General features: G+C 41.2%; 2 protein-coding genes across 2 annotated transcripts; both read left to right on the plus strand.

The window, feature by feature from the left end:
• The first annotated feature begins 7,971 nt into the window (after positions 1-7,971).
• Positions 7,972-30,378, plus strand: trpa1b (transient receptor potential cation channel, subfamily A, member 1b). The gene is made up of 28 exons (XM_031849818.1): positions 7,972-8,001; positions 10,050-10,197; positions 10,641-10,803; positions 11,021-11,196; positions 11,896-12,003; positions 12,194-12,305; positions 12,875-13,020; positions 13,699-13,835; positions 18,218-18,266; positions 19,750-19,849; positions 19,951-20,051; positions 20,556-20,731; positions 21,887-22,051; positions 22,289-22,403; positions 22,564-22,730; positions 23,309-23,399; positions 23,535-23,594; positions 23,698-23,787; positions 25,053-25,123; positions 25,250-25,406; positions 25,555-25,644; positions 27,047-27,216; positions 27,312-27,441; positions 28,159-28,341; positions 28,479-28,547; positions 29,089-29,190; positions 29,295-29,413; positions 29,770-30,378. The coding sequence occupies exons 2-28, from the start codon at positions 10,102-10,104 to the stop codon at positions 29,981-29,983; spliced, it is 3,357 nt and encodes a 1,118-aa protein (XP_031705678.1). The 5' UTR covers positions 7,972-8,001; positions 10,050-10,101; the 3' UTR covers positions 29,984-30,378.
• A 2,600-nt stretch (positions 30,379-32,978) lies between these two features.
• Positions 32,979-33,655, plus strand: msc (musculin (activated B-cell factor-1)). Its single transcript, XM_031849860.1, has 2 exons — positions 32,979-33,401; positions 33,575-33,655. Exons 1-2 carry the CDS (start codon positions 32,979-32,981, stop codon positions 33,653-33,655), a joined length of 504 nt encoding a protein of 167 aa, XP_031705720.1.
• The last annotated feature ends 19,540 nt before the right edge of the window (positions 33,656-53,195 follow it).

Raw genomic sequence — 53,195 nt, forward strand, 5'->3', positions numbered from 1 at the left:
ACACACACACACACACACACACACACACACACACACACACACACACAAACAAACACACAAATTGAGTCCCACACACTGGTCAATCGCAGGCGCCGCACCAACACATGCATCGCTGGCAACGTCTTCCTACACAAAAATGCATCTTATGAGAGCATGCGCTTGCAGCACATACTGCACATGCATGCAGTGTATGGAGACGTGATGCATTTGGTGCATGAAAACACACGTACACACTGAGCCCAGTGTGTTATAATGAGTACAGAAGAGGCACCTTTACAGTGAATTCTCGTGACCCGAGCATGTGGGAAGCTGTTTTCTGTGGAAGAGGAGGAGGTTCAGGGGGTGAACACGTCTCTCAGCAAACACACTGAAATGACTGCACAGAGGAGACAGCCAATAGAGTACCAAATGCAGTGACAAAATACTTTTCCAGTGCTGGTTTCTCCCAATCTACCTGGCACAACATTTAATGCACACCTTCACTAAAATCTCACAGATTTGAAGGTGACACATGGTGTCAGATGGTAGGATAGTGTAAGCCTCTGCCTTGGCTGTACTGTGCTGTACTGCATGTACTTTACAGAATATGTGAGCTCACATAAATATCCTCCAAATAAATCGAAAAGGGATATAGAGGATGATTAAAGTTTTTGAGGATTATTTATTGTGTGCTGAGCAGACATGCTGGGAGTTATTTATTTGTAGACCATCAAAAACATTTACGAGTCTGTTTCTGCAGTATGCTCTAAACAGGAGACCATAAATCTGCCAGTGTCTCCTCACTCCTCTCCGCTGAGCTGCCTGCACCTCGCCATCTCCACCTCACTATCGTTCCCTTTCCCTCTTCTTCCTCTCATTTCTCATTTTTCAGTGGCCCTCATCACCAGATGAGTGTCTGCACTCACAAAGATTTGCCATCAATTTGAAATTCATCAGTCCTGATTGGATTCTTGGGGGGGGGGGGGGGGGGTCGGCAACATTTGATTTTGATTTGCTGTTGTCTCTCAAACAACAAAGTTGAACAAATTTCAAAACTAATGTCCTTGATACAGCAATTCTGGGGAAAGAAGTGGGATAGAGTGTGGCCACAAGGTAAAAAAAAGATTATTAATGAGTTTCCGCAGTTTTCAGGATGATACTGCTCTCCACAAGCATATTCAAACATTTGTCAAATAAGCATTTCCTCTCCACTTTATAATTCAACAACCTGCCTCTCACAGTGGGATGTTCCTGAACGGTCTGTCTGAACTGCTCAAAAGAGATTTTCTCTAAGTCCCTCAGCATGTGCGTTCCAGTCAGAAGTCTGTGTTGTCTCCACAAGGTGGTGTTGTGCTCATTAGCTAAATGTTGCAGCTCATTTTCACACCGACTCTTACTGATGTACACCCTGTTGTGTGGACGATACTACATTTGCCTTTCCCACCTCTACGCCGCTAGCTTTAGTAAATAAAGTAGAACAAAAGTTAAGAAAGCATTTTTTCATACAGCACCTTGTTATATGAAGAGTGTGTATGTGTGATGGTACAAGACCGTTTCCTGCTGACAGCAGTTCAGTGAAGTGAGACGGGGAAGCCAACCACCACTAATTACCACAGTTTGGAAGGTATCGGCCCATGGAGCAGGCTGTCTTGACCTTCAAAACAATGGTTGCAGTGGAGTGGAGACAGTTCATTATCCACAATGCCTGTCAGTCCACTAAAGCTCATGCATCCTCAATTAAGGGCAAGAAAACAGAGCATCGAGTGGTGAGAGCTTGACTCTCATCTCTGTCTCCTATCTGTCCTTTTTTTTCCAACCGATCAACCTTCCAACCTAATCTCTTCCTCCGTCTCTTCCTGTATTCCGTTCTCACTTGTGATGAGCACACGAACTCTCACTTGCTTTGAAAAAAAAAAAATAAAAAATCAGCAATCAGCTTATCACCTTATAGATTACCTGCCCCTGCAATTCCCAGCTGTGCAGAAAAACAAATGAGTGCTCACGCAACACAATTATAAGTAAACCGCTTTCAACCGCAGAGTGACACATTGCCCTGGTGGTCAACTCTGCCTGTGGCTGAGTTTACCCAGTCATATCCCCTTGGCGTCGGGGTTAACAAGCTTTGTCTGGACCAAGCAAGTGGAACTAACCATGACTCATGATCAGCTTACTAATCCACAACCACTGTTCTGTACAGGTGCTAAGAACAGGGGCCTTGAACTATTAACATTGCAGTCTTGATGTGACCTCATAAACCAGTGGATCTACGATTTCCTTAGCTCTCTATCATACACTGCAGGGACTAGTAAATAAGTGTTACACCTGTTATCTTCACACTACGTTTCCATATCATAGTCTCCACTCACTCTCAAACTGTGGTGGATACAGAACGCCATTGATAGCTGGGTATGGAAGAATCGGGCCAATTTATCAGATAAGTGGCTACCTACAGGCTACATATGTACTGTACAGTAAAACTGTCAGTAACGCGATAAACAAATCCAACACTCCTGGCGTTGTTAGCAGGGTCTTAGGGGCAAAATGAGGGAACCAACACCACATGGGTAATTACACCCCAGGAAATATAACCTTATCAACCTTAAGATATTGTTTTTTCAGAATTGTTAAGGCACACAGATTCGTTCCTGAAATTAGACAGAGACGTGTTTCGTAAAAAGTAACCAAAGGTTCTATTTACGGAATCAAAGAAAATATTCAAATTTCCAGGGACGGGAGCTGCAGGGGATGAAAGAATAGTATTGGACAAATGAAAATTACTGGAACCAATAAGGGATCTTAAATAATTCTTTATTACATATTATGCTAAAAAAATGCCTGACTGAAAACTCTAAAACTACATTATACTCTAATATCCTAAAATTTCCTATCCAACATAAACTAAGCCAAATGGTAAGATTTAAGTAGAGGCCATTGGTGGGGAGGCAGACTACAGTGAGCAGTGGCCAGGGGTGCTCGTTTCAAGTGCAACAAAGCAATCCTCACAACAGAAATGGTGCAGTCTACAGTCGTAGACCAGTGTTTGTACATGCATGCATAATGTGTAGGGACCTCACCACGAGTGCCTAGCCTCCCAACAATGGCAATCTACTTCACCTAAAGAAAAAGGGAACTTCCAATAAAGAATCAAGACAAATACATAAACAAACCCAGTTGGTTGAACAATGTAAATTAATCACAACAGGCAAAACAGGCAAGCGACAGAGGCAAAACAGAAGCAAAACCGCAGCAGGTGAACCTACAAATGAAAAACTGGGATTAACAGGGCTCACCATGGTGCAAAATAATACAAATTAACATTTTGACTATTTAGCACCTCATATATGGGGTACTAACATGTGCAGTCACTCAAAACATCAGTCCAGAGTTAATAAAAGCGGCTGTATTTCATAAGGGTTGGCATGCTACCTCATCACATTAAATACATACAGTACCTGTAATCCCCAAAACACTACAAGCCACCACAGAGACAGGACAAGGGCCAAAAGGAATGAGGCCATGCCAACAGGTGCCTTTTTTTTTAAGCTCGCCCTGATTAGGGAATTGTTTGGGGGAGGAGCCAGTCTGAGGGCTGCATTCAGAACAACACACCCTATGCTTCATTCACTGGGGAGCATTCCCCACCACAACTGCATAACCCTCGTCACGATTATCTTACAATTCAGAACTTTCTCACAAAAACTGCGATCATGTTTATGGACAGTTGCACTCCTGAACATTTAGTTTGCAATGGTGGTTATTTCAAAAATGAAGCTTACTCTTTGTTGCTGACACTATAAGCCACTATGGACGAGAGGACTCCTCATGTCCGCCGTTGAAGTGTAAATTCACTGTTAATGATAGGAACAGAGCACATGACAGATGGAGGATTACAAGTCGACTCAGGGGAAGTGGTCCTCCAGGTACGTCAGGGGATGGAGCAGAGAGAATCACATGAAGTGCATTGCTTTCAGTAAACAGCTGCAACACACATCCATCGCTTATTCAGTCCTAGCCTGGAGTTATTACTGATCTGCGTGAAAATGATACTGTATATGAATATTTGTCACAACAATACCAATATCTAGCTGCCAATTTAAAAAAAACTTTTTAAAATTTCCACAGTTCCACAATGTGCACTCAGCTGTGTGTGTACTGATGGTTCCGTTAGCTGATAACCAACCAAACCATCCACAACAATAAAACTGAGCAAACTGTTTTCCCCCACTGAGCCTGACTGGGGCCGGTTAATAGTAGTGAATGAAGAGTTAGCGATTAACAGTCAGTAAATGGCAGTAGGCTATCAAAGTAGGCAAAAAAAAAGGTGTTATGAGAAAGTGTTAGTCACTTCAACCATGAGCGGTCCTTGAACATACAGCCATAAATGAGCATCCAATATATTATACAGTTTGGTGAAGCAGTATGCAAGATTAGCTGTAGACAGACACAGAGACGCACAAACACCCACGCACGCACATCGACCAATGTTATAATCTCCTGACGTAGGATAATAACTAGTGTGTGAGGGCATTGCCTTACAAATTGAGCAGATGGTGTAGCTGGGATGGGAAAGCAATGATGCTGTCTCTGACCTGACAAGCAGCAGCAGCCTGTGTAGCACATGATTGTTTTTCAAGTTTGACCTGTGTGAATCCACACGGATAATCACCGGCACCAGGATCAAGGATTTAGACCTCAGAGGGTTCCAGCAGTCATAATGCTCACGGTAGTCTCAAGACAATGCAGTTGAGCTCACCTCAGCTTAGCTCGGACCAGCTGGGGCTTCGTAGAGACAGAAAACAAAGAATAGAGAGGGAAGAAGACAGAGACCAAGTGATTTAAAAGATACTACACTTGTTAGTCGCCTGAAAGAAGGGACCATCATCTATCTATCTGTTAGTTCTCATGTCCAATACAGCTCGGACCGCTCAGCCTCTCGCGCACAAATCATTTGAACATTGTTCTTGTTCTTCAACATTGCTCTCAAATTTTGAGAGTGGAAAAAAATAAAATTCATAAATATATATTTCAAATAAAGATCACATAGATTTAGACCTACGTACAAAATAGAAAAGCAAAGAATAAAGAAGGAAATTAATGAATGTGGTAATACAGAAATTCACTTACTTGACCTCTATTGTACAAGTTGATTTAATATTTTCTGTCTTGACATGTACTGTGTGTATACTTTTTCATCTTCTTTTTTTATTTACCTTGTCACCTCCAGGCCCCCACACATGTGTGTCAATGGGGTCTTATAAACATTTCATAACATTGTGGGGAGCAAAAATAATAACAGTAAAAGTGCTGCTTACAAAATTTGATTAAATCTGCACAAAGGAAATCTTAATACTGACACTTTATGTCCTCAAATTCTGCAGTTAATTATTATGGTGTTTACTTACAATGAACACAAAGCAAAATCACGACATGGATTTTGATGTCTTGATGTGGGAGATACTACTGCACCACATTCAAATCACAGACATTCATTATTCATTCAGTATTGTGGGGAATAGTCTGCAGAATAATAATCTCACCCTTGTACTATTGTTATTGACGTCAATATTCAGAACGTTTAATTAATCGCCCTGAGAAAATACATGGAGAAATATAAGCATCGTACATTATTTCCTTTCAATTGAGGAAATGTGTCTCTGGCAAAACTCCAAATCACAGTGAAGCCTGAAAAGCATGCCTTTGAGCTCTTCATTATATGCTTCGAAAGAGTCTAATCCCCAGTATGACTAAAGAGATTTACTACGCAATCATATTTATACTGTGTGATTGGCTCGTCACTTGTGAGGCAGGGAAACGACTGAAACGAGCATAAGCATCATGAAATGTTTTGTCAGTTCATGTTTGGTGTCATGGATGGGGAAGTGATGTTTTGCTTGAATATAATTCAGTGACCGGTTCGTGTGAAAAGTCAAACATGCTGACCATCTTTTCAGCAGAGGACAAAAAGCAGCCAGGCCTTCTGCACAGTCCCCAAGGACACCACCACTCTTAAGAGGTAACCACATATATAAGTAATGGAACAGCAGTGCCACATGTTGCCAGGACCACACACATCCATACGCACCCACACCAACACCACTTAGGCTGTTGTGAACTTATGATTGACAGCTCTACGGTTAAAGCACTCTGCATATTGCTGTTCTCAGCCACTTTTATGTACAGCGTCACGTTAACCTGTCCGTTTCACACTTTGTAAACTTTCTACTGAAAGCAAGCTTTAAATAACTCTTACGGTTGACGTGCATCACAAATGTTCCTCTTTGTTGCCTAAGGATTCTGTTGCCAATAAAACACTCAATATGTAAATCAGGGATGATATGTACATTGGAAATAAAGTTTTTTACTTGTATTAGTAATTGTAGTATCAAACGCACGGGTGAGAATGTGGGGAAGCATGTGCCAAATTAAATAGTTGATGCAGTATGCTCTCTGCATAATGTCATGAATGTATAATTTACTCTTCCAACACCAGAGCTGTTGGTAACCGACTCGTCAGCAGTTGCGGTTCGACAGGTGCAGTGGAGCATTCTGACATGGGCGCCACTTCACTTCACTTCTGCTAAATACACATGTCCTCCTTCTGACTGCCATAGTAGTCAAATCCATTGTCATTACATAGCCACTACATTACTAGCCACTACAGGAGCAAGTCAGCCCATGAAACAAATTAAATCAAAACACACACACATGCTCACCACTTGGTCTTCCTCCCCCTCGCTTCCATGCATTAAATCATCACCCACCGTACATTTCCTAAATAAACACGGCCATATTGTCCTGGTTCTACTTGTGTTTATTTATGTAATACAACCTGATCCAGGCAATTCATCAAGCTCAGATAATACTCGCTTCGTGACACTGGCTCTGCTTCTGCTGCATGTCCATGGCTTTTCTGCAAATATTGCTTAGACAATAACACATCTCAAAGATAACCTGTGAGAACAATAACCAGGCAAATATTGGGTTTTGAGCTGTTAGACCTTTGCTATAGGTTCGGATCTGAGTCAGGAGTGTGATGGACCATCAAAGATCTTCAATAAAATTTGACAATTGTTTGCTTGTTTGCATATATATTAATTAATTAATTATGGTGCAGCAGCTATAAACCAGACCTGAGTCAGAGGTTGCCGTTCATTCTAATCACTATAGTGATTACTCATCTGTGAATTTAACAGTAATCCATCCGGTTGTTGCTGAGAGATTTCACTAAAATTTGAAACTTGAACTTACTTTAAAAAATGTATTCAATTTAAAATGCAGTAATGCTGGCATGGCAGCTAGAATATGCATTTTGTGTAGTCAAAGACCAGTCTACAATCTCACATGATACTTATTCCCTTGATGATAATGCTGGTCGAAATACTATTATAATCCTTAGTTAATGATATACCTCATCTGATAATCCTGCTTGATAAAGATTCCCTGAGGAATATTCCTTAATCCTCACCATCAACAAGGAGGTCTTAATGGTCGTCTTTATTCTATCTTGTCACTTGTTAATTAAGGGAAAAAGCAGCGTTCCGCCTCATCCCGGGCGGTAAACAAAATAGTTTTCCTCTACAGAGAAATGTTTTGATAAATTGTATATGTTCAGTGCAGCTGGGTGGTCTAGTTTCTTCTATGGTTTGTTGAAAATGCCAGAGAGCCTTTCTAATACAAGTTCAGCCCTGGAAACTTTAAATGATGACAGAGGCTAATTTGGCTCTGGTTGCTCTTAGTGGAAAGAAAATGCCAAGAAAAATAAAGGTTTTCACCATTATTGTGAAAAAAAGATTAGACAAATCAAATGATTTTCTCCAGATACTTGTTGTCCTCTCATATTACTGCCTCTTACATGAGCTGCCTTCTTCTCTGTGAAAACATCAGGGGAGTCATTTGATCACAAGGGGCAGCGTCCTGCCTGCATTAGGAGACAGACCGGGTAAAAGCTCGCTCACCACACTATTTAAAGCTCCATTGCAGTGGTGAGAACATCCTGAATGCTCAGCTCATCACACAGATACAGTGAGTAGTCATGTCTTCAACATTGTCTTTAATGTTTGGACTTTACTGCTTATTTATCAGAAACTACGGGGGGTGAATGAAAATATTGGGGATATTTTGAATGCTGAAAAATGTTTTTCATTGTGGAAAATATTTTTTTTTAAGTTTAAAGCTTTAGCTGGTGTTTCACTCAAAATGTCAATTTAACTAATTGTATTTGATGTAGTCGGACTAGAATCAGTTATTGTGCAGTGTGAGTCACATCCAACAAGTGTTCGCATTGAGCGCAGCATAAACTTCCTCATTAAATATGCTCTCAATTTATTTATTTATCAATTATTATGATAAAATGTTTTATCATAACTTTGTTTCTTTCTGTTCAACGTTCATTATTTAATAGTCCAGTGAGACACTTTAAACTTTATTTTAGTTATTTTGCTGCAAAAATCTATTCTTGATTAAGAATGCAACTATTATTAACCTCTGAGTTATCATTTTAGGTATTCTAACTTAACTAAGTCCTTTTTTTAATTTAATGAGCAAACATTTACCCCATATGTATAAAAAATAGTACTGTATACTGTTAAATATAAACATTGTGAGACTGAACTGTGGAAGCAAATGCCTTGCACGCAAGGATGTCGTTGTTGAATGCAAATACTTGTATGACTTGTTTTTTAACGGTTTGGGAAATGTGCTTACTGGTGGCCATTAGTGCTCTTACTGTACACAAAGAAAAGAAAACAATTAAACTAATTTATTGCTGCTACTCGGATACAATGACAAGGATGACATAAACAGTGGGTCACAATCAAATCAGAAGAAAATGAGGTTGCATTGTGGGAGCTTTACTGTACTATGAAGTCCTATCTGGACTACAGAAGAGATGAAGTGAGCTATAGACTACTGGTGCAGTACAGGCTTTCATTGTGAGTCATCATTTTCTTTACATTATGGTCAAGACTTAAGAGAGCCTGATCAAAGTCAAGTAGCACTAAAATATTGAAGGATCATAAAGGAAATATTGACTTAGGTATCTTATTACACATATGGGTGAACTACATTGTATGGATCTTAGGCAGATGTAACATCTGTATCACTAGTCTATACAGTATGGGAACCTATGAAGCTCATAATTGGTGCGAGTTCCCTGAAGCCAAGACCACATGTTCAAGAAAGAGCTTCACTTCTACTTTATACTTATTTTTCCTTATTCACTGGTCAGACGAATCTATTACTAATCTGCAGAGCTGCCTGAGGAGAATTTTATTAAATTGATCACCATGGTGACCGCAGCACACGGAGGTTAGAGTAAATTATTGATCCCTCATCCGGAGAGCGTCATTCTGCTCACCTTAAAGGAGCCAGCAAAAGAGCAGGCCCTGTTATACAGTAGAACCTCCATCCAGGTGAACTGACCAGTGCAGTATTACTTAAATGTGTGTTGTCAATAACAGAGATGTACTGTGAATCAAGTGTGCGATGGAAACAAAATATAATTTCCACGAAATGACTTCTATCCACCTGGGGTAAAGCTGCTGTTTTGAGATGAGAAACAACTCCCATCAGTCACACTATACACCAAAGGAATGTTGCCGCATAAGGTCGAGGGGATTTCCAATGAGAATTCTCCATAGTAATTTGCCCACCAAAAATGGCATTTGTTGTTTGGCCTTTATGTTGACTGAGGGCCTCGTACGATACAGTTACAAGGTCTCTCTCAATCCCGCTTGCCCAGGATCACCCAAGGACTGACTCAAACAAGCTGCCCCCCAGCTGCGAAGAACATAATTGCTTTTTTTCAACAGAAGGGCTTTAACCTCCAAACGCTCGGCGGATCCGAATGTCCTTCCGGGTAAACACAAAGTCATCTGTGCCCATATCCCTCACGGCGAGAGGAGCCAATGGCTTAAGGCGTTATCTGCCCTCTCGGTCACATAACACTCTGTGTTCCTGTAGCTTGGAAAGCAGGTTTTATGTACTCAGTTGTTGAAGCAGTGGATTTGTTTTATGTTGCATGCATACAGATATGTGCATCCTTGTGTGTATGTGTGTGTTGTTATATCTAGACACGTGTCATTGCGGTCACCCTTCATGTCTCCACTGAGTGTCAGTTGAGTGATGAACTTCGGCAGGGAGGTGGCCCGACAGACCAGTTGTTACACATATGTGATAGAGGATGAGGATCCAGCCCTGGCGAGACTAAATGTATTCGAGGTGAGGCTGTCACCAAATTGTATGAATTTCTTCATTTTCTCCAGAAGAAACCATTTTTAGTTGTTGGTTCTCTCTTCTACAAGCATTTATAATATGAGGAGTGTTTATGTAACACCCCATCAGTAATGCCAACCCTGTGTAACCTCAAAGAAAGTCATCATAAAGAGCTGAATAGAGACCGAATGACAACTCAACTGTTGTGTGACAATGTATGTTGCTGTGCTCAAACTTACCAGAAAATTGAACAACTACACATATCATATTTGAATTACTGTAGCAGTGACAAGATACTGACCGCTGTTAATGCCTTTTAGCATCAATTACATGAATTCTCGCTATCATGTAATCTGTGGTGAAATCAGACAGACTAATGGAAAAGTGGATTACAGGCTCTTCTCTTGTCATCACACTCCTATTGTATTACATCCTACATCACTGTGTAGCTGGCTGAGAAGGGTGACCTGGCTCTCCTGGAGAACCTGGTGAGGAAGTGTCCAGAGGTCCTAAGTGAGAAAGATGAATGTGGGGCTAGTCCCCTTCATCACGCCGCAGCAGGTGACTGCGTCGACCTCATCCAATTCATCACCACCGTCATAGACTCACAGGGTAAGCCTGCCTCCATCATCTATCTTAAGTTGCTCTTCATCAAGGGTGAAATATGTTTGTTTTTAAAGTATATAAAGCAGTATGTTTGATAATTACATTACAAAGTACTGTGTCTAAGTTGACTGTATCTACATGCAGCCTTATGTCTTTGCATGTGTGTGTGTGTGTGTGTGTGTGTATGGGGGGGGGTGGTGGTATATTGCATGTGCTCTCCCAGACCTGAACAGCTGTGATGAGCAGGGCAATGTGCCGCTACACTGGGCAGTGGAGAAAAACATGGCGGGGAGCTGCCGGGCTCTTCTGGACCTGGGGGCCGACCCCAACATCCTCAACACGGCCCTCCAGTCCCCTCTGCACCTGGCTGTCTGCCTCGGACACAACGACCTGGTGGAGGTGAGAAGGCCGGGCTGAAGATATTTGACTTGGGGATTTTTCTCAAATAAATTTTCATATAGTCCCTAATGGAGTCGACTGAATTACTCATGTAAACTAAGCTTTAGTTGCTCTGATAGACCCAGTATGCCAACAGGAAGTACATTTGTTTCATCATCAAGACTTAATAACAGCAACAGCATGTTCACCCTGCTGCTGTCTGGCAAGCCATACAGGAGTATCCGCTGCTGTACCTCCAGACTACAGAGCAGCTTCTTTCCTCAGGTTACAAGACTCCTCAACTCCACCTTATCATCTACACTCCAACAAAAAATGTTTATCTTTTTTTACGTAAAGGGACTACAACCACATTTTGTTGTACAACCCTGTGTCTTACAATGACAATAAAAAACCTTGATAATAAAAATATGGTAGGCTTAAAAAAGGATAGTTGACAATCATGACATCACATCTTTTCAAGCTCAAGAATGTGTTACTTAAAGCAACGCTGGACTCTAAAGTCAACGGTTTATGTATTTTGACAAAACCTGACTTAACTGTCTACTTGGAAAGACATTGTTCCGTCATCCCCATCTGACTGCTGTCGACAAACTGACACAGTTGCGGTATTTTGGAGGATAAACGATGCAGGCTTATAGAGAGTTGAGGACAGAAACAGGGTGGAGCTCACTCTTAAATGTTTACCTCTGCCCCCTGCAGCTGCTGGTATCCTACAGTGCTACAGATTGCAATCTTGAGGGAGACCTTGGGAACACCCCATTGATTCTCGCCTGCTCCCTCAATAACTTTGAGGCTCTCACCATATTGGTATGTACAAGAGTGATGCATTCAGACTCATGTCTTCCTGCACGACCCAGTAAACAATAATTTTCCATTCGCACGGAACAGATTATGTAGCTGTCCTTCATGCTGACTGCCAGCCCTCTGCAGCTTTGCCTCTGATGAAGAATTGTCTCTTGTTTGTCTTCCTCTCCATCCGTTCTCCTATCTGTCAAAGTTAAAGCATGACAGAGCGCGGCTCTGCAAACAGAACAAGCTCGGCCATTTCCCTATGCACGCGGCTGCCTTCGCAGGTGCAAAGAAAGCCATGGAAGTGATCCTGAAGGCTGGTATGACAAAAAGATCGATCAATCATCAAAAATATAAAAGTGCTGACTTTTTTACAAGGCCAAACACCACATTAAACTGAGCGATAAGAAGAGAGTTCACCTGAGCCCCTGGAGACATTGAGAAGAATGAGCTACTTTGTACACAGGCCAGATGCCACAGTGTGTTTATTCGCAGTGGGAGGTCTGTTTGGCAAATCTTATGTTGTTGGAGAAAGATTTAGTTCGAGCACAAAATATTTACGACATTTCTGTGATTGCTCAGCAAGGGAATTAATGGTTATTCACATTCTTGTGCTGTTTGGGAATTTACACTCACGGCACAACATGAATAGAAACAATTACTTACAACTTCCTTCCAGTAAAAATGACAAAGAACCTAAAGTTTAAAGTCAAAGACGGAAGGTATAAAATAGAGGCAGTGTAATTGAAATTCTCTTGAAAGCTTGTCAGTGATAAAAACAAATAAGCTTATACCAACAAGCATTAACTAAGAAACCTTCATCGTGAGGCTTTTATGTATTCAGTGCATCATTCACAATAAAGCAGTTGATACAATTCTCTTCTGGCAGGAGAGAAGTTCGGCCACCAAGCTGAATCTCACATCAACTATTTAGACAAGTCCAAGAGCAGTCCCCTCCATCTGGCTGTACGTGGCGGGAATATCGAGACTATCCGTTTCTGCATTGCTGCTGGGGCCAAAGTTGACCAGCAACAGGTAGGGACATCAACAAAAAAAAAAACGTGTAAATCTCTACGCTGCATAAATCTGTGGTTTTCATTAACCTTTCTGTTCCATTCATTTGCTTATCACCACTGTTTTCTTTTTACAACTCTGCATAGCATGGTCATAAACATGTCAAAACCTGCAGATCACATATATTGCTTTCCATCTGTCCGTTGCAAGCTTGCACTGTCAGATCATGTCAGTCGTAACATGCCCATCTGGGAGTGATCGTGATATCTGGCTCCGGGGTAGTGGCCAGAGCTACAGCAGGAATAGGGAGTGCAGTAATAGCTTCGGTTGGCTAAATTGACACAAATTACCTCCACTTACATTGTGGGATCTGAGTGGATCACTGACCTCCTCTTGCCAGTCCTGGTTATCTCATTAAAGGCTTGTGTTACAGCCACCAGTGTTCAGCCAGTAAGTCTGGGAGATAATTTCCTCATGTAAAACTGAGGAAATGTACAATATGTATGTGTGTGAGTAAGTACACGCATGCATGCTAATTCCAGTATGTGTTTCTGTATCTTCTGCTCTGTCTAACTTCGTATGTCACGGTGTCTCTCCATAGAGCGAACATAATTCTGTTTGCTGAGCTGATGAATATTCATTATATTTATATTCATATTTCATCGTTCATAATGAAACCGTGTTTGATACTATGTGCAGAATGACAGGTCCACGCCGCTTCATTTGGCCTGCACCCAGGGGGCTACTGATGTAGTCAAACTGATGTTGTGCTCCTTTAACCAAGTGGACGATGTCATCAACCTAACTGATGGTGCGGGTCAGACTCCTCTACACAGGTGGGCTTACACTCGGCCTTTTGAACATTTTACTTTATATTAATTATGTTGGTGATTTTCTTTAGCTGGTCTTTAGTGTTGAGCTTTGACCTTTCCATCAGGACCTCTTTAACCCTAGCCCTATTTTTAGGCCTCTGCTCGAAAATTGCATAGCCATACTAAATAGACTGTAAATCTGTAATTACAAGGCCTATTTTAATAATTTTGATGGTATAGTACAGGTAACACTTGTGAGATGTGTTCAGATGTGAAAATATTGTGTATATCTTACTGGTTAACAGTGAATGAAGATGGCACACAGCTCAAATTGAAAAGTTTCAGGTTCGCTGAAAGCATGAATATCTTTTTTTAATGATGCAGGTGAAAGCTAAAAACTCTCCCAAATCATAGCACAGCATGTCAGAAGTCTCTCTGCAAAGTTTTTGCTTTGATAAAGTGAAGCAAAAAAAAGTTAGAGAGGTTTAGTACAGAGAGGCCACGGGAGGTCGAGCTAATTTGTCATTTTGGAAGCAGCTGTTCCAGCTGTTCCATTGTACTTTTATATACTATATAACGATATATTTCACATGTTTTATCACTAATAGTATTCAATCTATCCAAATACAGCAGTTTGGCATCATGTTGAGAGCCTGAGGCCTCTCTAAACCCTGTCTGTGTCTGTGAACCATGGATCAATTCTCGTCTGCCTGTGTGTATGTGAGGCTTTTGTCAGCCTATGATTGGCCAATCCCAGACTATGACACCTCTTTAGACGCGTCAGAATCTCATGCATGCAGGGGTGGTAACGTGGGTTTGATTGACAGAATCGTTAGAGGAAAAAAAGCACACTGTATATAATCCATCGGGCTTAATAATCTTTACTCGCAGAAAGTTTGCCGCGCTTCTCCTCACACAGCGTTGCCAACACCTGCGCAAAAAATACATCAAAACGTGCGGCCTGATCGGGAATCATGTGCTATCTATTTTCTAGAGAGAGTTGCCCAGCAGTTTCCCCTAAAATCCTGAAAAACAAAGCAAATTTCTCCATTCACTTGAATGGGGTTTCGGTGTGACAGCGAAAAAAAACAACTTAACTTTGGGCCCATATTGACTAGACATACATTAACGTAGAAAATAATTAAAAGTTTAAAACGTAGACAATACAATGCACTTTATTGAGACAAATGGGCAGACACCTGCCATCAGACTATTCACATTCACACACTGATGGCAGACACCTGCCTATCGGCGCGGAGTGAACAGCGTACCAGAGAACCTGTACCATTTGTTCCTTTTCTTTTCAGCGACCTTTCTCTGCAGATCCTCCAGCTGGGTCTTCACAGCGAGGAGGTCCTCCTGAAGGACAGCCTCCCTGCTCACCGACTCCTGCTCTTTCTTCTGCATCGTCTGCTTGAGCTCCTCCATGGCCCGAGTGAGGGACGATTTTTCCTCCCGCCACTCTCGAAAACCCTCAAAATGCTGCTCGGCATTCCTCAGTGCAGCCGCAAAGTGGTCGACCTCCTCTTTCTGATGGTTGAGCCGAGTCACACAGGAGTCTCTGTTCTCCTCCAGCAGGGAGGCTTTCTCCTGCTCCCACTGGAGACGGTCGGCCATGAACTGATCCGTCTCTTTTTTATGGATCGCCACCAGAAACGTGCTTCTGGACTTTTTCAGCTCTTCCAGGTGGCAAATTTTGTCCCTCTGCCTTCGATCAAGTTGAGTCTTCAGCTTGTCCTCGGTCTCCTTCAGAGCATTCTGGAGTTTTTCATTCTCCATCTTCTGCTGGTTTAGTTGATCCACAGAGGGGGCTTTGGTCTCCTCCAGCTGGGCCTCCACAGCAAGGAGGTCCTCCTGAAGGGAGGCCTTCTTTTTCTGATGGTTGAGCCAAGCCACACAGGAGTCTCTGTTCTCCTCCAGCATGTAGGAGTTCTCCTCCTCCCACAGGAGACGGTCAGGCATGAACCGATCATCCTCTTCATGGATCGCCATCTGGGCAAGAAACGTGCTTCTGGAAATTTCCAGCTCTTCCAGGTTGCAACGCTCGTCCCGCTGCCTTCCATCAAGTAGAGTCTTCAGCTCCTCCTCGGGCTCCGTCGGATCGGCCGTGAATTTAAATTGACCCTTTAACATTCTCAGGGCAGCGGTGACTTTTTCGACTAGATAGGAACCCAGTCCCACAGCCTTCTCAGCCTCCATCTCACTCAACTTCCGATTTGCGGCACTGCGCTGCAACTTCAAGGCCTCGTTCTCTTTCTTCGTCTGCTCCAGTTCGACCTGCAGGTCCTCGGTCTTCATCAGCTGCGCTTTCTGGTGGACGATGCCCATCTCCACATAGTCCATGTGGTCAGTCAGAGCCTTGCGCAGCATGATTTTCAGGCCGTTTATCTCTTCCTGCATTGCTTTCTTCTCCATGTCTTTCACCTTTGTCTCCTGCTGGACAGTGTCTCAGTGTCTTCTGACCTTCCTTTGGCTCTGTGTGTTTGATAACAGTACAGCTGATATAGGAAAGCCACTATACATTAAAGGCAGAATAAATTATGTCATCCAGTCTGCCCTTCAGCTAGTTGCGGTGGATACCAGTTTGTTTACGTTCTAATACGTGAATGTTCCGATTTCTGAGATGAATGACTGGCTGACATATGAAAAAAATGTATCATTTGAAAAAAATGTATCATTAATGTGCCTGAAATAATGCAAAGCTGGTGTTTTGTTTTTAGAACGATGATATCCACAGTCCTGATAGATCATATCTTGTGCAATATATGAGCACAAATTATCATCACACATGAACTTTTTATTTTTTAAATACATTTTTGCTCTCTGATAAATTAATGCAGGATTTTATATTTCGTATTTGAGACGTCAAATATTCAACAACTTTATTCTTCCCAAAATAAATGTGTTGTGCTCCAGATGCTCTTATACATAGAAAATTATTATAAACATGATATAAATAAAATGGAATAAACACAGTAAAATGTTACCAGTGAGATGATTATTTCAGTCTTTTTTTAGCTTAATTAATACAAATTTTGATTGGTTGTTAATTAATAATAAAGTAAATGTTTGTGAAGTTCAAGTGTGAATACCACAATGTAGAAATGCAAGTAAAAGTCCTGCATTTAAAATCTTACATACAGTCAGGGCCATAAGTATTTGGACCATGACACAATTTTTCTAATTTTGCTTATTTACACAACTCCAATGAATTTGAAATTAATCAGTCAATATGTGGTTGAAGTGTAGACTTTCAGCTTTAATTCAATGGATAAAACAAAAAAATCATAATGACCGTTGAGGAATTACAGCCACTTTTACACAGCCACCCACATTTTCAGAGGCTTGTGGTGTTAAAAAAATTTGGCTCCAGAGCAATAAACAAAACTGGTACCGTCTGCTTTCTTTGGGAAATTAGTGGTCATATTTAACATGGAGTCTAATGGAGCAGTTGGTTGGAGTTGTCGATACGAGGGGTTGTTATGTGTGGGGCTATTTATTGTACGGTTGCAGTGACTGTCTAGAGACTCATCATTATATATTGCCGGGCACCCAATATAAATTCCAGTGAGTTCATTTGGCACATAATCCCCCGTAAAATCTCAAATTGACACTTACACTTTTGTTTTTTTTTGTGTAGATTAAACATACAAGATATAACGTGTCAATTAGTGAGCTTTAGAGGTGATGGTATAGATTTTGTTACCTTTGGACAGAGCCAGGCTAGTTGTTTCCCCCTATTTCCAGTCTTTCTGCTAATCAGATGCTGGCTGTGCTGTGTTCATAAATACGTTGTATAGTTACAATTTGTTAATTTGTAAATATACATTGTTTCAATTAAACTATTCATACATGAGCCCCTTTAAAATATACACTACTGTGTTTATGCAGATGTGTAATATCTGTGGTTACTATCTCAACTGCTTAGTCATGCTGTGTACAGATCAATCCAACTGCATATTATCAACGCTATAACACTGAGACAAAAAAAGAGAAACACAGATATAAAACTCCTGGGTATGGCTGACCGACTAATGAGCTTTAATTTGGGACAATAACAATAATATGAATACATAATAAAGATTTGCTTCCAACATTGATTTTTATCTAAAAAGCTATTTGTGTTGGCGCAGACAGCCGTGTAACAGTCAAATCCAATACAAGGACAAGGGGAGCATACTGAGTATACTGTATAAATGTCACCCGAATACCAGGTATTAGTTTTTAAAGTTCTTCATCTAAGTGAGCCATTACAGTCCAAACATATGGTTGTTATATCATGCTCTGACAAGGCAGAATTAGATTGAGATTGTCTTTGTTTCACATCTGGCAGTATTGTTAAAACCGTGACTTCCAAATCCATGTGATGTGTGGCTGGTTTCCAACAACTGTGTTTACTTTTCCAGGGCTACAATATTTGACCACACAGAGCTGGCTGAGTACCTAATTTCTTTGGTAAATAAGGCACACACAAACACACACGAGAACACACCCAACAGCTGTTACGCACAGGACACTCCCAACATCAATATCAGGGACTGCGTTATTAATCTCCTGCCATAAAGACAGTACAACTGCATTTCGTTTCCACCTGTGCCGAGGGCTGTCTTCATTGCTCCTTGGATTCCATTTAGTGATTGGGTCATTCTGCCATTATACTAAATTTGCAATTTCAAACACACCTCTTGACTTAGTAAATGTTAAAGGTGCTACCTATTGCTTTTAGACCATCTGTCACCATCTGCTGCTCTTCATAGACCGTTTTAAAAGAACTGTGTTCCCAGGAAAAAAGGGTCCAAGTTTATCTCCTGTCAACTCGTTCTATAAGCAAACACTGGCTACAACAGCAAATAAAAATTGTCCACACTAAGCGTGTTTACTTTTGAAATCTTGAAATGGTCAGCAGAGATTGACGCCACTTGGCACCGAACTCCAGCTAATTGTTTTGAGATGGTGGCTTGTTTGGTTTTAATATGTTGGAAAGACTAACAAATCAAGTGACGACAGCGATAACGCTTAGCCTCTTTGATGAAGGTTTTTTTTTTTTTTTTATTGTTGTTGATTTAAAAGTTATATCATATTTTAATTTCTTTTGAAAATACAATGTTGCTTCTCGCCTCATCCCCTGTCTGGTCTGAGATTAAACTTGTATAATTTATGTCCCTAACCAGGATGTATTGATATTCGTTTTTATGATCAAGTAATATCAGTTTGTTAAACCGTAGTGGCTGTTGCTATGCCTATCAAGCTTTGATCAGCTCTAGCTAGCAAACTAATAAAGCTAATGTTAGCCGCTTGTGTCGCCTGAATGCCCTGTCTCTGCATGACTTTTTAGTGTTTCCAACAAACTTGAACTCATTTTGAAATGAGAATCTTGGGGTTTCTTGACGAAATCTGTAACTCAACTGATAACGCCAGCTTATGATACGCTCCTTTGCTTCAGTAGTAGCACTATGGGGGTAAGATGGTAGGTCTAACTTACTTTAGGGCAGACAAACACACTGTTTAATCAATTCTTAACAGTTTTGCTCTTGTATTTTTCCCATGCAGAGTTTAAAACTCTTCAAAATCAATATCTAAAATGCATCGAATGTCCATTCCATTTAACTACCCATAAACATGTGCCTGTGCCAAACTACACATCTCATGTTACACATCTTATCTGAGATTATGAGAAATTTAGGGAGCTTTATTTGTTAAGTAAAATAGCGCCCTCCTCCTGGTTTGCACAGTAAAACGATGCACAAGCATGCAAACTCCACTCTGGTTGAACAAACACAGGAAATGCAGTGTATCATTTAATATAGATGCTGCTTATTTTCCCATGGCCTCATTTGTTACGAGAGTTAAATCTCATTTGTAATTGCAGCAATGTGTGTTAAATTGAATGTGGTAATTAATGAGGGAATTATAAGGTTTTAGTACATTCTCTTCTTAGGGTGCAGACCCTAACAGCATGGATTGTAAAGGAAACTCTCCCTTGCTGCTGGCTACGAGCTGTGGAGCGTGGAGAACTGTGGCTCTGCTACTGTCAAACGGTGAGCTACTCTACTGTACTTCACCACCAGCGGTATTCATATCATTCGTGAAATGCCTGATGATGCAGACGCACTCACATGCATATGTTCATGTCTTTTAGGGGCAAATGTCAACGTGAAAGACATATGCGGTTGTAACTTCCTTCACCTGGCCATTCTCCAGCCCAAGGGTCTGAAAAACCTCCCACAAGAAGTACTGCAGGTCAGTTAATGAAGCCTGTTTGTGACTCATCAAATGCACGGCATGCTGCTTGGACTAAGATGTCATTAAGACTGGAATTTGATTACTATATAATGCCCTTAATCGATTTGCCTTGAGCCTGCATTCAAGGCCGGCTGATGAAGTTCATTATACTCTCACTAAGCCACATAATCCTTTAAAACATTGTAAGCTTTACCTAAAGCTATAATGATGCTTTCAAAATGAGCCTCAGAGGATGGCTGATATATTTACACTTGATAGTTGTTTACAGAAGGTGTATGAATGGGATCTCTCTGCATCTGTGTTCTAATATTATCACACTTGATTATTATTCATATGATTTCAGTATACGTGTGTGTAAGTGTGACCCTTTACGAAGCATGACTGCCGCAGCATACTAAAGTATTCTGTGTCAATGCTTTGTCTAATACACATATTGTTATACATATATATATATTATAATGTATGAATGTATAAATGTGTTTATAATGTGTCTAACTTTAGCTTGGCAGTGTGAAGGCGCTGCTGAGCTGTGAGGATAATGAGGGCTGCACCCCTCTCCACTACGCTTGCAGACTGGGCATCCATGACTCAGTGAAGAACATGCTGGGCCTCTCGGGGCAGGTCGGCCTCGCTTGCAAGTCGAAGGACAAGAAGTCCGTCCTGCACTTTGCTGCTCAGTGAGTTCGATTGGTCCCCGAGGGCATGACTTCCCATACCATTAAACTAAACAATACTGATTTGACCTGATTTTCACTCAAAGTTGTTCCAAGTTTGCAAATTTGCTCAAAGAAGTGCCAGAAATGTCACTGCAGCTGACATTGACCAGTGTGGGATGGATGTGGTGCACTATGTTCCTTTTATATTGTGCCTATGATGTTGATTTAAAGCTACAGCATTCAATTTGAAGAAAAACTGCGCACTCTGCAATTCTTATCTACACTTTATTATTAGGAAGGAAAGGTAGCTGGACATCTTCGTTGTCTTAAACATTCCAGTAGTTCCTCTGTACCAAGTCTTATGTATTAATCAATGACACCACAACAGTATGAAACATTAATCAAACATGGATCTTAAGAGGATTTTGACTTACGATCTTCCTCAGGCCAAGGCTTTTATCTCTGTAATTGTAAAAACAGTAGTCGGATGAAAAATGAACAATGGGCCTACATTTAAAACTGTCTCCTCACTGCTCAGTCGTTTTAATCTTGTTAGCAATGTATGTGCTCAAAAGCCTTCCGATTATTAATTGCATAGTTAATACCCAGTGACCATAAAGGAGCTGTCCCAAGAATAGATTTCAATTAGAGAGGCACATATGAAGAAATGTACTATGTAACTAATAGTGTGAAATGAGTGGACATTCCACATTATTGTTATAGATTTTTCTGTCATGTGCACCTATTTCATTAGAACTATTGAGGACAAATAAAGGCCATGCTATGATATCATACTTTACCTCTTATCGACACCTCATTCGCTTTCCGTAGCGGCTCCACTGCACCGACACTGCTGACCTTCTTAAAAGGTTCAGAGACAAAGAGAGATCATCACAATATGTCACTTCTATTTATGTTCTCTTGCTATTTGCAGCATCCCTTAGTCATTAACAATTACCGACTCACTTTTACCTATAATTTAACTACAGGTTCATGCCCTGTGACAGCCATCTTAAGTGTCTTTGAGCATTATAGTCACGCTCGCCAAGATGAACTGTGCTGTAACTGCCCCGGACCTCTGGCTTTGCTGTACTGTGGGCCTTGCACAAAAACCATTTTTTATTTCAGAGATCAACAAATCTCTACTGCTTCTCCTCATCCCTCTTTTCTTCTAAGGTACGGGCGCATCCATACATGTCAGCGATTACTGGAGACCATCACAGACTCTCGTCTGCTAAATGAAGGTGACGAGCGAGGCCTGACACCGCTCCATTTGGCTTCAAAGGAGGGGCACACCAAGGTGGTACAGTTTCTGCTGCGCAAAGGAGCTCTCTTTCACAGGTACACTCATGTGCTTGTAGAGGAAAACATGCACAAACATAAAAAAGTACATATACTGTACATGCAAAAGCACATTGCACTATAATTTTGGAGGTCAAAAGTCCAGCAACACTTGTAGTACCAAGAGCAAGATTTTGTTGCTGGTACTTTGACCTCTTCAGACTTTGTATCTACTCCACAGTCCTTAGAAATAGGTGAAGCAGTGCCAGAAATCCCTACTCTGCTTCTTGTTTACAGTGATTACAAGGGCTGGACCTGTCTGCACCATGCTGCATCTGCAGGATACACACACACGATGGACATTCTCCTGTCAGCCAATCTCAAGTTACTGGATAAAATAGATGAGGATGGGGTATGAATTACTATTATTTCAAAAGGTTTATCATTGTCCAAATCCAATGATTATCTAAATATCTAACTATCGTAAATAATTAGATATTTGACAGTACAGTCAGACATCAGTGTTCAATTATAAATGCAGAGTACTCTCTCCTGTTTTATTTATGTACCAGAACACTGCAATCCACATCGCAGGAAGAGAGGGACATGTGGCTGCAGTCAGGCTCCTGCTGTCTCACGGAGCAGAGCTCACCTTAAACAACAATGACATTTCGTTCCTCCATGAAGCTCTGCAAAATGGGAGAACAGATGTGGTCAATGCCGTAATTGACAGTGACAGGTATGTTATGAATACAAAAAGCTCTTAAATAATGTAAAAGGCTCAGCTTAAAAGAATTAAAAGGTGTATTTATGTGCTTCCTTTGTCATTCAACTCTGGGTGTATAGTGTGGATTTCTGTTTGCGACAACTACCACTTGGTAACACCAAAGTCCATCATTTTTAACAGGTTAAACAGGTTGTAGTGACTTTGACGCTGCAGTTAGTAACTTTTATGAAAAATACATTTTTGTTATAATATTTGCTCGAACTGTCACTGTATCTTGACAGAAGTATATAAGACAAATAATCTGTGAAATTCAGGTTCTTCTGCCGTTTTTCTAACAGTGTCAATCAAAGCTCGTGAATCACGCGCTGATCGATTAGGAATCAAGATTCTGTTACTCTATTGCCTTTTTTCTCACCTCACATGTTTTCAGAAACATATTTTAGTGAAGGCAACTGCAGGTGTGGGCGGTGCCTGGTTTGGACTTAACTGATTTCAACAAGGAGGCCGAGTCACAAACATTGTCATTTTACAGCAAAGCAGTTTAGAAAAAAAAAAAAGCTTTCTGATTAATTTGTGTTTTTCCATTCCAGATCACATGAGGCTTTGTGCCTGTTCAAACCTGGCTCTTCCCATGGAAGTCCCATACGAGACATGATTGAGTTTCTGCCTGAGACCACCAAGGTTTGCCACTGGCAAAGAAAAGAAAAAAATCCTCATAACTTGTCTCTTTCTGCAGTTTGTATTGGTTCTAGTTGAGCATTTTTGTAAGAACGTGTAAAACTGTATGTCACTGTGTTTTTCTACTTTCTTCAATAGCACCTATTGGACTGCTGTGTGAGGGAATCTGATGATGATCACAACAGTCCTGACTATCATGTAACACACCTAGAAAATACACAATAAAAAACACCACAACAGTCTATGATGTATGAAGCATATGCTAGGCAAAACAAATTAATCAATTCTTTATATGTTTTAGATTGAATACAATTTCAGGTGGCTCCAAGCTCCCATTGCTACAATGAAGTATAACAAGGACTACAGCATTCAGCCACTAGCTGCACTCAACGTAAGCAACTTTTATTTTTTCTCAGAAATAATTTTGGTACAATAGAATGCAAATAATCTACTCCCCCAGGACTGATAAGAAGTAAAGTTAAATTGTAGTCACGCATCGCCCTTTAATGAGGCTCTGTATTCACAGGCTCACATTTTGCACGTAGAGGCTCATACTAGGGTCAGCTAGCTCATCCGTAAGGGACAGTGGTGTCAGGTTTTCTCAGATTTTCATTTCACTGGCTAAAGGGCACAAAGGTAAGAGAGAGGCATAAGGGTGGCAGGATGATATAAGTCCAGGTGGGTCCAGGTGGGAATAGACTGTACGAGGGTTCAGGTGGGAATAGACTGAGGTCAGGTTGCTGCTCTCCTCCTCTTAACGCTACCATAAGTTGGGTATACATGTATGGACAAGCTTCTAAATGTGGTTCTTAGTAGTCAAGACATCTTATCTTGCATTGCTAGACTGTATTTTCTATTGACTGTTAGCAGTTGATGTATCAAGGGACGGCTCTAAAGAGGCAAAAGCTGTAAGCAATGAACCTACCTCAAGCTCCAAAGTGCTTAGCAGGATGTCAATTCATTTTTGATATTGTTATGGGTTTCGCCGATGGACCTAAACGCACACACAGACTCAAGAGTAGAAGATTATTGAAAAGATGTAAGCTGAGGGCGGCGAACAATGGCTGGGGAGACTGGAGCGAGGCAAATGAGTGTGAGGTAATGGTGTGGCTTGCTGGTGGTGGCTGGTGGAAAAGCTGTTTGAAAGCAGGCAAAAAGGTTGGCAGGCAGGTTGGCAGGTAGACTGAAGAAGATGGTCCTGGAGCACAAGAGAACAAGGTTAGCCAGGGATTTACACGAGGAGGCAAATCACAAGGAAGCCTAGATTATCAAGGAAAGGCCTGAGGCGTTTACTACTGTAGCTGACTGAACGATCTTGAGATGGATGAGGAACCAGGTTAGATGAACTGCAGTGTGATGAGCTCGATTGAAGGCAGGTGTTTGTAATCAGTAGGTAACGGTTTGGGAGCAGGTGAGGTCACTTGTTCTTTTAATACACAGTCGCATTGCATTGTTGGATTTATTACCAAACCACGAACAATCTCATATATATCCGAATGTTAGACACACTTTCTATCAGCTGACGTCATCCTACATCCTGCCTGTGACTCTATACGATTCACATACCTTTAAATCGTTTATGCTGTAGCCGTCAGGCTGTTCTTCCCCGCTTGTAAAAAATGTGCCATTAACGGCAAGCTGTTACTCTTTCTGCAGGCGATGGTGCAGTACAACCGCATTGAACTCCTCAACCACCCTGTCTGCAAAAAGTACCTAGCAATGAAGTGGTGCGTATGTTGCAACTTTACAGACCACATCAAAAAAAAGTCTTCTGAATGCATCAAATACAAATGCATTATTCACCTTGACTGTTATTCTTCTAGTGTTAAAACCGTCTTTGTTTTAATCCACAGGTCTGCATATGGGAGCCTGGCTCATGTGATTAACATGTTCATGTACATGTTAGGCCTGCTGCCCCTCACTCACCTGATAGTGACTCTGAGGCCCAGTATGAACATCACTGACACGGGCGAGCACCGTATCATCATGGTGGAAGTATCTTTCTTTGAGGTACTATTGACAATTGATGATCATAATATTAAAGAAGTTGAAGCTCTGTCTTTGCATATGTGTAATGTATGTTCCAAATGCATCAACCTTTGCCACAATGATTCAATCTTTCTAGATAAAGTAAATCTCAATATCCTTCATTTCACAGCAAAGTATGCTCTTGTCCTCCTCTATGGTAATGGTATTGGTCATCAGCGTCTACTCCGTGATGAAGGAATTGGTGCAGATATCACAACAGGTAATGTTAATAAGCAAGTCTCGTTACCTCACATGAAATGTGTGCTCATAAATCTGTTCAGCACCAGGTCTGTGTGGACACATTAGCAATCAGGTGTGATGGATGAGCGGCGTCACTGAATCACTGCTGTCAGGATGTCACCTCCACACTTTACTATCGTCATTTCGATCATAACTACCAGAAACACTTCCACATCACATCAGATGTTTAGTAATATAAAATGTTTGTTTGCGTGATCGTTTGAAGAGACCAACATAGATGGATTTTTGTCCTTTTTAGTTGGGAGGACAGGTGGTCTTTAGGGGGAAATAGCAAGTCAACAATACATGTCACATAGAAGTGGCGTACACCATCGGAAAGCTGGGAAGCTAAAGATTCATTTCATGCAGCTCAGCAGCGTGTGTCAACGCATTCTAGTCACAAATCTGCAATAACATTGTGCTGTGGTTAGGTGCCTATTCAAATTTGGAAAGTCTAGAAAGGGCTTAGAACATTATGATGGAAGTATAATAGGGTCGTTCCCATGCTGAGGCTGGGAATAACTTAGATGTTACAAAAGGTCATTTTATACAATGACGTCAAACGGCTACTATGGGGACTAACATCATCACTCATTAATACAATCAGGCTTATTAAATCTACAAGAGGCTCAGCTTTCCAGTCATACCCAATTTATGCAATTTGTTTAGTGACTGCATAGGGAACCGCTACAGCCTCTTGAAGACAGTATTGTCCCACAGGTCTCACAAGGTTAAAGGCCCAGTGTGTAAGATTTAATGACATCTAGTGGTGATTTACAGATTGCAACCAACTAAATACCCCTCTGCTTACCCCTCCCTTTGCAAACGAGTTGGAGAACTACGGTTGCCTTCAGATAGGGATAGTTATCTTTAGGATTTTAGTACATCTAGTGGCTACTCTTGTCAATACTCTGCTCTTCTACATGACTAAATAATTGCTTTTAAAAACATATATATATCATTTCAAAAAAATAAAAATTCAAAACAGGATTAGAATTGATATTTGAATGAGCAACAACAGTAACAAAAACAAAGTCACTATATAAAATCATTAATATCTCACTGGAAACAAATGTAAAATGTTATTAAAATAAATAACATTTCTGAGTGACGTTTACGTGTTGATGCTTGTTGCACAGATGTATTGATAAAATATTGGCTTTTTACTCGCAAATATTTGATTGCACGTACAGTAACACACGTTGTTGCTGTCAACTCAAATATTCTTTACTGGTTCGCTTCAGCACAGCGGCCTCTGTGCTCCCTCTTCGTGTGTGTTTGTGTCTATGTGTAATCATGACATGTTTTCAAAAATCTGCAAGGTAGTTGGTCTTTCTAATTAGTTGTGTTTTTTGGTGATTTTTCTTTTCTTTTACTAAAAGCGCTGGAATTACTTCAAGGATTATTCCAACCAGATTGACTGGATTTCTACAATCCTCTGTCTTTGGTTCATAATTCCCACCATCCTCAATGTAGATGGTTCTTTACACTGGCAAGCAGGGTCCATCGCAGTTTTAAACTCCTGGCTTGGATTTCTTCTTTATCTCCAGAGGTACTGCTCACTCTGACTCCAAAGCGCCACTTTAACATAGTCTTTTTTTATGATATGCGGAGGCCACTAACTCTTATTATCTCCTGTTTCTCTAGGTTTGAGGGCATTGGCATCTATGTTGTGATGTTTTGGGAGATCATGAGGACCCTGGGCCGTATTGTGATGCTGTTCTTGTTCCTGGTGTTAGCATTTAGTTTGGCGTTCCATGCTCTGATGCTAAACCAGGTAGGAGAAGAAAGCAATAATCAACATTTCTGAAGACTAAAAGTTTCTTTTTCTGTTACTTCTTTTTACCCCAGCTCTGCTTCATGCTTTGAACCTGAGTGCAAGTGATTGGTTAACTCTTATAACAATTAATACAGAAGGCTTTATCGTCTTGAAGTGCACTATGCAAAGCTAAGCTAACTGGCTGCTGGCCTTCATATTCACGGTACAGACATGAGAATGGTATCAATCTTGCAAATAAACATATTTCCCAAAATGGCCACAAAATCATTCTTTGTGTATCATGAACATTAAAAAGCACATATTAAGAATAATTAGGACAGTAGATGACAAAGTGTCTTGGCCTGGACCAAAGAGTTTGAGAGACTGACCAAAGGTCTAAATAGACAACTGATAACACCATCTTCAGGCCTCACTGTAATGGGTTAAACACATTTGTTCGACACGTTTTGTCCCCAGCACATCACTCTGTAATGTACTGCTTGTGTGTGACATGCTCTTGATATTATGTGCTGCATTTTACTCGACTCTGTGTATGATTGCTTACAATCCTTCCCACTGACGTTGAACAGAAGGGAGACATTTTAAAGAAAAAGAAATTCAATATCCAGCTAATGCATGTTTTATAATGAATTATTTTACACCTCTTTTAAAAAAAGGCTCTGCAGCATTTAACTGTGATAGATAAAGCTGGTATTCTTTTTATTTTACCTTTAGAAAGAGTTTGACACCGTGCCGCTCTCTGTGATGCAAACGTTTGTGATGATGGTCGGGGAGCTGAACTACCAAAGTAACTTCCTGGATGCTTATCTGAAGAATGAACTTCCTTTCGGCTTCTTGACTTACTTTGTTTTTGTGCAGTTTGTTATGCTTATGCCAATACTGCTGGTGAACCTGATGGTAAGTATGCTCTGACAGCCCGTTGTGACCATGTTCATTGACTCCTTACAGACATCTACCTCTCACAGAAAACTGATAGTACTTTTAAATTGCGTAACAAATGATATGGTTCTTATTGGTTTTTGGTTATGTTGTAGATCGGTCTAGCTGTTGGAGACATTGCTGAAGTACAAAGAAATGCAGCCCTGAAAAGAATTGGCATGCAGGTAAATATTGAAATAGCTGATCTGTTCCTCGAATTATTTTTATTTCTTTTATGTATGTTGCATTTTCAAAACATCAAAGTTATCTTTTATCCTGTTTGTTTGTGCTTGCTTAGTCTGCCATGACTTGATGGACAAATAACTACACACAAGCACAGTATATGATGTTGTGGTACTTTGTCCTTGAGGCCTTTTTAGAAGTAAACTTTTTAACATGGACACGTAAAATAAGATACATTTATAGATATATGTATATCTGTATATATCAAGTGGACTTAATCACTGTGACGTCAGCTGGTTTGTGAGTAACAAAACCCGGATATAGCTTTATAATTTCTTCTATTTCAACACCATCACAGCCTGTATAGGGAAGTCAACATTATTTTGAAAAGTGACTATTTTGACAGATGTATTTAAGAGTATAAGTAATGCTATTTGTTTAGCCTAAGAATGTATAACCTTTAGGTCGAACAGAGCTAGTCAATGAGACTTTTTTCTTCAAAATTGCACTTCTGGCTAAAAAGATCTGAATTTCTGACCCCAGATTGAGCTGCACACCACTCTGGAAGACAAGCTGCCTTATTGGTTCATGAAGCGAGTTGACAAACCCTTCCTTATCATCTACCCTAATCACCGCTGCTCCAGGGTATGCTCAATACTTGCCCAAATCAGATACTGTGATACAACATATTGATTGGTCTTTGTAACTAATGTCAGATTCCTTTCTTCAACTTTTACACCTGTTAACAGAACTATATTAAGCAGTTACTCACAGGTGAAGAGGAGAAAATTGATGTCTGGAATCAACTGCAGGTCAAATCAAAGAGCTGCAGTGTGATAGAGAATGAGCTCAGGAAGCAGAAATGCAGGTAAAGCACTCAAGGTTGCTAATAAGAATCACATGAGAGATTTCTATTCCCTGGAATCATAAACTGTATTCACCACTGAAACGATGGAAATTGAATGCATACATTAAACTACCAATAAGAATGCAACAATTATGTTAGATTCATAGGGTATGTCAAACAACTTTTGATTGATGAGCGACCCCTAGTGGTTACATAGAAATAAAGACAGTTACCAGGTCACAGAAAGATGTAATTTACTGTATAACTTTCTACAATAAGCACAAGGAGCCACTCAACAGTATTGCCTGATTATTCATCCATTCAAGTTTAAATGAAGACCGTCTCTAAGCCACATCTCTGATGTATTTGGCCCTCAGGACAAAGGAGATGTCAAGCATGATGGAGAAGCAACACAACCTCCTGAAGCTCATCATCCAGAAGATGGAGATCACCTCAGAGGCCGAAGAGTACGATGGCCCCGTTAACGTCAGGGGCAACATGTGGCCGAGCTTGAGCCAGGCTAAGCCAAGAAGACATGGCACGTCTCGGTGGGCCCCTCTGATAAAGGCCATCGAGTCCAAAAAAAGCTGAAGAGTATGGGACAATTAAAATGTCTTATCATAGCAACAACTATAACCCTTTACGAAGTTATTTATCACATTTTAAAAGTATAGGTATAAAGGGTATAATTATGTGACTACTTAACTACTGTAACAGTTAATTGAATGAAGTGCTTTAATGTTGAGTTGCCTTAACTATTGTGTGATTTGACACTGAATAGTTTTGGTATAGTATTGCTGTAGATGTTATTATTGTAGTCTGAAACAGTAAGTTTCGCTCGTGACCCACTGATGAACAAATGTATTAAGTCCTTCTGTGGTGTGTTTACAGTGCTGCCATATTTCTATTATGCACAAAGTGTGGCTGTTTTTGAGAATGCTGTAATGTGGCTTTATGTGCAAGGGATGTTATTAAACGGAGCTAAGTAAAAGTTCTTACTTTAAAAGTAAAATGAATGAAATTATGAATTATCATTTTTGAGACAGAAATTAAAGCTGCAATAAGGAGCAGAAGGATTTCTATTCGTAAAATTGTTTCCTTAGTGCAGGAAAGTTCCTGGCAGGGCATGTTTTATTAATGTAAACAATAATAGAAAAAAAACGTCACAATGGTTTATGGATCATTGCCTCTGATTTGTGCACTGCCTTCTTGTCACACACACACAGACGCACACACACACACACACACGCACACACACACACACCAGCTTTAGGCCTGGCTTTAGTGGCGATCATGGGAATCATAGCAGGTTGGGAGAGAAACAGAGGGAGGCCTCTGACATCATGAGCTTGCACCTGTCCCTCTGCTCCTCCAGCTCAGGGCCCCGATAGAGGTCACAACCCCTGAGAGTCTTTGCTGATGGACAAATGTTAGTTCCCCTTTCAAGTAAAGTTTTAAGTAATATTTATTACTGTTAGTCTTGAATTTAATTATTCCCAGGGCAAACACAATAACCATGTAACCATCAATTATACTGATGTTTGGGACAAGGTTTTCTGCTTCTACTTGAGCAACTACATCTATAGAGTGACAATGATAAAAATTGATTTATCTCAACCTGCTCCACGCCGATAGTGAACGAAGCAGCAGCTTGAGATATGTGTCACATAGCCAACAACGTTTTGAGTTATATATTTTAAAAAAAGATGACAGCTTATAAATGAGAAGTAAATCCAACAGCAGATTCCCTTAGCTTGCACCTTCAAGTTTGTCATTGGGGCAGTTCACCTCACTGTCGGACGCAGTGACAGAAGGATGAGATGGCAGCTTGCCTGAAGCTCTGACCGTCTCAGCAGCACAAGAGGAACTTAGTATCTCAGTCTCTTGACACAACCAAGGACAAGCTAAGTTTCCCTCCAAGGCCCAGCTGATGTCAGGTCTTCTTGTGAAAACCTTTATGGAATTGCGGGATTGTGGGACGCACGGGAATGTGTCCTTGGATTAGGGAGCATTCTTGGTCTGTGAAAGAGGGAAATTTGAGCAGTGGAACACTGCAGAACACTTTAAAAATCACATTCACTTTGCATTTTGACACTTAAAAATGTAGATAGAACATCCTTACAAACAAGTGTAACATGTTTTGAAAAGACTGAATGTAGTTTAATAAAGGGAGATTGGAGCCAGCGTGATGGAAGTATTTTTTCCACACTTGGAACAGTACAGCATTCAGTACAGTAGTTTTCTCTCTCTAGTGATCCTGGCATGGCCAAAATCCAGCATGCATCTCAGCTGCAGTTAGGTAATTATTGGCAGAGTCTTGCTATTGTCAAAAAATATCTAAATTTCACACATATTATGATGAGTAATAGTTGGGATTTTCTGGGAATATTTAAGAGAGTAAAGGGGGGCTCCTGTAAATCCTGTATGGACACAGAACTTTCCATTCATTTAAAGAAATCCTGCTCCCACATCTCCTATCAACTTCATCTTTACTCCAAAAAATGGACTTGCATTTTTTTGAACATAGTGTATAATGTTTTCCCTTCATGCAGTATCTTTGTGAAAACATTTTGCAATCTTGTCGCTTCAGAGGCCCAAAGCAATCTCAGTCTTCTCTTTCCCCCACTGTTAGCACTGATCCTAATCCACACGGTCCGATCTCTATAGATGGATGCTCTTGCTCTCAGAAAAGTTTGGGGGACATAAGAAAAGGCAGAAATGGCTAAGTAAAACATGTTTGGGACACTATGGGTATGAAGATGGTGCCTCCTCGCCTCTGCCACACCCACGTCATGCCAACGCTCCAGATGTCATGGGAACCGATAACAGCTGGTGCTGGTGCACGCAGGCTGCGTGTGAAAGGTTGCCCCAGCTGCAGAAACCCAATCCCTCTGTGAAACCAGCAAAGGATTAGACACTTTTGATAAGGTCCTCAAGACATTTCTATTACCAAAACACATCTGTGGGACCGACAAAAGTTGGGGAACATTTAACTATATTTGTGCATTTCCAAATGTTGCAAAGGGCGGTGTGTATTATTATCAGGGGACGTTGTGTCTTCCTGTATTAAAAGGTATTGGATGGATTATCTCTGTGTGGTGAAATTAATCCTCAGACATCCTCAGAGTCACTTTGCCATGTCATTCCACCTCCCATTTACCAATAATAAGCAATTCATTTATAGGGTTTGATGTTGTTATCAGGCTGCAGATGAGCTACTTGTGTCTTTATACATGGGGAGACAGAGTTGTGGTCTAACTGAGGTCATGGTGGCTTGGAGGAAAAGGGGAGGAGAAATGTTCAGAAAAAACTGTAGAGATGCCAAGTCCAGGACACTTAAATTAGAGGGGTAGCTAAGCAAGGAGCCATGTTTCAGTTTTAGAGAGATCTGCAAGTTTCAGACTTGACCTCAAGCAGTTGGTGTTATAGCATTGTCAAGTCAGGACAGGGTGAAGGAATGAGAATTTAAGTGGTCATTTTTTAAATTTTACTTCCAACCTCGTGTTGTTTAAAAAAATCTCATCAAGCTGACATTTTCAGTCAGTGCTGTCCCTAAAGTGCCACTCCTGTCACAGCTGGAGCGGCAATGTCCACCGGCTCCGCTGCAAGTGATGCCGAGGACTATGAGACATGCCACAGAAGGACTGACACCTCGCTGGAGAGGAGCGCGCGGAAGATTCCCTGCTATAATCCCAGCCGGTATTCAGATGAGGAGTTCGAAGACGACGGCGCGGAGGGGAGAACCAAGCGCGAGCGCAAACTCTCCAGGGCGCAGCAGAAGGATGCGCGGCAGTCGCAGAGAAACGCGGCCAACGCCAGGGAGAGGTCGCGCATGAGGGTGCTGAGCAAAGGGTTCTCCAGACTGAAAACCACCCTGCCCTGGGTACCAGCGGACACCAAACTGTCCAAACTGGACACGCTTCGACTCGCCTCGAGCTACATCTGTCACCTGAGACAGCTCCTGCAGGACGACCGATTCGAGAACAGCTTTGTGCACCCTGTCAACCTGGTATGGAGCTGTTGAGATGTTTTAAAGTGAACTATCTCATTGTGCATGACTTTAAAAAAGATTACACCAACCAATTTAAAACGACTATGTTAGTGTTTGAATTGTATAGAGAGCACCAATGTGTTGGATGTGTTTCTTTACTGCTATAAACCTGTTGTCTTTTGCTTTGATAGACCTGGCCATTCATGATGTCAGGCCGGTCTGAGGACAGCGGCATCTCACCCACTGCGAGACTATGTGGAGCAACAGCATAGGACTTCCTCCTTCAAACACCAGCTTTGGTTCTTACAGAGCCCGCAGACAATTTGAAACCATCCTGTCCATCTTTGGAGAGCTGTCAGTGGCTCAATGTCCCCCCTGGATGTCCTAAGCAATGGCTTTGAACTGAAATCCAACTCAAGCTTTAGTACACTGAGGACTTGTATTTCAGCGTGTCAGAGCAATAAAGACTACAAGTTGTTTTCAGATATGTAGTTTCTTGTGTGCATGACAATTAGTGTTATTGACTTAGAGTGCAACATCACCTCACAACTCAAAATGCTGTGTGTTATTTTGACCTGAACTGCAAAAGTTGTGCATTCTTCTATATTCCATGTCTACAGTATTTATTGCATTTGTGATATGATTGTCCTTTTATATATTTGTATTTCAGATAAAAAATAAATACTTGTAATGGCTGTCTTCTGTCCTTGTGTTACATTAAATCAAACATCATACTTAGTCCCTCAGAGATTTCGTTTTTTTATTTCCTCCATTGCAACAGAGCCGAGGTTGTCACGTGACTTAAAATTCACAGTAAAAAAGTCTGCAGCAGATGGATCTAGTGGTGGCTGCAGCACACTCATAAGCTGTGAGTAAAAAAAGTCTGATATCCAGTATATATATTTATTTGTCATTTAAGCATGCAACCAAACGTGCATGTTGGAAAGGTTTTGATATTCTTTTTGAAAACTGTGGTTTGGTTCCATTGTGCTATAATCAACTAATAAGACACTTACATAAACTCAAATAATCACAAAACAGTGAAGGTGATACTCAATTTCATTTTGCTGATTTTTACATATCTTTTATTAATTTTTTTCTAGCTGAAAAATACATACCATAATGAGTGTTGAATGTGCAAATCTCTACTTTGTGTAGTTGTTCTGTTTATTCTGATCAGATTTAACTACTGTCCATTTGGACCACATCTCTTATCTGCCAGCAGGACTCCAGATATCGTCTCATCAGACGGAATGCAATTATTCGTATTTCAGTCAAAACAAAACAAAAACTTCACAAAGCATTGGTCAAAAGTTCAGGGAGAAGCAGAAGTTCACTCACACCCCCTGTAACGCACACATGCACAGCCAAACACACCCCCACACACACACAAACACACACACACTCACAAACATCCACAATTAGCAGACAGAGAACAATGGACAGTGACCGCTTGATCTACGAGTCCTTTCATTCAGTTAAGCCCCCAAACGAGGTGAGTACAGATGGATAGAGATCCAGGCTCCCGGGGGTGGTGATGGCACAGACTGACAAAGTGCTTGAGATGAAGAAAGAGACGCAGAGAGTATAGAGAGAGGAAGAGTTTTCATCAGGTCCGGGCAGAGTCGCAGCTGTTGCCGTGTTGGTGACTTTCCCAGAACTCTGAACTGCTCTCCTGGGAGAACGCAGCCACTTTGCTGGACCGGGACAGCTAATGAGCTGCCTTCTCACACTCGGTCTGCCTCCGTTCTCGCTCCATCCTCTCCACAATGTGGCAGAGACTGCATTGAAAATGAGGTGCCATTAATCAAAACGTGGCATGGCAGCAAAAATGTTGACGTTTTGGGCTGGCTTGCGCTTATAGTCCACTGATCTCACTTCTCTGTGAGTGAAGCTCTTTTATTTCACAAATCAAGCAACAGAAAGTGTGTGCCAGGAAATATTGCAACGCTGGCTGGAGCAACAAAGTCGGCGCTGCTGAGATGGAAACGTGTTGCTGCAGCAGGTTTCGTTGAAGTTCGTGCGGTTTGTAATGTTACAAGAGTGGCATCTAGTGGGGAGGAACGTGTACAGCAAACCCACGGTGCTCCTCACATTCAGCTGAGCACAAAAAAACACACTGTGGTGAGTTAACCTCTCCTAATGTTGAACTGCGGAACTTTGGGAAACTTTTCAGCGTGGATATCAAGTACAGTCCTTTAATGGAGAATTTAAGAGAACAATTGAAACGTTGTGTTGCAAGTCACGTGCTGTTTGAGTTACACCTACAGCCCTCTCTGTGCACTAGTGGCTGTATAAATGCAAATGAGTGTTTATGAAATTGAGCGTGTTAAGCCTAAAAAACACAAAGCAACTGTCTGTCTGTATTGCAATTAGTACTTTTATTATATTTTTTTGATATCCAAAGTCTGCAAATTCATTGAAATTACATTGTTTCCAATTGTTTCTCGGATGTCTCTGCGAGTCTCATTTTACTTGATGCTATGCAGCAATTTGATTGTTTTCAAGGTACTAATGCTACTAGAATGTTTCCAAATCAAGGAGAGCTACCTAATCAACAAGTGGAATAATCGTATACCATTGGCAGAAGCTGTAATTGTTTAAAGAAAAAATAGGATTCAGGGTGATAAGTAGTATGAGATGCTACATTTGGAGAAATCAAGGGACATTTTGATATGTCTACTTGTCATAGTAGGAAAAGCACAGGTGTTACTAATAACACTAACAATGGCTCTGCAGAGCCAGCAAGCTGAAGCGGCTACATTCAGCTGTCATTAGTGTTATCACTAACACCTGTGATTTGCCTACTGCGGCAAGTCAAAGTGTCTCCTGTGAAAAAAGCAAATGGATTCCTGGAGATTTACTATTTAAATTACGTTGAGTACAAAACTGTCCAAGTTTACAGGACAAGGACAACAGTAAGGTTTTGTTTGTAGCTATAGGAAATTACAAACACGTAAAATGAAGTGCATGAAAACTTGCCTCATTTTGAACTGTTGAAGTGTTGAACTAATGCACTAAAGCAGGTTTCATGAAATTCAAAGGTTGAAATACAAATATGACCTTGCATATGTCTCCTGGAGGACAGGATTACATTGTGGCCTTAAACATACACTACAACATCTCTTTTTGTCCAGCAGAGGTCAGCATGTCTTCACAATGGTCAATTTTCTGGCATTGTATGTTTGGATTTGGAAGGCCTCAGCAGTAAATTAATTTTTCGTGTTTTCTTCCTCCATACATGGTCACCAAAAATCAATTGTTTAATTTCCTTTTTTGTTTTTTAAACGCATGTAAATGAAAAGACAACAACAGTACATTTTTCCTTTGCTCCTTTCTTCCTTTGCTGACATAAATGTTGTTTTGTTTAATTGTCATTATTCTTTTCTCATATTTTTTTAAACATTTTTAGGTATTAAATTCATTCAGGTGGAACACATTGCTTTGAAACAAAATTGCATCGTCAGCCATTAAGGCTCAGACTGAAACATTTTTCGTTTGTAGAAGAATTTCCATGAACAGGAAGGAACTGTAGGTCCAAAGCCAACATCAGGGGGGTTCAGTGAGGCTAACTGTGGCCTTCCAGCCTGGACGCTTTGAGCTCTCCAAACCCACTTTCAGCATGTTTGTTATTCAATATCCAGTCACTCAATACCACTAATGAGAAAAGGGATATGTAAATCCTAAACTATTTCAATCACGTTTGCCTAATGTATACACTTCCTTCTGGGAAGATTAGTTCCTCTGCTACGTCCAGGCTTTGTTTAGAAAATACATTCTTTCCAGGTATGAACATTTCGACCCCTGAACCCGAACTGTCATCCTAAAATTGAAGGTAACAGCTGGGCTGTTTGAGTTTCTACAAATTGCCATGAATACAATTATCATGGTAGGATTATAGTGCACATGGATGGTTTTTTCTGATAACCAGCTGTATCCACACTCACTAAGTGTTGCAGAACATCTCCAGGAATCTGCCCATGATTTGAGGAACCACACATTTAATTAAGAAGACTTGGTCTGAAGGATGTGCTGGGAGAGAGGGTTTGTCTTTCTGGAGGTCACCGCATTATTTCATGCTAGCATTACTTCATCATTTCATTTTTTCAAACAGTCTTTGAATGACTACTGAAACACAAACATTTAAACTTTTTGCTGTTATTGGGCGAGAAACCTTTTTTTTCCAATTAATGAAATCAATATTCTCACTAATAAAACATAAATTATGTGATTTTAAAATAAGCCTGGCAACAACAAATCTCACGAAAAGACCAGTCTGTCAACACTTTTTAGACTTCCCAAGCCTGTGTGTGACACTTAACTCACAAGCCTGTTATAGTACTAAAGACTTAAATCTTATTTTTACACTTTCATTTCACTATTATTTCCTAAAACAGCTGCGCATTGTGTTCATTTATAGGAGACTATTTTCGAGCCACAGATTTGTTGCACTAGTGCATTTCCGGACGCAGCACTAAATAAATTACGATGCCCATGTTCATCTAATATAGAAATATGTCACTGTGTGCAACGATGCACGTAACAACAACGGAGGTCCATGGCACAGAGGAATAAGCCAAATCAGGCTTTGGCTACGCAGACAATTCTTGTTAGTTTTGGTCTTTTTATTGGATTTCATGACAATAAGAAAAATATAGAATATCAGCCTTATCGTTAGAGAACACAATTATGTCAATGTAAACTCCCACGTCAAGTATAAAGATACCCCAACATCAAATGTTATGCTGTTTTGTCCAGGATATTGGTAATTTGCTGTTCATACAGGCATCGTGTATGCCCTCTGGTGAGTAAGTGTGACTGAGAGAGAGAGAGAGAGAGACAGAGGCAGGGAGACGGAGATCTGACTTCCTGTTACTCTGCGGAGATGACACACTCTTCTGTTAGATAGGTGATTGGGTTACAGTGCGGGACTGGCAGCCTCCTCTCAGGAGAGAATGGAGGCTCTTTGTGGCTGGACACTCTGAAAGCGAAGGTCGAGCCAAAACGGGGAGGAGGGAGGGGGGGGAGAAGACAAGAAATAGTCGTGAGGGAAGATGCATAAATTGGTGAGGAAGGGTAAGGCGGGCGCTAGGAGGGGAAGGTTGACAAAACAACAGCCACACTCGAGCCCCTGCGGCCCTCTCTTGGCCTCGTCCTCCACTGTCTCCATGCTGCTTGTTGGCTGAGACGGTCACTGAGCTGCTGGGGCGGTGTCCTGGTTCCAGAGCTGCTGCCAATGGGATCCCTGAAGAAGCAGATATTTGTGTTTGTTCTCAGGTCATGTGGAGGGACAAGGGCTGGGCGTTGTCCCCCTGACCTATTATCTTGCCCTCGCCTTTCTGTCTCTCTCACACAAAGAGATTAACACCACCAGGTTCTTCCAATGGGCTTGTTTTACACACTGCATAGTTCTCCCATTATGTCTGAGTTTCTGGATATGGAAGGCGTGTTGCTCTGAGATATGCTCTTGCAGACATTGCAAACACGGCGACGCTGTACAAATAAAGGTAAAATCATATCATTTGGGAAAGATCTTTTCATTGATGCTCTTGATTTGACAGAGAGGGAACAGTCCAGGTACATTTTTGCTTTCAGCTATTTTATTTAGATGATGAGAACTAATAAATGGCAAATCCTTTTTCAATACGACAATAATGAGGTCAACAGAATTTGTTTTGAGACAAGGTTTTACTCTAAAAACCTCTTAAGCGGGCTGAGTAGCATTCACACAGTCTGAGTTGGCTCTACTGTTGCTCTATAGTCCCCCTCCGGTGGCATATTCTCCCCGAGTTCATCTTCTGACATTACAAAGACGGCCACAACCTGACAATGGAGATAATATTTTCCCTTCACAATGGCTCCCATGTCTCTGCTCTGGGCGAAGGCTCAGTGGCTGTAAGTAGTCTGGGTTTTCCCATCCCTGTCAGAGAGCGGCCCAGCCCAGCAGAGAAATAAGTCCCCAGGCTGCTTAAAGGCCCAACCTGTCAGCGGTCCAGAGGGATTAGCCATTCACAGCCTCCATATTGTTCTCCAGGCCACAATAGGCTGCATGGGGCCCGGCCCTTTGTCATCAACTCTGTTTTGAATTTCTGGTGGGGCAACAAAAGCGTAACACACCTGCAACTATGGATTAGAACTTCTTTCAACCCTCTTTTTTTTCCCTCCTCTCTTGTCCTTTTCTCTTTCTTTTCTGACACATTGCCCGTGGCAGTGTTGGCCACATCAAACGTGATCTTTCAGACAAAAAAAACAGGCTTTCCTGGTCATCACCCAGAGCAAAAGTGGATAAGATATGCAGAGCATTATTTTTCATTTTTAAAAATTGTGTTTAGACGCTTACCAGTGATTAAAACGAAAAGTGTTGTTAGTTTGCTTAACATTAGTATGTTGAAATAATTGTTTTACAGCATCACTCAATCAAGCTGTACCAAATGTTTTTACAAGTCCCAAAAAAATGTCAGGAAGGATATCTATCCAGGCATCAGTCTTAATTAGACATCCCTGCATCACCTTTAACCTTTTGGAGAAAATGTTCTGTGGAGGTTCTCTGATGGCCACAATCTGCAACTAAATCCCAAATCAAACCTTTTTTTCTAAGAGGCTTGAACTTTTCGTGACCACATCAGAAATCAAAGTGATTTCACGGTCATCGTGTAGAACGTGATGTCCTAAAAAATCTCGGCGAAAGAGAGAAATTTATTGAGTTATGGTCTCTTTTCTTGTTTCTCTGAAGATCGTGCGGTCTGCACAGGTGCAACAACACGCTGTGGGTCTTTTACGTTTTGAAAAGAGATTTAATCGCTTTGTGTTCTTGCAGTGATATTTGTCTGTTGCTTGACAAAGACTTCCTCGTCATTACAACATTTCCCATTTTCACACATCGATCTTTTTGGAAAACAAACTGCAGCGTGAATAATGTAACACCACCATTCAAATATTGCAAATGGGGGAAAACGCACGTCCACATATTTCAAACACAATTCAAATCAATCGGAATCCATTACGAGGACATTTTTTGTCAAATTAATTTCTTTTATTATCATATATTTTTGCCTCTAATACAGATTGAAACATGTACTTACAAGAACTAATTTGGGGGAGTTTGACTCTTTTCATTTTTTTCTTTCCACTCACCCGGAGTAAAACATCATTTGATATATTTACAGTGTGTGTTTTTATGTCTTTTGTTTGGTGGTTAAGATAAACCTAGCTTTCAAGTGATGGTTTGTTGCTATTCATCTGTTAATTTAATTGTTAAGAAAGAAATAATAGACTTTATAGAAAGCGTTTTTGTGTATTTGAGAAAAAAGTTTATTAAATAAACAAAATGTAATCTATTATTATTAATATTATCATCCTCAATAATAATAGAATGATAATACTAATAGGAAGAAGAAGAAGAAGAAGAAAAACAACACCAACAACAATAATAATACGCTCAGCAATAGAATGGTTGTGTCTCTAACTTTAAGCACAGTGGCTACTTGATCCCAAAAACATCTCGCAATGTTAGAGCACAACGCACCTTCAAAACAACAGCAAAAAAGATATCCATCCACCTGTATGTACGATTCTGAGTCAGTAGATTTCCCCCACATCAAACTATCCCTTTAGGGCAACAGTTAGATACCTTCAATCAGGAATCATATCTTCAGGATTAGTTTTATGGTGCATCCAATTGCAAATTGCTGAAGAGGGGATTGTCATTACGGCACATGATGGTCTCTTTGGGCTAACCTCAGGGTCACCATCATACAACGAGACACAGCTGACAGCGACACTCGGGCCAGTTAACACCGTTTGATGGATCACCTGTGCGTGTAAGCGTGCGAGTGTGCATGCAGGTTTGTGTGTGTGTGTGTGTGTGAGATGTGTGTGTTCCCCTGGAGAGCCTCTATGGCCGGATGGTGTATCAGATGGCACGTTAATTACTCAGCCTTCAAAAGGGGGCTGTCCTGGGCAGAAGTGAGTGGTGGGCTGATGGCTGTGTGGTGGTCAGGGAGGCTGCCCGTGGGGAAAAGGCATGGAGATGAGTGGCACATGTGGAGCTCTTCATGCATTCAGTGATCACACAGACATGCAGCCACTCACACAGGTGAGCAATCAAATTAGACTCATAAAGAGATACAAGGCTATCTTTTCCTGTATGTTGCTTCTTCATATTTCGTAAGTGTGACGCAGCAAAAGTTTACTTATGGAATACATTTTGATAAAACAAAGAGGATGTGTATTTACACACCTAACAGATACTTAGCAATGTTAGCATTCATTTCTGGTTTCTGGCCACCTGACGAATGTAAGTCCAATATTCACTCTTCTTTCAGCCATGTTTTTGGTCTCCACCCACTCCTGAGGGAAATATGTAACTCTTTAGATGCTAAAGGGTCCACCGTGCTCATTGGCTACTGACTTTGTCTGTCTGTTGTTTGGTGCAGGGCAGGTATAGCACAAAGTGGGGTTTTAAAGCATTTAAAACTGAAAACAGCTGCTGTGCTGCCTGAAAACGACACTTTGAGGGCAATGAGTGGATCAAAATGGGCAAGTTGAGAGCAAGAAAACCAAAATAATTTGCTGAAAGATGCTAACAATTAAGCTCACTGGGCTGTTCACTGGGAGAGGCACCTTTGATCCTTTGGTATTGTAAGAATATAGATTAAAGCAGCTTTAAACTCTCAATTTTAGCAGCTTTAAACTGCATATGTCTTTATATGTCCGTTTGCGTGTGTGTTTGCTTGTTCGACTGTGTGGTAGCCGTTCTTCTGTAACAGGACAGTCTCGATGGACACCGACCTTTGACCCCACCTGACCTGAACCATCCCCCTGCCTTTACCCCATCACACACACACACACGCACGCAGAGCGGAGAGTTCCCAAAGCCCTCTCGGACCCCCTTCTTCTGTCCGTCAGATCAAAGCTTGCCGGGGCTTGAGAGGGACCTGACCCGTGGGAGAGGCGGAGGACCCTGCTGTTTGGCTAGTCGGCGGTGTGGAAAGAGACAAACAGGCAGCTCCAAGGACAGCCAGAGAGCCCTCCCCCAGGCTGATGGAGTCCCAAATCCACAGAGGTTTCTCAAGGCCATGCATGACAGAGGAGGTCGTTTGTTCTGTCATCATAGAAAGACATGCTCACACACACTTGAAAAGACACACGCACTGTGTTTCTCCCACTGACTCTTCCTTCCTCTCTGCATCAGTCGGACACACACACACACTCTCTCTCTCCCTCACTACATCGCCGACACGCTCAGTCTCTTTCAGGGCCTTTCTCTTTTCCTTTATCTGCGTCACATGGTTACCATTCAGACATTGTTCATCCATCATCTTTCTCCCACTGTCTGGGGCTATGACACTGATTAATTCGTGCCATACAATGGAGACACAACTAATGTCAGGGTAACTGCTCAGCCGTCCTTTATACATTGTGATACAGCTGAAGAACATTATAATACATGAAGAATACTTTTCTCCGACCTATATCAAACCTCGGAAAATAGATGCAGTTCAAATGCATTCATTTTCTAAACACTATCATATTGACTTTTCTGATCATTAAACAATAATCAGGCATTGGGAAGCATACCAGATGTAATAAAATACAGTATATGCATCCTTGGAGCATTATTGATGTGAGCTGTGAGTGCATCTGCCAGATTCAGTGACCTGCAGTATTTCATTTCATCACACTGAATAAAAGCTCATCAGCCAAACACTAGTAACTGCTTCACCTGCTTCCAGAGAGCCGATCCAAGCAGATTTTGTAGCGTACAATATAAATTCAATATTTAAAAATGCAAACATATATAATATATATATATATATATTTTTTGGTGACTTTTTTTGCCTTCTACTTGTTGCGTAACAATCTTGTATGTTCTTGTTCTTCCCCTCATTATGCATCTTTCTTCCACTGTGAATATTCCCCCGGCCTGCTGCCTGAGCCTGTGGCGTTGATTAATCTGCGTGATAATGAAGACACGCCACAAACCCTGGTGGGTGTGTAATCACCATAATCATTTAATAATTATGTTGTATTCATAAGGAGCGGCTGCTTCATGATCTGTTTACTCGCTTTACTTCCACTTGATTAGATCTAATCACTCCTCGGTAATACAAAGTTGTTGTTTTTTAAAATAATAATTACTTGTAGATCTTGTTAATTTGTAATTCGCCCTTCCCTCCATGACGTGTCTTGTATGGCGATAGCTCATTTGCATCCTTATTGCTAAAAAAGAAAACTAAATAATATCTAATGTCAACAATCATTGACTTGTATTTCACAATCTCGCTTAGCTGAGAACCATAAAATGCAGTTTTACGGCATGAAATTTCCTTTGAAATCCCAGAGACACTTGATGCTCGTTTGAGCTACTTCATGCGTCACATACTAGCCTCCTCCGCGTTTTTATTAAGCGCCGTGCAATTTCAGACCCCATGCTCCCCTCTCTGCTCCCTCTGCCTCTGGTGTGCAACAAAAAGACGTACTGTAGTACCACTCATTGACTTCCCCACACTTCCCTGTCTCTCCTCTTTCGTTTACAAGGTGACAAAGCTCGCCGTGGTGTCTCAGTGCAGCTGGCATCCCCAGTAAACGGAGGGCTCCCATGTGATCTATCTGCATGGTGCTCATGTTATCTCCAGTGAGGGCATTTAAAGCTCTATGTCTTTTCCACATGGCCCAGACTAGTTTAATTACCCCTGCCTCAGCTGTGGCTGTGAACGCCCACCACTCTGGTTTCCTATGTGGGAACCAGGATGGAGGAGGACCGGGGCCCTGCTGCATGTGCACTAATATTAATATAAAGCTAATAATACACATTAATACAACATGTTGAAAGAACAAACAAGTTTGGAGATAATGTCAAATTATATCATATTATATTTTATTAATTGAATATAGCCCACATATACATATCTCCATTTGTGTTGTGGACACTTTCATCTCTTTATCATTTCATTCTTCTTCTTTTTTTTGCTATAAACATACAGTATCTAATCCTCAAGCAAATCACACAAATACATATGGACAAAAAACAGACAGAAGAGATACTCATATACATTACTGTGTTATTCTTTCAATATTATGCACAAATTCTAAATTAATTTACCTTCCACGGTTTAAAAGCCATACAAAGTCCTGGTCCTCAGCCCATTTGATGATCAGCCCTATCTCTCATTTTGAATTTCATTTTTTTGAAATGAGCTTGATTTCTTTTTTTAACCTTAAAAAACATCTACTGTAATTCATCTGCAATAATTTAAGCCACTGGCTCACAACCATTTCGGCTTGTGACTTTAATTTCACAGAAAGTCAAGTTATTACTCTTTTTCAAGGGTTGCATATTTCAAGTAAGCAAAGAGAGATTTGTTTGAGTTTATTTTACATAACTTTTAGAGGCCAGAGGTTACAAGACAAAAAAAGCAAAGACAAGCATCCTTAAAAATAACACAAGAATACAGAGCAAAATAAAGTTGTGTTCTTTCTCTCTAACTTGTTAATCATCTCATGACTCTCAGATTTATCAAGCTTGATCTAGTTTTATTTACTAAAAGTCAGGATTGTTGCATGAAACACAAACGCCCATGCGTACACTTCATGTACCATAGCAAGAGAATGCATTTCAGAAAAAAACAATGTTGTTTGCCTGAACAAGAACCACCCAGTGTTGTGTTCATGTGATACTGCAGGCTTGGCTCTGCCTGTGTCAGGTCTTCTCTGGCTCTGAGCAGTATGAGAAGGTGAGACACTCTAATAGGATCAGCCAGTATGACCTTTTCACTCCTCGCCTCTCCCTCCCCCTCCATTCCCTCCTGGCACCGTTGGCGCTGGGTGGCACCCAAGAGCCGCTCGGCCGGCGGGGGTAGGGTTGCAGCAGCCGAGGCCTCGGCTCACATGTTTTAACAATTTCCTCCATCCTCTGTGAAATTATGCAAATATTTTAGTCCAGTTTCCTTGAGTCTGGAACACCAATTAAGAGTGTCTGTTTGGTTTTCATGACAGCTGTTGAGGAGGCTTGCAGACAGTCAGGCCTTGCGCTTGAGGTGAAGGGCTCCCACCAAGCAGGCGCTACTGATGAGGTGTGTTTGGTGCATAAAAAGTGGGGAGGGATGTCAGGATGAAGAGGTTGAAAAATGAAGTCTGTGAGATGGAGAGGTGATGCTGACAATTGAAGGAGAAAAGAAAACACACTGATGACAAGGAATGAAAGAGATGAAGATGTGGAGTGGAAGGAGGATGAATATTTTCCAACGCTGACTTTAAAAGAATAACAGACCCTTGACTGTGTTTATTTCAAGGAAACCTCCTGTGGGTGGCTTTCAACACAACGACAGAATGGAGGCTTATCAATCTCCCTTGATGATGTTCCAACACTGCTCCTCCAGCAGCAGGTAAGATCATATCTGCTGTTACAGCCATGTAAAAGCACAGAGGTCAAAAAATTTAACTGGGCCTGCTGCTGGGAGTACAGGCTTCTTCTGCGTTTCTAATCAGTCCCCAACCAATGCTCTGTCTGACTTATTTTTATTCCATCCCTGTAGAGACTAACCACTGGCCATGTCCTTCACAGGAAAACGTGACCTAAGGTCTGAAAGGCTATCAAAGTCGACTCTTCTTCACTGGAAGTCCATCTTCGCTTTAAAGACTCGCTGGCTCCAGAAATTCTCCATCATGCTGAAGAATTTGATCCGGGGGATTGAGCTGTCTGGATAAATGTTCACTGAGCTCTATAAGGGGAATGGATTGAGGTCACGGCACTAAAGCATCTCCCTCAGTTCAAAGGTGGGCATGAACGTGAGTCCCGAAGACAGATTCATCTTGGTCAGTGGAAAACCTCTTGAAAGGAGGGCATGTAATCTCAATGTGGAGCGTGACAGACCCTATCGTTATTAAATGGTATTGTTAAGGAAATAGGAGAGAGGTCAAATTTGATGTAAGCTGCCTTATTGTGACATTTGAGACAAGCCCTTCACTGATGGTGGTGATAGATGTAGGGTCAGCTTTGATGACTTATCCATCACACTAAATAAAAAGTCATTTGGAGGTAATTATTCATGCTGACGTGACTTTTTAGAATTTCCTCTCTAAAATGTTAAAACTTAAACTCTCCTATTTTATCATAATAACATCTCTTAACTATATATCAATGCTATTCAAAATGTTCTGCTTCTGGTATTATCCAAGATCTGTTAAAATCTTGGAGTTGCATACAATATTTTTGGAAGCAAAATGCAAGGCAAGGTACCGAACCTGTTTAGATTAAAGCAATATTTTAACTTTATTGGAAATTTACATTCCCTTTCCTGCCGAGAGTTAGATGAGAAGAGAATACCTCTCCCTTGTTCTGAGTTGGTTAGCTTAGCACAAAGGCTGTGGGAAGAGGGGAAGCTGGCACAAAACCACACATCTTTGTTTTTGCACTTAAAGGACATATTGCGTGTCAAAGAGTGAGCTTCAGAGGTACTAGTGGGCAGATTTTTGTTACCTTTGGACAGAGCAAAGCTAGCTTAGCTTTTTGTGCTACGTTAAGCTATCTGGCTGCTGGCTGTAGCTTTATATTTACCATGCAATCTTAGAAACTCTCATTAAGCAAGCAAATGCATTTACCAACATGTGTTGCTATTTCTTTAAAGTTTTAACACATTTTTAGTTGTTATCTAAGAATAGCAAATCACTTTTTTGAAGTTCCTCAAAGATGGCCTACAACTTTCTGCAACTCTTTCTTTCCATTTTCTGTCATTCAGTACCTTAATTCCTATCCTTTGTTTGTCTTTTTCTTCATCCGACTCTTCACTGCTGTCCATCCCCTCACCCCCTTCATCATTTCCTCCCTCTCTTCCCTCCCATTTCCAAACTCTCCTCTCTGTGGTGTCTTGCAGAGATCTTAGTGTGGCCCAGATTTTCTGCTCCAGGTGGTCTGCAGCCAGCCACCTGTGTTGTCTTTGTGGCGCTGTCATCTGTCTCCGGGCAGGCTTTGTGGGGTTGCCAGTATGAGGACAGGCCTGGTGAGCGTCGATGATGGAGATAGTGCTTTCTGCTGCTGCTTCTCCCAGACTCTCACAGGACTCCAGTGTTGCCGGACACAAGGAGCAATGTTTACACCCCCATTCAGTCCCAGAGATAAATCCTGGGAAAATGTTTTACCGGTCCACATGTTTAATTGTTTGTTGAATCTTGTCTGTACTGTAAGGTGGAGAATGTTACCAGAGGTAGACCAGCTAGCAGACGATAGTATAATGAATGTGCAGCTTCACTGTCATACCATCCCGTCACACTATCATACCTTCATACCAACCTGCTTTTGTGGCATAGCACCCATGCCCAATGCATATAAGATATAGATAATTTGAGGATCACAAATTTGATCCCATTATATCATATCCAAATGTACTCTATACGTTTTTTCCCCTCACAAAATAACAACAAAATCCATAAAGCAATCAAATGTGATCCAGAAGTAGTGTTGTACACAATCCACTGCATATATAGTTAGAGACAAAACATAGGGGACAGTTGTCCGCCCCAAACTAATGCATTTTTCTTAATCTCCACTTGAGGGAAACATTATGCAGCCTCTCTAACTCACAGTTTGGAGCAAAGAAACATCTGATGAGAATGAGCTATTGCAGGTTTAAGAAAGATGGCAAGATACATATTCGGGCCATTATTGATTAATCTGCTGATTATTTTATTAGTTTATCAATGAATTGATCGATAAAATGTCAGAAAATAGTGAAAATCCCAGTTTTTCTTAAAGCCCAAAGGGATATCTTCTGTTTAGAAGATTGAACCAAATTAAACAAAATTACAGTAAATGTTGAGTTAATTATCTTAATAGTTGCTGATTCATCTTCTCCCAACCGCAAACAGGTAATTAATGATTATTTCAGCTATGAAGTTATTTGTGAAAATATGAGAAGAAAGGTTTGTGAATAAACTTCTTTGAGTGCAAAAATATACATATGCTACATTAAAACTATAAAAAAAACTCACTAAAACTATTAATTCTTATATTCTTAAATTCTTTTATCAAGAATCAATCAAGTATTATAGTATCAAACTAAGGTGAGATATTCTAAAGGAAGGATTTAAAGAAAATATTCAAATTAACAAATTAAATTGATGACTGCTGAAACTGCAGTTTCAGCACTTCTTTATTTACCATTACACCAGTGGATATGCTCAACATCCCGGGACACCGTTCTATATCCAAAGCTTTATTTACTTCGCATCCGGAGGGGAGGGTGTTGATAAATGACGGCGCTGCGCCCTGGGACTCTCCTGTTTAAGGAGCGGCAAGGCGATTTATGAGCGCGCTCTCGCAGGCTTCACTGTGATTAATCGACGCCGTCCTCCGCGGCCACAGGTGGGGCAGGGGCAGCCGGCCCTCCACTGTTTGGATAGGCAGATAACATCAAAGCAGCCTGCTGCTTGTGTTAAGAAAATACTGCATTCTGGGTCAGCGCAAATGAATCCGGGAGGAGCTGGAAACTGTTTTTAATGGCATTCCCATCGATATATTATCACTCTGCAGAACTGGAGCGTGGAGGTCACAAATGACATTTGCAAATGTCTTTGTTCTATAACCCCAGAGCTTCCTCGAGGCCGTGGTTGACGTTGATGATTTGTTTATGTTGGGCTACATTTATGAATGAGGGGGATCACGGGGTGAGCGTGTTGTCAGTGAGAGTTAACATTAATAATATGAATTACCTTTAATTACTTAGACATGAATAAGTGTTTTCTGGACTTAAACTCATGAAAGTTTAGACTTATAAACAAAACATCCATACAAGTTCATACCAATTTGTTCCCAGTGAGCAGTTGAATGTGTTAGCCTCTGAGATATTTACCTTCTCCACACCTGCACCATTGATCACAGGTCACCCTGATGAGCTGGTTGCTTCAGGGCTGACACTGCTGCTCTTTTGATCTCTCTTCACCGCCAGGCCTCAAGATCCCTCTCGTCTCATGTCAGACTGAAAAACAAAGGTTGTCCTAAGGGATGTGACACTCAAAAGTTGAGATGATTGTGTATGTGGCCGCTGAATTTGTGTCCATATACTGCAGTTCATCCGGTGCAAATTCACAAATCATTTTAATTTACTGAAGGCACGATGGGTTTCTGCTACTAAAGCATGCAACAAAGTAAAGCAGTCATGGCCAAAGCGCCTTTTTTTCTTATCTCATTCACACATCAAAATAGTTTCTCTGCTTTCCCCATTGTGAGAGCACCATACTCCCCAAGCCAACTGGGAATCGCTGGGCGAATTTCCGCTCTTTATTTCCTAGCTCCAACTGCTTCCCGTGGCTCCTAAAAGGACACCAATTTAGCTGAATTCAGGCTGAGTTGAAAGGCGCACTGTTACCTGTCCGCTGGGGTAGAACCTCTGTGGTGGCTGCCCTTTCCCATGCTTCCACTACGGGACCTCGACCACAGGCAGACAGAGGGGACACCTGTTCCCTCAGAGAGGTTGGCCAGCATCTGAAATCTTAGCGTCGGCCCTGCCTATTGAGAGCGGGCAGCACTATGAGGCCCCTGCGCCGTGATGGAGCGCAGGAAACCTGAGGAGAGAACAGGAAAGGGGATGCCAATAGCCTGATGAATCTGGTGCAATTTGCCAAAACACAGTGCCTCCCTCCACAAGACGATTACCCACACTTGCAATAGAAAAGCTATTGTCTGGTATGAGTCTCCACTTATCTGTGTATTCTTTATGGTAATGCAGAGATACAATGGTCTGCCTGTGCTGCACCAAAGGACAAAGTTTAGTGCTAAAGGGAAAAAGTGAAATTAAATGTTTTTGCAGCCATTGGTGTAAATCAGCACAATTATATGATAGGAAAAATGTTGGCTTCTTCTGCAAATACCTTTGACTCATGATGATAAATTATTGGTGCAAAACTTTACACTCTCTGAACTATTTGTGTGTTTTTGGCTCCGCTCTGCCACTATTCATCTCCCAAAGAAACCAAAGAGCAGAGAAGTTGATTTGAGACCCAAGAAGGGGTTCATGCCCCATTGAACATGATAACTTTTAAAACATGTGGTTTAACAGTGGCAGACTGAAAGACTAATGTGATCCTTGGCCGATGTTTTCAACCCCTCATGCGCACAGCTTAACCCAAGGCCATTCCCACCGCCTGACCTTTCACTGAGAATGGCTTCCGAGCATCTTCTCTTAAGAAAAAGCAAAACGACCCAATGCTGTGAGGAACGTGGGTCACAAGGGCAAACACAGTGCAGTGAGAGTTTGTCCAAGAGGTTTCCGAATGAGCCCCTCAATGAGCCTCATATCTCCCTTCTCACACCATATATCAGCCTTCCCTGCTGAGGGTGAGTCACCTTCCCATACCCCCTTTGTTGTCCCGAAAAACCTGGAGCACAATTTGTGACCACTGTTGGACCAAGCTGTGGTGCAGCCTCATTGAGCCCCGTAGTTGTCTGTGATTTATAAGATTGTTTTAATTCTCCCAACTTTTTATGGTTCTCTCCTCACGTCCGTTATTGTAACGTCTCACAAAGTGCACCCTTGCTGTTATGGTGGAGCTGCATAAGTTATGGCGTAAAAATGTCAAGCGCCTCAGTCCTCAACTATGCAGAAGATGGACTTGGTGAGACAGGATGGCCACCAAGGAGCCGTTACTAAGGCCTATAGGTCAATGTCTTTGTGCTGCCTTCAGAAGCCAGGGGGAAACAACCATTAGAGGAGCCCAGATGCATTCTTCAAAGTTTCCTTCCTTCGACTTTCACTATCAAACATATGTGCAATAAGAATGCTTTATATGATGGTCAGATCGTTGAAGGAGGAAAACCTGGAGGCAGAGTGATTTACACAACAGCAGGGTTAACTTACAGGATGCCCTTTCTTGAATGTGCATCTCTTGGATAATGCTGTAGGCCTACCAGTGGTTGTTTCCTGTGGTAAATCACATTAAAGTAAGACAATTTCTAATGCTGTTGACGTAATTTTGGCTAAAAAGTGAGAAAAATAACTCCTGAAAAACACCCGAAAAGATCCCGTGCTTCCATTATTTTTTTGTCTCAACACTTTTTATTTATGAATACAGCATCAAGTTGGACCAGTTGCTCAGTGTGGTCTCTGAAAAGACCGATCACATGTGGAAAGCGAGTCTGTGTTCAATGTCCTGGGTGACAGCTTAATATGGCTTCCTAATTTATTCCCCCACTCATCCATTGACTCAGGGCCAAAGGGAAAAAAAAATCTCTTTCAAAGCAATAGAAGAGGGTATGTTATTGGGGACAGTCCGTTAAGCTGTCTTCACCTTTCCACCTGACCTGCGCTTGCTTGAGATGTTTTCTAGCTGAGGCATCCTTCCTGCCGGAGAAGCACAGGGGTGATTAATGGCCCAACATGTCAAGAGGGAAACTATCGATCCTGGGAATCAGCAGCCGTGAGGGAGGAGTGGTGGAGGAGGTAAGAGAGAGACGGAGACAGAGACAGCCAGCCAGACAGAAGACTGACACAGAAAGGGAGTAGATAGACCGGGAATCTAACGTCAGCCTTTTCCATCAGTCGGAAAACAGTGCACGCTTCTTTATTTTCAACATTATTTCAATGCATATGCATCTCCTGCCTTCATACATAGCATGATTGAGTGTTGATGACCTTTATTAGAGTTTTAAAACATAGAATCAACTCTGCATTGGTGGAGGAAGTATTCAGATCTTGTATGAAAAATACCCCATTACAAGTGAAGTAAGTATTATCAGAAAAATAACCTAAAGTGTCAAAAGTAAAAGTACTTAAAATGCTAAAATCCTTATTATACTGTTTGCTAACTAGAATAATAGTTTATTATATATATACTGTTATGTAAATTCATCATTTTAATAGGCTTTGCTTTGTATTTTAAATCTTATTTTGTGAAGCTCTCAAATAAATGTAGTGCAGCAAAAAAACATTTTCGTCTGAATTATAATGGAGTATAGGACTAGTAGTGGAGTATAGAATTAAATGCATTAAATGTAAATTAGCTCAAGTTTGTAGTTAAGTACAGTAGCGTACTGGAATAAATATACTTCCGCCTCTGCAACTCAGGAAGGGAAGTTGTGATACTTCCCTCCTTTTAACGCCCGGGCCAATCAGCTGGTCTGGGATTCTCCCACTGCTCCCGACGGACAGTCCGGGTCTAACGATGTACTGTGTGTGGCGGAGGCCATTTAGTCTTTTCCTTTTGTATACAGATGAGGCAATGATGGTTGCTCTCCAGCAGAAAGAGGAGGAGTGGAGCAGAGGAGGGGCTCTAATAGGATAACTCCCCCATTAACCCAGGGGAGCTGCCTCTCAAAGATGCTATCAGTCCTAGCACACTTCTCCATCATGCCTACCACAATGTCGCCATGCAACTGTAATACACAAACTCCACGAGAGGTAGAATCTGTCTGTCTATCCTCCAATCGGACAACATGTACGTCAAATCTGCTGCATGGAGAGGACACAGTATAGAATTAGCTTTATTGTTAATCTTGAACATTATAAATAAAGAGGCAAAAGTAGTAGAGATAGTAATAGACTGCAGACCTTCTGGTTTTACATCATTCTAATGTTCACTGTTTACACTACAAACATCTGCACAGAGCTGCCGAGCACTTAAGGAATTGTGCCTCTAACAGGCAAAACGTACACTTGTTTTCCCAAAGTAAACATCATCTCCATGGTGAGTGTATTTTTTAAAAGGTAACTGACAGTGCCCATAAAGCATCATGTGATGCCATTCAAGGCCCCCCCCCCCCCCCCCCCCAAATCCACCCACCACGCACATGATGTTTACTTTGGGAAAACAAGTGTACGT

Source organism: Anarrhichthys ocellatus, unplaced genomic scaffold (genome assembly GCF_004355925.1).
Source record: "Anarrhichthys ocellatus isolate YVR2014 unplaced genomic scaffold, GSC_Weel_1.0 scaffold10, whole genome shotgun sequence".
Lineage (NCBI taxonomy): Eukaryota > Metazoa > Chordata > Actinopteri > Perciformes > Anarhichadidae > Anarrhichthys > Anarrhichthys ocellatus.

Excerpts from the sequence above, each read along its gene's own strand:
- trpa1b (XM_031849818.1), top strand. The coding sequence starts at position 10,102 with ATGAACTTCGGCAGGGAGGTGGCCCGACAGACCAGTTGTTACACATAT. Across the intron at positions 10,804-11,020 it reads CACCGTCATAGACTCACAGG|ACCTGAACAGCTGTGATGAG; the intron begins GTAAGCCTGCCT and ends GTGCTCTCCCAG. Across the intron at positions 20,052-20,555 it reads TCCCACAAGAAGTACTGCAG|CTTGGCAGTGTGAAGGCGCT; the intron begins GTCAGTTAATGA and ends GTCTAACTTTAG.
- msc (XM_031849860.1), top strand. The coding sequence starts at position 32,979 with ATGTCCACCGGCTCCGCTGCAAGTGATGCCGAGGACTATGAGACATGC. Across the intron at positions 33,402-33,574 it reads TTGTGCACCCTGTCAACCTG|ACCTGGCCATTCATGATGTC; the intron begins GTATGGAGCTGT and ends TTGCTTTGATAG.